Here is a 69,718-nt window from a genome sequence, read left to right as displayed (position 1 = left end):
ACAAGAGCAACTCGAAAAAGAAATAAATCCAAACCGGTGAGTTTTCTGAAAAGCAGAGAATAAAACTGCGAGATTAGTTTTATTTTTAAAAGCTGCTGAGTTGGTCTCACTTCTTTGCTAACTTAGTCTCTTGATTTTTTCCCCCTCAAGACTTGAATACCTGATCTGAACCTCTGCCGGCAGAGGCTCATCTTACCGGCAGGTGGACAGGTGGCCGAACAGGTATGGCATTTCTGTTTCAGGTCAGTTTCATAGGGGACTTAATTGAATAATATCACCTCTCAATTTTTTTCTCTTCCCCCTCATTGATCAAGCTGCTTTTGAGAAAAGTGATACTTTGCATATCTGGCTAAGTGCTGTTAACAGCCTCTGCCTGCGGTTTGTTAAAATTAAAAAAAAAAAAAAGGTGATCTTGCTGGAGAAGTAATTTGCTTCTCTCCAACCAATGATGGCTTGTACTTTATGCAAATTGGTATCTAGGGACACAAATCCCATTTAATACATATGCATAGTTCATAAAAAAACGGCCTGAGAGAAAGAGGAAAAAAGATAAAGCAACGAGTCAGCAAAAGAACAGGTTCCGAGGAAATTTATTGTCCCAAATTGGACATTTGTAACAGATGATGTGAACAAGTGTTAACTTTGTTTTCAGCGCTCTTCACGCACATTCATTAGACATCACACAGTTTATGTTTTAAGGATCTGAACTGTAATTTAAAAAAAAGTGTCTATGGGCTTTAGAGTGTTGTGTTCCATATGGTTAGGGAAGTTCGGAGTTACTGCGACAAGCATCTTGTGAAGCTCATTAGGCGTGGTGGTGTTAGATGCGAATTGCCTAGCATAGCTATAGGGTACGTACATGACATCCCACAGTCAGCAGATAGCAACTGGAAATGAAAGATATGAAGGCACAGAGTACAGCTTCAGGGAACATGTTAGACAAAACATCTGCTGGTATCAGAACACTGCATTATCAGATCATTGTGACCATGAATTTTTTATAAAGACACTTTTTTTTTTCTCCCCAAACCGCAACTTTGAAAGTGACATTTTGTGCAAAAAGTTTTTGATTAAAGTGTGATGTCAGGAGGAAGTCCAAGAAAGTCTTCCCTCAAACACGATGGCGGCACACTGGCCTTTAGTACCACTCAGTTTGTGGAGCGGTCCATATTCTAGACATCCACTTAACACTCTCTTTTCTCCTGTGGACAGTGTCAGTCACCAGCTTCCATTAAGCAAGGAGGCCATATTCCATCAACTCACCTCTTGTACTCTGCTTGTTAATGGCAGCCATTAACGAGCCTTTTCGTGTCTCCAGAAATCTTGCCATTTCTGCCCAAGAGGGCTCTTGCAAGGCGTTCCTTCATTGTAGGAAACATGCATGGATGAAAAACCAGTCAAGCTCTGATCTTTGGGAGTGTGTGGTGTGTACATTAGTGCTCCACAGTCCTTAGGAGAGGTTAAGATGCCGGCTTGAAGAGAGGGAAGGAGTGAGGAGATGGTGCTCACCTTGAGAAAGGTCACAGGTCCTGACATTTAGGTCCCATTACAGGATGTCACATAATTCATCTTGGGAGATAATGAAGTGCTTCTAAAAGCATGGTGACTTATGGAAGAACCAGACTATCCACAGCCATGATTCTATTAATGTGGCTCTGAGACATGGAATGATTTCTCTGATTCAGACCAGCCAGGCCAGAGGGTGAAGGGATAAACATATTTCTCTTGAAAGATCTAATGCAAAAGAGCAGTTAGAGAAAAAAGCGTTCAAAGACAAGTAGCAGGGCCCTGAAATGGATTCTAGAGAACTCAGAGGAAGTATTTTCCTCTACTGGTCGATCTTCAGTTTAACCTTCTCTTCAGTAAACCTCGAGATTCCTCCTTCAGCCCATTGGAGTACTTGCATACGGGATGAGATCAGAACGTGAGGTTGGGAAACCCTTGAGAGTCAGAATACATTCATTTATGGCCATAGATGTGCAGGAACATCTGTACAAGAATTGGCAATAGTTCCAGATATGAAAGAGAAATGTAAAAGATCCTCATGAATGAATGAACCCTAACTAGAGAAGCCTAGGATTCACAGTTCCGCCACCAAGCATTCCATGCATTCCCTCCTCTCCTCCATTTTCTCTTCCTTATTCCCTTCTTTCTTTCTGGTTCTCTCTTAGCAAAGGCAAGATGGGAAAGAGGGTTTCTTTTTCCTTCATAATTCTTGTTCTGTGCTGCCCTGTAGAAAAGATATTGATACAGAGAAATATTCTCTAGGAAAGGGATCTGGTTCTCTACCATTCCCTGTGACAGCTTGGAGGAACCATCAATCTAACATAGGAGGACCTGAGAAATCATTCATTCATCTCTTCAATAAGTATTTCTTGAGCACCAGTTACTGTGAGTGACTTTTGCAAAAAGAACTAAATTATTGATGTCTACATTCATTTTGTAAAAATTAGTAAAAACTTAATAATACTCAGAACAAAAGAGGAACAAAGAAAGTAGCCCCAATTCTGTCTTTATCTTGAGAACATGTGCTGTTCTGAGTATATTTGGTGGTTGGTTTTTTTGATGTTTAAGGATATGGGGAAGACAAAGTCCCAGGGGTCACCATAAGTGCAAAATATAATATAAGGCACTTCTGCATACAACTCCAAAGTATACGTACCCAGTGTAATATAAAGCCCAAGTAAACTATCCCAATGACCAGGCCATCAACAGTCCACAATCCTTGCCAAAGGAAGACAAATAAAACTGCCTATCTGTAGACTCTGCATGGGATACTGGAGGGTATCTTCTCTTAAAATTAATAACCATGAGCCAGTTATGACATGGTTATGTCAATCAAAACTCATACTACATGGGGTGTCAAACACATATACACACACGTATGCACACATGCACTCATGCATGTGAAGAATTTGGTAAAATTTGGTAAAAATCCCAGGCTGGTGGCAGAAATGGGACAGTTTTTTTTCTAGTGAAACCCATATTTAATATAGGCCTTCAGAAATCCCTACAAATAAAGCTTCAAGAAATATGTACGAAATGCACAAGACAAGATACTGTGAGTGAGAATCATTAAGATTGTGGGCAACATAATCAGATAAAGACTTCAGTAAATAATCAGAAATCAAATATAAAACAAAAATGTGTCATCAAATTCTAAGAAAGCAAAGAAAGACTGAAATTATTTTTAAAAATGTAAAGATTATAAAATGTGAAAGTGTATTTATTAATCCTCCAAGAAGTCAGAGGGAAGGAGGCGCCCAGATGCCAGTGGTGCCCCGCCCATAGGCAGTGGAGCCAGGAAGCGAGTGGAGAACAGGGATGGGTCGCCAGGATGAAAGGGGGGGGGGATGGCACAGAGCCTTTCCCGCCCCCCCCCGTTTCCCCTCTGGGCTCCCCTGCCCGACTTCTGGCACCGGGGCTGGCACCGTGCCCCCCCCCCCCGCCGCGCCCCTCTGGCTCGCCTGCCTTGTCCCTGCTCTCAGCCCTCCCGCGCCCTGTCTTCCACGCGGAGGGCGGGTCAAGGGCTTGCGGAGGGGTGCGCGCTGGCGCGGCTGCCTTCAGCCTAGGCGCCGTCCTTCGCGGTCACTGCGTCCGCACGATGCCCTTGGCGCGTCTTGGGTCGCGCGGCGCGTCGGCCGGCCCCCGTGGCGACTTCTGGGGGTGTTTCGGGCCCGCCCCCCACCCCCGGAGCCTCAGAGCCTCGGCTCACGCGGGGTGCCCGCCGGCCGCCACCTCCGGCCACAGGCCCTGAATGGTTCTATCTCAGTCCGTCCAGGGTCTGCTCTGACCCTGCCCCTACCCGCTCCCTGTCTCTCCCCTCCGTGCCCCCGCCCAGGCCTCGGGCCTGGGTTCTGCTCCTGGCCTTCCCTGTCCCTGCTCCCCGCTTCGCGCGCCCTGCCTGCCCGCGCCCCGCATCCCGCTGCAGCCCCCTCGCCTTCTGTGGCGAGAGGTGCTTGGGTTGGCGGGTGCAGGGAGGTACACTGTTGTGGGGGAAAGCGAGCTTTGGGATGCTTAGGAAGGGAGAGGGGTCCGGTCCGTCCCCGGTGGCTCTAGAGGGGGGAAGGGATGGGGAGAGGGCGGTGTCGGGTGTCGGCCTCGGGGGCCAGTGGCGGCGCCCAGCGGGACTGCGGGGGCCTCCCGCGTCACGGACCAGCAGCGTCCGGGTTTCCGCGCCCTGCATGTTGGCCAAGGACCCAATGGGCATTGAGGCGGTGGTGGCCTGTGGCCTCGTGTCTCCCCTCCTGCTTCGCCTGTTCTTCCACCCCCTGTCCAGGTACCTAGCGCGTCCAGGCGCGGAGGTTTAAAGAAGCTTTGGGGGTCGCCCGTCCGCCTAGGTTGGGGGCCGTTGGGCCCGTGGGAGGAGGGTTCACTTCTCCCCCAGACTCCGCCGCCCTCCGAACCCAGGGCCGTGGTTGTTGTGCCACGCCACGGTCTTTGCGCGGCCGTCGGGAGGGGGCTACCCGGCGGCCCGTCGGGTCGTGCGTGTGCCCCGCGTTCCTCGATGTGTGTGTGGGGGGTGCAGGTGGGAACCCCATGGGCGCCTGTGGAGTGAAAAAAAAAAAAAAAAAACTAAAGAAATCCCAATTAAGGAAGCTTCAATATTTAATTTAATTTTCCTGCCTAATTTCTTTCTGAAAACCCTATTGCCCATAATTAAAAGAGTCCATGGGCCTTACAAAGCCAACCATGAGTTAATCCTCCAAGAAGTCAGGGGGAAGGAGCGCCCAGAGGCGGGTGGGAGCCCCGCCCAGAAGCGTTGAAGCCTCTAGGCGAGTCAATAACAGTGGCGGGTCGCCCTGACGACTTGGCTGGGGGTGGCGCAGCGCTTCCCCGCCCCCCGCCCCCCGTGTCCCCTCTGGGCTCAACCGCCCATCTTCTCCGTCAGGGGCTGGTAAGGCTTACACCCACGCCGGGCCCCTTTGGTGCGCCTGCCCTGTTCCTGGTATCAGCCCTCCCGCGCCCCGCCTTCCCCGCGGAGGGCAGGTCAAGGGCTTGCGGAGGGGCGCTCTCGCGCTCGCCACTGCCACCGCCCTCGGCACGGATCCTTCCCGGTTCCTGCGCCCGCACGTTGCCCTCGGCGCGTCTCGGGACGCGCGGCGCGGCGGCGGGTCACCGTGCGCCTTCCGAGGATGGTTCGAGCCCGGCCACCACCCAGGGGGCCTCGAGCCTGGGCTCACGCGGGGGGGGGGGGGCGCCCGCCGCCCGACCTTGATGGTTCTCTCTCGGTCCCTGGGGCATCGGTTCTGACCCTGGCGTTCCCCGCTCCGCATCTCTCCCCTCCCGCCCCCCGCCCAGGCCTCGGGCCCGGGTTTGGCTCCTGGCCTTCCCTGCCCCTGCTCTCGCCCCCCGCTTCGCGCGACCTGCCTGCCCGGGCCCCGCTTCCCGCTGCAGCCCCCTCGCCTTCTTTGGCCAGAGGGGCCTGGGTTGGCGGGTGCGGGGAGGTACAGGGTTGTGGGTAACAGCGAGCTTTGGGGTGCTTGGGAAGGGAGAGGAGTCCGGTCCTCCCCCGGTGGGTCCAGCGCGGGGAAAGGGATGGGGAGAGGGCGGTGTCGGGTGTTGGCCTCAGGGGCCAGTGGCTGTGCCTGGCGGGACTGGGGGGGCTCCCCCGTCACGGGCAGGCAGCGTTGGCGTTTCTGCCCCCCGTGGGTTGGCCAAGGACGCAATGGGCGTCTAGGCGGGGATGGCCTGTGGCCTCGTGTGCCCGCTCCTGCTTCGCCTATTCCCCACCCCCTGTCCAGGTACCTAGCACGTCCCGTCCCGGAGGTTTAAAGACCTTTTGGGGGTCACCAGTTCGCCTAGGGTCGGGGCCGTCGGGCCCATGTGGAGTAGGGTTCCCTTCTCATCCAGACTCCGCCACCCACTGCACCCCCAGAGCCGTGGTTGCTGCGCCACGCCTCGTTCTTTGCGCGGCTATTGGGAGGGGGCTACCCCGCGGCCCAGTCGGTCCGTGCGTGTGCCCCGCGTTCCCCGATGTGTGGGGGGGTCAGGTGGGAACCCCCTGAGCGCCTGTGGAGTGAAAAAAGAAAGAAAAGAAAACCCAATTACGGAAGCTTAAATTTTTAATTTGATTTTCCTGCCTAATTTGCTTTCTGAAAACCCTATTGCCCATAATTAAGAGTCCATGGGCCTTACAAAGGCAACCATGACTTAATCCTCCAAGAAGTCAGGTGGAAAGAGGTGCCCAGATGCCAGTGGAGCCCCGCCCATAGGCGAGTGGAGCCCGGATGAGAGTGGAAAACGGGTCGCTTGGATGAATGGGGGTCGGGGGCGCAGCGACTTTCCCGCCCCCCCCCCGTGTCTCCTCTGGGCTCCCCTGCCCATCTTCTCCGTCCGGGGCAAGCGCCGCATCCCCCCCACCCCAGCCACGCCGCTTTGGCGCGCCTGCCTTGTCCCCGGTCTCAGCCCTCCCGTGCCCCACCTTCCCCGCGGAGGGCGGGTCAAGGGCTTGCGGAGGGGTGCGCGCTCGCGCAGCTGCCTTCGCCCTCGCGCGGGTCCTTCCCAGTCGCTTCGCCCGCACCGTGCCCTGGGCGCATCTCGGGACCCGCGGCGCGGCGGCCGGCCCCCTTGGCGCCTTCCCGGTGTGGTTCGGGCCCGCCCCCCCACCCCCGAGGGCCTCAGAGCTCCCGCTCACGCGGGGCGCCCGCCACCTGCCACCTCCCGTCGCCCGCCCTGGATGGTTCTCTCTCGGTCCGTCCACCGTCTGCTCTGACCCTGCTGTTCCCCGCTCCGTATCTCTCCCTTCCGGCCCCCCGCCCAGGCCTCGTGCCCGGGTTCAGCTCCTCGCCTTCCCTGCCCCTACTCTCGCCCCCAGTTTCGCGTGCCCTGCCTCCCCTGCCCCGCTTCCCGCTGCAGCCCCCTGCCTTCTGTGGCGAGAGGGGCCTGGGTTGGCGGGTGCGGGGAGAGACGCGGTTGTGTTAAAAGCGAGCTTTGGGGTGTTTGGGAATGGAGAGGGGTGCGGTCCGCCCCTGGTGGCTCTGGGGGTGGGAAGGGATGCGGAGAGGGCGGTGTCGGATGTAGGCCTCCAGTGCCAGTGGCGGCGCCCGGGGGGGACTGGGGGGGCCTCCCCCGAGAAGGGCCAGCAGCGTCGGGCTTATGCGCCCCGCGGCTTGGCCAAGGACGCAATCCGCATGGAGTCGGGGGTGGCCTGTGGCTTCGTGTCCCCCCTCCTGCTTCTCCTGTTCCCCCACCCCCTGTCCAGGTACCAAGGGCGTCCCGGCGCCGGGACGGTTCCCTTCTCCCCCAGACTCCGCCGCCCACCACACCCGCGGGGTATTGGTTGCTGCGCCACCCCACGGTGTTTACAGGGCGGTCGGGAAAGGGTTACCCGGCCGCCCTGTCGGGCCGTTCAGGTGCCCTGCTTTCCTCGATATGTGTGTTTGGGGGGGAGGGTGCAGGTGGGAACCCCCTGAGTGCCTGTGGAGTGAAAAAGAAAAGAAAAGAAAAGAAAACCCAGTAAAGGAAGCTTAAATTTTAAATTTGTTTTTCCTGCCTAATTTGCTTTAAAAACCCTATTGTCCATAATTAAAGAGTCCATGGGCCTTACAAAGGCAACCACGACTTAATCCTCCAAGAAGTCAGGGGGAAGGAGGTGCCCAGAGGCGAGTGGAGCCTAGAGGCCAGTGGAGAACCGAGGCGGGTGGCCCGGAAGAAAGGGGGGGAGGTGGCACAGCGCCTTTCCCGCCCCCTCGTGTCCCCTCTGGGCTCCCCTGCCCGTCTTCTCCGTCCCGGGCTGGCGCCCCGTCCCCCGCCGCCGCCGCGCACCCCGCCGCCGCCGCGCACCCCGCCGCCGCCGCGCCAGTTTGGCGCGCCTGCCTTGTCCCTTATCTCAGAGAGCTGCCTTCCCCGCGGAAGGCGGGTCAAGGGCTTGCGGAGCGGTGCAGGCACACCGCTGCCTTGGCCCTTGGCGCCGCTCCTTCTGGGTCGCTGCGCCCACACCGTGCCCTCGGGGCGTCTCGGGATCCGGGGCGCGGCGGCCGGCCCCCGTGGCACCTTCCAGGTGTGGTTTGGAACCGCCCACCATCCTCGGGGGCCTCAGAGCCTCTGCTCACGGGGGGCGCCCGCCCGCGGCCACTTCTTGCCGCCCCTCCTGGATGGTTCTCTCACAGTCCGTCGGGCCTCTGCTCTGACCCTGCTGTTCCCTGCTCCATATCTCTCCACTCTGGCCCCCCGCCCAGGCCTCGGCCCGGGTTCGGCTCCTTGCCTTCCCTGCCCCTACTCTCGCCCCCCGCTTCGCGTGCCCTGCCTCCCATGCCCCGCTTCCCGCTGCAGCCCCCTGTCTTTGGTGGCGAGAGGGGCCTGGGTTGGCGGGTGCGGGGTAAAAGCGAGCTTTGGGGTGTTTGGGAATGGAGAGGGGTCCGGTCCGCGCCCGGTGGCTCTGGGGGTGGGAAGGGGTGCGGAGAGGGTGGTGTCCGATGTAGGCCTCCAGGGCCAGTGGGGGCGCGGGGCGGGACTGAGGGGGCCTCCCCTGGCAAGTGCCAGCAGCGTCGGGGTTTCCGCTCCCAGTGGCTTGGCCGAGGACGCAATCGGAGTCTTGTCGGGGGTGGCCTGTGGCTTCGTGTCCCCCTCCTGCTTCGCCTGTTCCCCCACCCCCTGTCCAGGTACCAAGCACGTCCTGTTGCGGAGGTTTAAAGAGTCTTTGGGGGTCGCCCGTCCGCCTAGGGTCAGGGCGGTGGGGAGGAGGGTTCACTTCTCCCCCAGACTCCGCCGCCCACCAAACCGCCGGGGCCCCAGTTGCTGCGCCACGCCATGGTCTTTGCGCGGCCGTCAGGAGGGGGCTACCCGGCGACCCCGTGGGGCCATGCGTGTGCCCGGCGTTCCACGATTTGGGGGGGGGGTCAGGGGGAACCCCCTGAGCGCCTGTGGAGTGGAAAAAAAAAAGAAAAGAAAACCCAATTAAGGAAGCTTAAATTTTTAATTTGTTTTTCCTGCCTAATTTGCTTTAAAAATCCTATTGCCCATAATTAATGAGTCCATGGGCCTTACAAAGGCAACCATGACGTACTCATCCACGAAGTCAGGGGAAAGGAGATGCCCAGAGGCGAGTGGAGCCCAGAGGCGAGTGGAGAACAGCGGCGGGTGGCCCGGAGCAAAGGAGGGGGGGATGGCACAGCGCCCTTCCCGCCCCCCCGTGTACCCTCTGGGTTCCCCTGCCCGTCTTCTCCATCCGAGGCTGGCGCCGCGTTCCCCGCCGCCGCCGCGTACCCGGCCGCCGCGCCCCTTTGGCGCGCCTGCCTTGTCCCTGGTCTCAGCCCTCCCGCGCGCCGCCTTCCCCGCGGAGGGCGGGTCAAGGGCTTGCGGAGGGGTGCAGGCACGCGCCGCTGCCTTGGCTCTCGGCGCTGCGCTGGTCCGTCCAGGTCGCTGACCCCGCACCTTACCGTCAGCTCGTCTCGGGACCGGCGCGCTGCGGCCGGCCCCTGTGGAGCCTTGCAGGGGTGGTTTGGACCCGCCCACCATTTCCGGGGGCCTCAGAGCGTCGGCTCACGCGGGGCCCCCGCCGGCCGCCACCTCCTGCCGCCCGCTCTGAATGGTTCTCTCTTGGTCGGTCGGGCGTCTGCTCTGACCCTGCTGTTCTCCCGCTCCGTATCCCTCCCCTCCGGCCCCCGCCCAGGCCTCGGGCCCGGGTTCGGCTCCATGTCTTCCCTGCCCCTACTCTCGCCTCCCGCTTCGCGTGCCGTGCCTGCCCCTACCCCGCTTCCCGCTGCAGCCCCCTGTCTTCTGTGGCGAGAGGGGCCTGGGTTGGCGGGTGCGGGGAGAAACGCGGTTGTGTGTAAAAGCGAGCTCCGGGGTGCTTGGGAATGGAGCGGGGTCCGGTCCGCCCGCGGTGGCTCTGGGGGGGGGGGAAGGGATGGGGAGAGGGCGGTGTCGGGTGTCGGCCTCCGGGGCCAGTGGCGGGGCCCGGCAGGCCTGCGGGGGCCTCCGCCGTCACGGGCCGGCAGCGTCGGGGTTTCAGCTTCCCGCGCGTTGTCCAAGGACGCAATCGGCGTCGAGGCGGGGTGGCCTATGGCCTCGTGTCCCCCACCCACTGTCCAGGTACCTAGCGCGACCTGGCGCAGAGGTTTAAAGACCCTTTAGGGGTGGCTCGTCTGCCTAGGGTCGGGGTTCGTCGGGCCTGTGGGGAGGAGGGTTCCCTTCTCCCCCAGACTCCGACGCCCACCGCACCCGCGGGGCCGTGGTTGCTGCGCCATGCCACGGTCTTTACAGGCTGTTGGGAGGGGGCTACCCAGCGGCCGTGTCGGGCCTTTCAGGTGCCCCGTGTTCCTCGATGTGTGTGTTTGGTGCGGGGGAGGCAGGTGGGAAGCCCCTGGGCCCTGTGGAGTGAAAAAAAAAATAAAAAGTAAAGAAAACCCAATAAAGGAAGCTTAAAATTTTAATTTGATTTTCCTGCCTAATTTGCTTTCTGAAAACCCTATTGCCCATAATTAAGAGTCCATGGGCCTTACAAAGCCAACCATGACTTAATCCTCCAAGAAGTCAGGGGGAAGGAGGCGCCCAGATGCCAGTGGAGCCCCGCCCATAGGCGAGTGGAGACCGGAAGAGAGTGGAGAACAGCGACTGTTGCCTGGATGAATGTGGGGGGGATGGCGCAGCGCCTTTCCCGCCCCCCCTCGTGTCCCCTCTGGGCTCCCCTGCCCGTCTTCTCCGTCCGGGGCTGGCGCCGCGTCCCCCCCACCCCCGCCGCGCCGCTTTGGCGCGCCTGCCTTGTCCCTGGTCTCAGCCCTCCCGTGCCCCACCTTCCCCGCGGAGGGCGGGTCAAGGGCTTGCGGAGGGGTGCGCGCTCGCGCGGCTGCCTTCGCCCTCGCGCGGGTCTTTCCCGGGACCGCGGCGCGGCGGCCGACCCTCATGGCGCCTTCCGGGTGTGGTTTGGGCCCGCCCCCCACCCCCGGGGGCCTCAGAGCCTCGGCTCTTGAGGGTCGCCGGCCCTGCCACCTCCCTCCGCCAGCTCTGGATGGTTCTCTCTCGTTCCGTCGGGCGTCTGCTCTGACCCTGCCATTCCCCGCTCAGTGTCTCTCCCCTCCGGCCCTCCGCCCAGGCCTCGGGCCCCAGTTCCGCTCCTCGCCTTCCCTGCACCTGCTCTTGCTCCCTGCTTCGCGTGCCCTGCCTGCCCGGGCCTCGCTTCCTGCTGCAGCCCCCTCGCCGCCTTTGGCGTGAGGGGCCTGGGTTGGCGGGTACGGGGTGGTACACGGTTGTGGGTAACAGCGAGCTTTGGGGTGCTTGAGAAGGGAGGAAGGGTCCGGTCCTCCCCTGGTGGCTCTGGCGGGGGTGGGAAGGGATGGGGAGAGGGCGGTGTCGGGTGTAGGCCTCGGGGGCCAGTGGCGGCGCCGGGCGGGACTGCGGCGGCCTCCCCAGTCACTGGCCGGCAGCGTCCGGGTTTCCGCGCCTCGCGGGTTGGCCGCAGACGCAATCTGCGTCGAGGCGGGGTGGCCTGTGGCCTCGTGTCCCCCCTCCTGCTTCCCCTATCCCCCCACCCCCTGTCCAGGTACTTAGCGCGTCTGGGCGCGGACATTTAAAGACCGTTTGGGGATCCCTTGTCCGCCTAGAGTCGGGGCGGTCGGGCCCGTGGGGAGGAGGGTTCCCTTCTCCCCCAGACTCCGCCACCCACCGCACCCCGGGGGCCATGGTTGCTGCGCCAAGCCATGGTCTTTGCGCGACGGACGGGAGGGGGCTACCCGGCGGCCCCATGGCGCAGTGCGTGTGCCTCGCGTTCCTTGATGTGTTGGGGGGTGGGAGGTGCTAACTCCCTGGGCGCCTGTGGAGTGAAAAAAAAAAAACCAAATTAAGGAAGCTTAAATTTTTAATTTGATTTTCCTGCCTAATTTGCCTTCTAAAACCCTATTGCCCATAATTAAAACAGTCCATGTACCTTACAAAGGCAACCATGACTTAATCCTCCAAGAAGTCAGGGGGAAGGAGGAGCCCAGATGCCAGTGGAGCCCCGCCCATAGGCGAATGGAGCCTGGAAGCGAGTTTAGTACAGCGACCTGTCGCCTGGATGAAAGGGGGGGGGATGGCGCAGCGCCTTTCCCGCCTCCCCCGCCGTGTCCCCTCTGGGCTCCCCTGCCCTTCTTCTCCATCTGGGGCTGGCGCCGCGTCACCCCCTGCCGCGCCCCTTTGGCGCGCCTGCCTTGTCCCTAGTCTCAGCCCTTCCGCGCCCTGCCTTCCCCTCGGAGGGCGGGTCAAGGGCTTGCGGAGGGTGCACGCCCGCGCCGCTGTCTTCGCCCTCGCGCCGGTCCTTTGCGGTCGCTGCGCCAGCACAGTGCCCTCGGCGCGTTTCGGGACGCGCGGCGCGGCGGCCGGCCCCCGTGCGCCTTCCGGGGGTGGTTCGGGCCAGCCCCCCACCCCCGGGTGCCTCAGAGCCTTGGCTCACGCCGGGCGCCCGCCGGCCGCCACCTCCCTCCGCCCGCCCTGGATGGTTCTCTCTCGGTCCGTCGGACGTCTGCTCCGACCCTGCCGTTCCCAGCTCCGTGTCTCTCCCCTCCGGCCCCCCGCCGAGGCCTCGTGCCGGGTTTGGCTCCTCGCCTTCCCCGCCCGTGCTCTCGGGCCCTGCTTCGCGCGCCCTGCCTGCCTGTGCCCCGCTTCCCGCTGCAGCCCCCTGGCCTTCTGTGGCGAGAGGGGCCTGGGTTCGCGGGTGCGGGGAGGGATGCGTCTGTGGGTAAAAGCGAGCTTTGGGGTGCTTGGGAAGGGAGAGGGGTCCTGTCCGCCCCCGGTCGCTCTGGCGGGGCGGGGGGAATGCGGAGAGGGCGGTGTCGGGTGTCGGCCTCTGGGGGCCAGTGGCGGCTCCCAGCGGGACTGGTGGGGCCTCCCCAGTCACAGGCTGTCAGCGTCTGGGTTTCCGCTCTCCGCGGTTTGGCCGCGGACGCAATAGGCGTCGAGGCGGGGTGGCCTGTGGCCTCGTGTCCCCCCTCCTGCTTCGCCTGTTCCCCCACCCCCTGTCCGGGTACCTAGCGCGTCCTGGCGGGGAGGTTTAAAGACCCTTTGGGGGTTGCCCTTCTGCCTAGGGTCGGGGCAGTCTGGCCTTGGGGAGGAGGGGGAACCCCCTGGGCGCCTGTGGAGTGAAAAAAAGAAAAGAAAAGAAAAGAAAGTACCCCATTAAGGAAGCATAAATTAAACCTGTCAGCCTAAGCACTGCCATCAGCTCACAATAAGGAAAAGGATCATCTCTGGCTCCCAGTGATTCAATCATTGTTATCATAAAATTTTTATTATTTAATACTTTGTTAATGTATTACTTTATTATGTTTTAATTTAGTTTATCAATTGTTATATTTATTATAAGTGTGTATAATTACATACATGCCATAAGCGTGATATATAGATTATATCATTTCATACATATTAATATTTATACATGAATGATATGTAGATGATTATAATTATTATTGATCATTATTGTAATTATGTACAGTACTGATCATAGTTGTTATGAAATACAGTTTCTCTATCCATAGAAGGTGTTCAGTTGTCTGAAGAGAGCTTAAGAGAGGGGTTCCAGTCTACGGAACTTTCTAAATCTGACAAGGAACCAGGCAGGACTGGACCCACAAGCTCTGCAGAGGCCCTCCTGGAAAGCCAAGCCACATCTCCGCAGTGATTGGCCCCAGATAGCTTTTCTTGTTCTTGCTCCCAACTTTGCACACACACCCCCGAACTTTAGACCAAGAGGGGAAATAGATATGCTCTTCAGATATGGTCTATGACATAGAACGGCCCTCTTCTGTCAGCTCCTGTCCTGCTCCTCCACCCCAACTTTCCAGCTCCGCTGCCTGCCTTTGACTTGAGTCTCTGCCAAATGCAGGGGGGTGGAGGTGCCCCCCTGACTCACTATCCTGTTGTCAGTAAGTAGTTCCTGTCCTGTCCTGAGTGATTGTTCATTATCTCGGGACTCTCTCTCCCTCTCCCTCCCCCTCTGCACCTTCCTCTGTTCTTCACACAAGAGCTAGCACATGCAGTCTCTCTCAAATAAATAAAGCCAGGACCCCTGGGTGGCTCAGTCAGTTAAGCATGTGCCTTCGCCTCAGGTCATGATCCTGGGGTCCTGGGGTCAGATAGAGTCCCACAACGGCTTCCCTGCTCAGCAGAAGAGTCTGCTTTTCCCTCTCCCTCTGCCTGCTGCTCCCACTGCATATGCTCTCTCTCTCTTAAATAAATACATAAAGAAAGTCTTTATGAAATATAAAAATTCACATAAAAATTCCAAATTGTACTGTGGTTCTAAATCAGGACCCTAGGTCAGAAAGTAGCCAACTGAAAAGAGTTATTGGCACTTATTGTGACTTAGGAGAGAACAGTTCTCCCTATGGAGGCCAACCCAGAGCCATGCATGCCTCCTGGAGTCCCTGCTTCAAACAGCCATGAAAACAGAATATCGGGCCCTGCAAGCTGCCTGTAAGAGAATTAACCGAGTGCTCTCGGGAAGATGCAGCACAGGTATAGACATGACACAACAGGTGGACAACTATTTGCAAAACAGCAATATGTCAAAGCTGCATTAGAATTGTATTATCTCAAAGTACTGTCTAGAAACCAACGTTATCCAATAATACATCCTGTAAGTGTGCAAATGCGGAGACCGTGAATGTGGCTAAGAATCCAGAGTCTGTCATTGGTTCCACATAAAGAAAGACTTGTGGATTCAGAAATCTCTGCCCTCCATCAAAAACAAGGGGAAAGATTGATTTGTCATGGCATTATGAGGAGGCTGTTTCTGAGAGATCATAACAACAACAACAACAACAACAACAACAACAAAAATGCAAGGGTTTGGTAAATGTGGGATGGAGTGCTGTCTTTCCACGAAGGAGAGAGGAAGCAAGGGTGAGAAAAGGTACATGGGTCTCGTCCAGGCATCGTGGCAAAGCTGTCTCTTGAGATGGCATCCACTTCAGTGCTGGGAAATCTGTACTTTTAGTTCACCGCATGGTGTGCAGGTCCCACAGAATCTGGAGATTTCCTCCAATGTGCCACGTGAGTCCAAGAGCCTATTCCCTGGAGTTTGGCAGCACAGGGTTGGTTAGCAAGACCTGATATGGGCCTTTCCAAAGGACTCGAAGAGGGTTTTTTTCTGGAATTCTTTTCCAGTAGACAAGATCTCCAGGTTGCAAGATGTGATGCTTAAGGTCATCTCCTTAAATGCACTGGGAAACCACTCCTCTCCCAAAGCATGGTTATTTTTAACATGAACAATTAAGCCCTTACATATTAATTTCCTTTCATTTTATTTATAAATTACCTTTATTAATTTTCACAGCCTGAAATTCACTGGATGGAAAAATCTAAGTCAAAATGTGAGGTTACTACATCTACTCGCATTGGAGGTACCTAGAGGAATACGTATAAAATTTACTCTACAGGAATGTGCTTTAAAGCCAGGCATTAATATATTCTTATTGAAAAACTTTTGAGGAAATAATCAGAACCCACACAGCAGGAAGAATGTGAACCAAAGAAGAAGGTGGAGGAGGAGGAGGAGGAGGGGACAGGGGCAGGGAGGGGAGGGAAGGGGAGGGGCAGGAGAAGGAGAAGAAAAGCTTGCAAAGACCACATACAGCAAATGACAGACTCTGTATATTTTCAAAAGAACGTATTGACATCAAGATGAAAGATTACCAAAAATATCCAGACATTTGAAAGGAACCCAGGAGAAACTTCTAGAATTGACAAATGAAATAACTAAAATTATAAACTCAGCTAGAGGGCTAAGCAAATACAGAGGAATTAATTAACTAGAAGCCAGATTTGAAGGTACTCTCAACAATGCCACAAGGATTAGAACATGGAAAATGTGGATAAAGCTCTCCATGAAATTTTAAAGCACTTAAAAGGTCTTCAAATGTACTGGCACAGCCTCCTACATGGGAATCTCTCTTTTCTTCCTCCGTGACCTCATTTGGTATCATTTCCCCATGACCCAGAAGCTTCATTCACTCTTGTGGAATATGCTGCGATGGTTCATTTTTTGTGTTGGCTTCGCTGGACCACAGGGTGCCCAATTGGGTGAAACTTTGCTCTGGGCCTATGAGATTGTTTCTGGATGAGACTAACATTGGAATCGGTTACTAAGTAAAACAGATTGCCACCCCAATGCTGCCGGGCCTCATCCTACTGGTTGAGCCAGAACAAAAAGGCTGAGTAAGGGAGAAGCCCCTCTTTCTAACCCTCTGTCTTTGAGCTGGGACATTGGTCTTCTCCTGCCTGGATCATAACCATGTGAGCCAGTTTCTAATAAATCCCTCTAGAGGGAGATGACATGGAGATGTAGGTGTAAATAGTTAGTTGTTTCTCTGGAGAATGCAGACTAATACACATTCAATTCCTCCTCCTGACTTAGTTCCATTGATTTAACCCCTTCCTTTCTTTGGGAAATGAGGATCCCAGTTAGATGCCCTTTCTGACCTAAGCACTTTAGACCACACAGATCCGCAATTCCTGCCCCAGTGAATGGAAACACCACTCTGTGGTCCAGATGGTGGATCTGCATCGTCACAGCTCTGTCCAAGGGAGGCTTCGGGTAGTTTGCCATGTTCCCCCAGGGCCACGAGAAGCCCTTATTATTTGCCAAGTGGACTGATAAGAGGCCACATCCTGTGTCAGCTACAGGAGAAACAGAGCAGAACAAGTGGATGAACCCAAAGAGCAGACCACTTGCAAATGAAAAATGAAATGAAATGAAAAATTGAATGAGAAATGAAATGGAAAAATGCTTGTTCAATCAATTCTCATTGAAATTAGGAAATCTGGGTTGCAATTCAGATAAAAATTAGCAACTTAATAAGGCAGGTGGGTATTTTAAAATTTTTCTTATGAAGACAGGAAACCTGCACTGGGGAGAGTTAAAATCCCTTTCAACTGATGATTAAACAAAAAATTCAAATGATTTATTTGACCAAGAAACAGTGGATCTCAATCTAAAGACATCTCAAGGGAAAAAAAAATAGGACTGATAGAATGAGAGTGCAGATTTAGACATTAACTAAATTGAGAAGAGAATATATGAAAATGATGGATATAGAAATATCATGGAAACCCACAGACTTGCCACATTGCTTATATGTAAATGTCACAGTAAAGTACTTCTACTTATGCTCAAGTTCCAGGCCATGCTGTACTATGTGATACATCCCAGACCCATATTAGTAGTCATGATGGTGGTAATTTAACTGTGGATATTAAACACCTTCAAGATACTATTCAGGGCATTCCCTGTGATCCTTACAATCAGTTCCAAGTATGAGTTTCACTCAAAGGATTAATAATATTCTATCTGATGTAAACCCCTTTGCTTGGATCAAAACACTGGTGCCGGCATTATAGGTGGAATGATGAGACTTTTTATTGCTATAATCATTTTATGCTTAGTCCTCAGATGCTCACGGAAATCTTTCTGATGACTTAATGGTTTGAGAACTTGCAAAATGGATTTTGCTGCTTCTGCATTAACAAAAAGGGGGAAATGTAACCGTCCCTCAGAATGATAGGCTGCTTAAAATATCACTAATGAGAAATGGTAGTGGTCAGGCAAGCATGCTTGACGATGACCTTGAGAAAACCCGAACTAGCAGCAGGCCACTGGTGGAGAGGAGGATACATGTCCTTGAAGCCCAGCTGCTCAGGGTGGAACATGACCTGTTTCCCTTTTCCATTGTCTCCCCTGCCTCATGAAAGCCTGCTGTTAGAATAATCCCTTTATGTGCACTTGCTCAGCCAAAAATTCCAAGCACAGCCTACTCTGTTTACCTACAAGACTATGGTCGATGTAGGCCTCCCATTCCTTCTGGTTGACCTACAAGACTCATGACTAATGTATAACCTCCTCATTTGTTGGTTGTGATCTTATTCTAATAAATACGGGACTGAGGAGTTTTGGGGGGTGACAGTCCTTTCAGCATGGTCCCTGCTCCCTCCCTCTCCCAGGTGACTTGTTTGTTCCTCATTCTTCTCCCCAGTGCCCTCAGGAAGGGGCCCCCAAATGCCTGGCAGAGGGAAGAGATGCACGGAGGGAGGCCTGGTGCTTGTGTGAAGTGGGATGTCACTCAGCGCTCAGGGAGCTGTCACACCCTCAAGGCAAAGCTGTCCTCCTGTGCCCTGAGCCACAACCTTTGATGCCAGACCTATACTCTAGGCCAAGAGTGTCTTTACATCACCCTAGGGCTGTGAAGCAAAAAGATTCCGTGGGGTCCCCAGTGGGAGAGCAGCAGCGCTTCCAATAGACAAGGGTGAGTCTCCCCACTTTGCCCTCCCCAGGCCAGTGTTCTCCCAGGCCCATGCCCGAAACGGAAAACCTACTCTCACTCTTCAAGGGTCCATCCTTCTTGCCCTACCCGCTCTGCTGGGCCACGGGAACCTGGAAACGATGGCGTCGGGCTTCCCATGCCAGCACCCATTCGGCCCCCAACTTTTGCCCACTTGACCCACAGAAGAGACTCAGGAGAGCTATGCAGAGAAACTAGAACAGGCTTTAATTAACGAAATTAACACTACCTAAAGGTTCTGCGAAGAACATGGGGAGAGGGGAGGGGAAGCCTGTGGGCAGCGGCAGGAGTCCCAGGAGCTGTGGGACTGGAGGCCAAAGGGACACGGATCTCCATGTACTGTCCCAAGGCCCATGCCCCCTGGGATCACAGACGAGGCCTCAAGCCCCCACCTTCCTTCAAACTGCTGGTTCAGGGATTGGGAAGTTTTCCCAACGTTGGCTGGCAGGCTGGGAGCCAGGTTTTGCTCCAGGACCGGGCTTGATTTGTGTCTCTCATTCCACACTAGTCTTGCACCGGTGTCATCTAGAAGGAAGTGCAACACCGGCTACTTTTCCAGGAAGCTATCCGCTCAGCCGAGCCTCTGCCTCTTGGAAGCGGGCTGTGATTTGGAGGAAAACGGCTTGTTGCCCGGTGCAGATCTTTTGCGTCCTCTCCGGTGCTGGGCAGGAAATGAGGGGTTCTTTGTGGCAAGGCTGCTTGTTGGGGCCCTGCTCGTTCCTGCTGTAATGCTCAGAGCCCCAAACCTGGAGCACAGATCTGCAACTACATCTCCTCTCCCCAAACCTGGGGGTGCTGCGGTAAGCCCCATGCTGATGGGGGCCAGCATTGTGTTGCCAGCTTGGGGGCCGGGCTGCTGGCTGTTGGGCCCAGCATGGGACACGGCGCCTGGCACCTGGGGGGCAGTTGCCAAGCCAGAGGCAGAGGCAGTGGGCTGTGATGTGGATGAAAATGCTTTGTTGCAGGGTGCAGCTCTTTTGCACCTAATGAATCGCTGGGCAGGGAATGAGGGGGTCTTGGTGGCAAGGCTGGTCTGGGCTGTGCTGACCAGAGAGGTGGGGCCACTAGGAGGAGAGGCCAGGACGCCCCCATCCCCGCAGGCAGCCTTGCTGGCAGAGCTAATGCCATCTGACCTGGACCTCTTCCTGCTCTGGTGCCTGGGGATGTGACTGAAGCTAGGGGCACTCGGGGCTCCCGACACAGGCTGGTTCGTCGTGCCGGCTCCAGCGGTCCCCGACAGGGTGCTCTGGCGTGGGTGGCCCCCTGTGTTTGGGCCCAGGCTTGCCCTGGAGCCCTGTGGGCCGCTTGGGGCCCTGCTCGTTCCTGCTGTAATGCTCAGAGCCCCAAACCTGGAGCACAGATCTGGGACATCACCACCTCTCCCAAAACCTGAGGGTGCTGCGGAAAACCCCATGCTGATGAGGACCAGCATTGTGCTGCCCCCTGGGGGGCGGGGCTGCTGGCTAATGCGCCCAGCATGGGACACAGCGCCAGGCACCTGGGGGGCTGCTGTCAAGCCAGGGGCTGCGGCTGCGCCAGAGGCGAGTACAGCAGGGGAGGTAGCCGAACCTGGCTGGGCACTGGCACGGGTGCCCCGGGAGGCAGAGGCGGGTAAAGGAACCACATAAACTGCCTGAGTGCCACTGCCCAAGGACAGCTGGACTACCGTTGTGCTCAGGGCCTGGAGTGGGACTGGAGCCTGAGCTGCCGGCTGTCCATGGAGGGGAGAGCTGTGAAGGGGGCTGGCTCCGGGCCACTGCCCACCAACAGCCCCGAATGGGGCCTGGGCAGTGGATCCCGGGTTGCCACTTCCTCCAGGCAGCGCAGGCAGCCCTGTGGGGACTGTGACTGAGACCATGTTGTCCCCGGGCTGCATCAAGAGGGCCTGGGTAGATGCAACGTTGCTCCCACTGCAGCCAGGGTGAGACCCCAAGAGGAGAGGCTGGGAAGAACCTGAGGAAGAACCGGAGGTGACCTGGGAGTCAGAGGCCGGCAGGGGAGCAGCCACTGCAGCAGGCAGGGCCAAGGCACTGGGTGGGCTAGTTGGGCCACAGCTGCAGGTGGCCTCTGTGTCCCCTCGAAGAGCATCTTGAATGCGGTGGAGAGCAGCTGTCTTTTCCCGGTCAAGGTCCTCAGCAGTCACTCGAAACCCCGGCTGAGGGGGTGACGGCAGCCTCAGAGGCTCCCCTCGCCTGTGTGGCAGCAGACAAACCTTGCGTTTTCCGGACCTGGAACAGTCAGCTGGGGATGAGCAGTTCCTCTGCGTTGTTTTCTGCCTGGTGGTGGTATCGGCATCCTTTTCCGGCTGGTTCTTCTGGCGAAGTGCAGGCACTCCGGCAGGACACAAGGGGCTCTTTTGGCTGACTTTTTTGGGGGACCTCGGGGGCCACGCGGCCTGACTTGTGGCCAGACCCCTCCTCCTCTGCACCGGGTAGCAGCCCATGGTGGAACTGTAAGAACTGGTAATGGCATTTCGAGTGGGGCAGGAGCTCCTATGGGAGCTGGGGGACTTCTTACTGTATGGGTCTTCTGAGCTCTCTTCCTGGGGGACGGCTCCCAGCAGAGGCCCAGGCCTGGGCACAAAGGAAGTGAGGCCTCCGTGGACCCCCAGGGGACTAAATGCCCTCTGTGGGGTCCCAGTGCCTTGAGGGTCCTTTCTGTGAGGACCCTGGGCCTGGGCCAACCCTTTGCCGCTCCGACTGGGGCCTCTGCCTACCCGCTCCGCTGTGGAGACATCATGGACATTCCTGGGTGCCGAGGGCTGCAGCCCGGTGACGAACCGCTTCTGCAGCACACAGGGGGTGACCGTGTCCACGATGGACTCGCAGTTGCGGCGGCAGGACACCTGCGATCCAGGAGCTGACAGCATCGCCTTCAGCCGGCAGCCCCACCTGCAGAAGGTGGTGAGGAGTCCCAGAAAAAGAAGGCGCAGGGTCTCCAGGATCCCGGAGAAAGCTGCTAGGAGTGAGCATGGTTGCCAACTCGTGGAGGACCGCCTGCGAATGGACCCCGGGGCGTGGACCGCCGGTCGAGCCCTGGGCGCCACGAGTTGTCTGCGGCCACAGGGAGCCAGGTGGGGGCCCCGCAGAGCCCGGGGATGGGGGGAGGGGCACGGCCTGCTCAAGGAGGTGCCCATAGAGCAGTAAGGTAAGGCTAGACGCTGAGGATAGCGACCTAGGCTCCCAGTGCTCTCCTTCAGCTGCCAAGTCGCAGCTGAAGGCCTAGAGCACAATGTGGGACCTGTTGCCAGGACACAGCTCTAGAACCTGGAGCCTGAGGAGTGAGCGCGCGTGCAGGAACCCCTGTGCACTCACACAGCTTCTGTTGGGTCATCACCCGGGTCATGAGTCAGGCCTGCAAAGGTGCTGTGGAGGGGTCCACTCCCTCGTTCCCCACACTTGGGGGGTTCACAGATCTCTTGGGCTTGAAGGCTAAACTGAGGAAGAGAAATGGGGGCACAGTGGGTGCCAGCCATCTCCCCTGGCTACTTCTGGGTGGGAACAAGGGAGACTTTACTTTTCATTGTACATCCTCTAGACCATATTTTGTTTTTAAGATTTAATTTTAAAATAAAATTTAAATGTGGGTCTCCATTGTCCCATCAAAGCATTTCTTTTTTTTTTTTCCCATCAAAGCATTTCTCAAGGCATTGAGCCCAATGTGGGGCTCAGACTTACAACTCTGAGACCCAGTCACAGGTTCCTCTGCCGAGCCAGCCAGGCGCCCCAGAAGATAAACTTTCATGAGGGAAACATTTTTTTGAAAAGACTCTTTCCTCCTATCTTGTCTCCCAGCTACCCTGATCGCAAGAGGCCCCATGGAGCCCAGCAGCACAATAAGAAATGTTGTATCACGTTGTATCAGACCTCAAAGCTAACTATGTAGTCATTCCTTCCATCATTTCCCAAAAGTTCCATTCATTTCTGTGCAAACTTGGAATTCTCCTGAAGATAGGCAAGTATTCTCCTAGAGCAGTAGATGTACGGCTCTTGCGTTTCAGAAATCCCCCAGTGTCCCTGCCTTCCATCTGGGGCTTCAGGGTTGCCATGAGCCCACCCACCCAAGGCAGGGGGTGTCCTTTCATGGACTCCTCAGCTGAGGCCGGTCACAGCAGGACGGAGCCCGCCCGCTGCTGAGGTCCACCTGTGGCAGCTGTGCGCTTGGCCTGAGGCCCCTCTGCGGGCCACATACTGTCCATGCCTACAGCGGTCCTGTGGGAGGACTGGAAACTTGTTCACCATCTGTGGATACTTGGTAAGGTCCTTGCAAAGTGATAGCTCAGCTCCCTTGTGAGAGCAGGGGAATCTACAGTTCCCGGTATTGAAATCTAGGATTTTCCTTACCAATATTTCAGTACTTCTGAAATCTCACAGAAGTGGAAAAGGCAGGATCTAAAGTTTAAACATACACAGCATGCCTCCTATGATACAGACCAACAGAGATTACTGCTCATGTCCGCTGAAAGTTGTGCAAGTAGTTAAAAGCTAGCAAAGGCAGACACAAAGCAATTTTATATCAGTACTAGAGGACATGTGAATCATTTGATATATTAGACAGCACAGTGCAGAGGAATGAGGAAATGAGCTATTGCTACATTTCACTAACATGACCTTGAGTGAACAAGCCGGAAATAAAAAAGGACCTAACGTGTTTTTTGCATCACTGTTGTAGCTTTGATTCCTCCTGTTTGTTTCCTAACTTTGCATTCACCTACATTCTGGCACAATAGCAAATAACATTCGTGGAAACAGACGTTATTGCCCCTTAGCTAATTTTAAAGGAAACACTTTTTTGTAATTACTCCGTTTAAAGAGACACGGGCTCCTGGGTGGCTCAGTCTTTTAAAACACCTGACTTGGGCTCAGGTCAGGATCTCAGTGTCTTGGGCTAGAGCCCCAGTCATAAGGCTCCCTGCCTGACATGGAGTATGCCTCTCTGTCTCCCTGTACACCTCCCCCCTTCTCATGCATGCTCTCTCAGTCTTTCTCTCTCAAATAAATAAAATCTAAAAAAAAAAAAAAAAAAAGTAGAAAAAGAAACATGAATGACCTTTTTCCTATGGGTCAGTCTATTCCTTCCTATTCAGGAATCTTAAAATGTTTAAGATGTGTTCATAACTACCTCACATTACATTTGAGAGAACAGCTTTATTTTTGCACATTAAATGCTAATTAGTAAATGTCCAGTTGTTGCCTGCAGTTGGGTGAAGAAGCCATATTCCTGGTGGCAATTGTCAATTGTGATGACTAGTTGAGACACATTTTGATCACTTCCCTTTCAAATATCATTCTGTCTGAACACTACATGTATTTTTGTGAACGCAGAATTTAGTAAATAATGCAATATACATGGAGAAAATAAGCTTAAAATTGGTAATTTCAGTAAGATATTCATTCTGTATTCTTATTTATAGGATTCAATTAATTATATGATCCAATTTTATTTATATGATTCAATTCACTGGATCTTTAGTAAAATTAATTTTGAGTGGGTTTTTGGTTATTTTTTCCACCCTGGTTTGAATAATTAGCCATGTCCTCTGATAGCTCGTTGCTGAGAAATATCATGGTAAAAACAAAAGGCTTGGTGTGTTCCTTAAAGATGTGTGGACCTGCTGCAGGTCCTGGAATTATGTTAATCCAGCAAATGCACAAGAACCAGAGGCAGGAAAGCCTTCAGCTGCTTTCCAGTCCCAGATCAAGGAACACAGTCTAGTGACTAGTGTGTGTGTGTGGTTTTTTTAAGGTGAAAATTGAGGTTTTATTTTGTTTTTTTTTTAATTATTTATTTTCAGAAAACCAGTATTCATTACACTGGTTCATTATACTGACTCAGCGCGTCTAGGGACGCACAGCGCGGAGACCAGCCCCCTGGCGCCTTCCAGGGTGGTTCGGGCCCGCCCCCCACGGCCCGGGGCCTCAGAGCCTCGGCTCACGCGGGGCGCCCGCCCTGGATAGTTCTCTCTCCATCCGTTGGGCGTCTGCTCTGACCCTGCCTTTCCCCGCTCGGTGTCTCTCCCCTCCGGGCCCCGCCCCCCCGCCCAGGCCTCGGGCCCGGGTTCGGCTCCTCGCCTTCCCCGCCCCTGCTCTCGCCCCCCGCTTCGCGCGCCCTGCCTGCCCGTGCCCCGCTTCCCGCTGCAGCCCCCTCGCCCTCTGTGGCGAGAGGGGCCTGGGTTCGCGGGTGCGGGGAGGGACGCGGTTGTGGGTAAACGCGAGCTCTGGGGTGCTTGGGAAGGGAGAAGGGTCCGGTCCGCCCCCGGTGGCTCTGGCGCGGGGGAAGGGATGGGGAGAGAGGGCGGTGTCGGGTGTCGGCCTCGGGGGCCAGTGGCGGCGCCCGGCGGGACTGGGGGGGCCTCCTCAGTCAGGGGCCTGCAGGGTCGGGGTTTCCGCGCCAGGCGGGGTGGCCTGACCCCTCCCTTGGCCTCGCCTGGGACTGGACTTGGCTCTGACAAGCCTGCTCTCTCCTGCAGATGATCCTGAGAGACCTGTGTCGCTTCATGTTTGTCTACCTTGTTTTCTTGTTCGGGTTTTCCACAGGTAATGGGCTTGCTCAGGGCTGGTGGTGGGCAGAGAACCTGCTCACCTCAGCTTCCGAGGACTCTGCAGGGGCAGGGTGGGGAGAGGCCCACTGGGGTCTGTATCTGTAGCTGAGAGAGTTGGAAAATAAAGAACACCAGAAATGAGCAGGTGAACATGGAAATGTAATTCATAAAACATTGTAAGCAATTTTAGAGGTATAGCTGCATTTGGCTTCATTTTTTTTTTTTTTACATTTTTACTTTTAATTTTTAAATTAATTAATTTAATTAATTAATTCAGTATGAGAGAGAGATAGAAAGAGAGAAAGCAGGAGAGGAGCTGAGGGATTGGGGGAGAGAGAATCTTAATCAGCCTCCATCCCCAGGGCAGAGCCTGTCCACACAACCCTGAGATCATGACTTGAGCTAAAATCAGGAATTGGCACTTAACTGACTAAGCCACCCAGGTGCCCCTTTTTAAATTTTAATTTTGACATTATTTAGGAATTTCAGAAAACTTGTAAGAATAATGCAAATAACTTTACTTATTACTCCGAATCCCCAAATTTTACCACATTTAAAAATCACATTCTGCTACACACACACACACATGCACACACACACACACACACGTGCATGCACACCACCACCACCACCATACTAAAAAAAATAGTAAGGTGCAGACACGATCAGCCCTTTACCACTGGATAAAGTCTGCATTTCCTAAAAACAAGAATATTTTTCTTACATAAAACAGTGTATAATGATCAAAATAAGGAAATAAAACACTGATACAGTGCTTCTAGCTAATCTACCAGCCTTATTCAGATTTCACCAATTGTCCTAATAATGTCCTTTACAGAAATGAAAATCCCAGATCATGTAGTTGTCAAGTCTCTTTAGTTTCTTTAATCTGGAGTGATTCCTCAGTCTTTCCTTGTCTTGTAACCTTAGCATTTTTAATGAATAAAGGCTGGTTTTTACAATGTCTCTCAGTTTGGGTTTGTTTGATGTTTCCTCACAATTAGATTCAGGTATGTATTTTTTTAAATCAGAATATCAAGGAAGTAATGTGTGTCTTCCTCAGTCCATTGTATCAGGAGTCCCACAATGTTCGTTTAGCCCATTTCTAGTGATGTTAACTTTAATTACTTGGTTTTGATGGGTCTGCTAGATTACTGTCAAGTAATTATCTTTCGTTTTGGAATCAGTAAGAGTCAATAAGTAATTTGTGAGGAGATGCTTTGAGACTAGGTAAATATCCTGTTTCTCATCAAACTTAAAACAGATGATTCTCACTTGAATCACTTAATCCTAATAGTTGCCAGATGATGATTTTTTAACTGTCATTCCTTCTACATTTATTAGCCGGTGTTCTATTGTAGGGAGGAACTTTCCATTCTCCTGCATTCATTTATTATTTACATCATCGTGGCCTCACAGATTCTCTTCTGGTTTTTCTTTTTCTTTCTTTCTTTCTTTTTTTTTTTTTGTTTCTTTTTCATGGATTCTCACTTTGTTAAATGGGTCATAATCTTAACTATTACCATCTATCTTGATGCTGAGATTGTCTGAGCAATCATCTTTGGGAGCCTCTCCAAGCTGGTTCCTGAGCTCTTGACACATCTACAGCATTTCTGGGCACCTGGTTCTGCTTTGATCCTCATCTGAGTCCTGCATTTACATGGCTCACATGCACACCGTCCCCTGTCCCCATCCCAGAGCCTGTTTTGGAATCTCTGTCTCAGAGTTATGGACAGTTTTGCCTGGGAGCTTTGACTGATAGGGATGGATGTGGGCTCCAGCACCTGGTCTGAAGGCCCTGGTCTGTCAGTACCCATGGGAAGGGATTTGGCCAAGTGGGTTCATGGCTACCAGCTATGCAGGAACCATGGGGCACAACTGTTATGAAAGCTGTCAGACTCCAGATTATTTTTCCCAAAGAAAGGTGTAGTGTGCTGCAAGAGGCTATTCTGCTCTGAGCTGCTTAGTCCCTATCATTCTGGAATACGTTAGCTCTGGGTCACAGTCTAAGGTACACAGGCAGACAGAGTGTGATTGAGGAGCTGGGTGTGGATTCAGAACTGATATGTAAAGTGAGGCAGGTTGTGTGCTGCACAAAGGTGACTATATTCACATTGTATATATAGATTTGCATATTTAAACAGTTTTTTTTCCCTAGAAGATGATGATAAAACTCTTAGTGTAACAAAACAGTATACAGTTGACCCTTGGACAACAGGGGGATTAGGAACACCAATTCCCTGCACAGCTAAAAATCTGCAAATAACTTTTGACTCCCCCAAAACTTTTATAAAGCCGACTGCTGATTGAAAGTCTTAGCAATAACATAAACAGTTGATTAACACATATTTCATATGTTATATATATATATATAAAATATGCGGTATTCTTATAATAAAGTAAGCTAGAGAAAATAAAAAGTTATTAATAAAATCATACAGAAAATACATTTACAGTACTATACTGTATTTATTGAGAAAAATCTGTGTATAAGTAGACTCATGAAGTTCCAATCCATGCTGTTCAAGGATCAGCTATACTACAACAGTTGGCTGATAATTCTGAAGAAACAGGTGGTTTTCTGTGTTTAAGTTCATAAAGAAGTGTCCCATGGCCAAGCAGCATTCCTGCTGCAGACCCATCCTGGGATATGGGGTGTGTCTGTTGGTGGTTCTGTCTTGGCTTGCATTCAGCTGCACCTGTCCCTCCCCGTGTCCTGTAGCGGTGGTGACGCTGATTGAGGATGGGAAGAATAACTCTGTGCCAGCTGAGTCCACATTGCACAGGTGGCGAGGGCCAGGCTGCCGGCCTCCTGACAGCTCCTACAACAGCCTTTACTCCCCACATGTCTGGAGCTTTTCAAGTTCACCATTGGTATGGGTGATCTGGAGTTCACAGAGAACTATGACTTCAAGGCTGTCTTCATCATCTTGTTGCTGGCCTATGTGATTCTCACCTATATTCTTCTGCTGAACATGCTCATTGCCCTCATGGGTGAGACTGTCAACAAGATTGCGCAGGAGAGCAAGAACATCTGGAAGCTACAGGTGGGTCAGTGGGTGGGCTGTGTCCAGCAGGAGGATGTCTGCTGCTCTCTTTGCTGCTTAGCACAGTTAGGTGTGTGACCCCTTGCAGGGTTTGGGGAAGGGCAGAGACCCCAGGCAGCCCTGGGGGATCAAGCAAGAGCATCTCCCCCAGTCGACTCCCTGCTGGCCCCTCCTTCTGGGGTTCCCTCCCAAGCATCACCAACTGGTGTTCACAGACACTGTGGTTAAACAGTCCCCAGGGGCAGGAGATGGAGGGCTCAGCCCCAGGGGGTGCCCACCTCACAGAAGCTTGGTCTAGGGTGGGCATCAGAGACCATACTTGGGGGGAACAGCTAGAATGGGGGGAGCTCTAATAGCTGCGTTTTTGAGGCACCTGATCCATATCTACTCTCCCGCCAGATAATAAACTGTCATTCTTATTAAGTAACATTGACTCTATACCAAGTATTGTTCTAAGTGTTTTACATGCTTTCATTTAATTCTCACAACAATGCTATCAAGTGGCTACCATTATCATTCCCATTTTTGGATAAAGGCACTGAGGCATAGAGAAGTTGGGTATCTGTGTCCAAGATAACTACAGATCTTCCTCAATTAACAATGGGGTTACCTTCCAATAAACCACCATAATTTAAATATGCATTTAATGCACCCAACCTACTGAACATCATAGCTTAGCCCAGCCTACCTTAAGTGCACTTAGAGCACTTAACTTCAGCCTACAGTTAGGCAAAATCATCTAACACAAAGCCTATTTTATAATAAAATGTTGGATGTCTCATGAAATTTTTTGACTAATATAATAAAAGTGAGAAGTAGAATGGTTATATGGGTACAGAGTGGTTGTAAGTATACTGGTTGTTGACCCTTGTGATTGCGTGGCTGACTGGGAACTCCCAGCCTCACGAGAAAGGATTGTACTATACTTTGCTTGCCTGGGAAAAGATCCACGTCTAAAACTTGAAGTATGATTTCTGCCAAATACATACTGCTTTTGTATCATTGTGAAGTTGAAAATCATTAAGTTGAACCATTGTAAGTCTGGATCTATCTGTAATAAGTAGCATAGTCAGTATTCAACCCAAGAAGCCCCATCGTGTGGCCCTGCTCTTAACTACTATACTGTCTGCCCCTTTGTGAGCACTTCAGGGAAGAGTCCGGGGCTGGACACTCTACCTCACTTATGGGAGGCCCTGCCCCAACTGGACCTGGCAGGCAGCAGCCGTCCCTGGGCAGGTCTGGGCTGGAGGGGCTGAGCTTGGAGTGTGCACCTGCCAAGCTACAAAAACAAGCTTGACGTAGAAGGCACTAGAGGTCCCGTTCAGGGGCACTGGGACTGGGACTGGAGAGGCTGATCTTGGAAGCCCCACTGACAGCCAGGGGAAGCCCGGGATAAGCCCTTTGCCCCTCTGTTCTCTGTGTGTTCTCACAGAGAGCTATCACCATCCTGGACACGGAGAAGAGCTTCCTTAAATACATGAGGAAGGCCTTCCACTCAGACAAGCTGTTGCAAGTGGGGTACACACCTGATGGCAAGGATGACTAGAGGTGGTGTTTCAGGTAATGCCCAGGCAGGAAATTAAACTTAGGGAGCTCAGGGGCTTAGCTATAGATATCAGGGATCTACCCAGAGCCAGCTATGGGTACAGAGGACATTTTGGGGCTTTGTGGCATAAGGGACTCATCTGGAGCCAGCTGTGGATACAGAAACCTGCCTCAGGGCTTCCTGGGACCAGTCATGAACATAGGGGACTCTCCCAAGGCCAGCTATCGGTAGGTATATGGGCTACCCCAAGGCTCAGCTGTGGGCATTAGGAGACCTACAGGAAAATGAAGTGTCCAAAGGGGTCATCCAGTGATCAGGGTCAGAACCTGGAATCCAGCATTTAAAGTCCCTGGGCCTCATGATGTGGTCAGAGAACAGAGCTTTGGGGGGTGGTATCCAAAAAGCAGGCCCCTCTCAGCCCTCCTGCCTACCAGCTATCTCTCCCCATCCTGGTCTATGGGCTTCTTGGGATTGGCCTGTGGTACTAAGCCCTCAACCTGGGAAGCTAGGCGTGGCTTTTAGGCCATAAGCTCCTAGCTCCCTTGTCTCCTTGCCCTACAGGGTGGATGAGGTCAACTGGACCACCTGGAACACCAATGTAGGTATCATCAATGAAGACCCGGGCAACTGTGAGGGCATCAAGCGCACCCTGAGCTTCTCCCTGTGGTCAGGCAGAGGTGAGGCATGAGGGAAGTATGCTGTGACATGGAGGGAGCCTGATGTTGGGCAAGTGAAGCCTTGGGGTTCCTTGCTCCTTGAAGGCCTTCTTCACCCCACAGCCTGGATTCTGGAACAGCCCCAAGGGTCAAGCACCTGCATATGCTCTGTCACAGGCACTCTTTTGTACTCTCACGCATTCCCGCACAGCTGACTGTGCCACATGGCCATGCTCACCAGCTCTGCCAGTACCCTGCCCCAGGCATCTGTCCTCAAGTGCCCCAGTGGAAGCAGTTGATCCCACATACAGCCATCTGGGACAGCTGGCCTTGTGGGCTGCCCTGTCTCCTCTTCTCGATCCTCACACCCAGTGTCTATGTTCAGCTGCGTGGCTCTTAGGGACACGAGCAGGTACAGGCAAAAACTCACCTTGCATGAACACAACCAGGCAGGCAGAGGAAGAATGGGAAGACTAAAGGGTATATATACCTTGAGCAGAAATGCTCTGCAGAAAGTCACTACCAGGAAAAAAAAAGTCCTTTTAACAGTTAATGGTAAACATTTAATAGTACTTGTCAAATTATAGGTCTAATTGAGGACATTTATTTAAAAATGAAGCAAACGTGGTTTGTACTGAACAGATTTTGAGTTATAATTGTGCACTAATTCTTCATTTTTAGCTTTTAGAAAATTGTGGTAAAATATGTGTAATACAAAAGTTGCCATTTTAAACCATTTTTAAGTGTATAATTCATGGGTGCTAATTGTGTCCACAATGTAATGAAACCTTCACCGCTTTCTATTTCCAGAACATTTTCATTATTTCAAACAGGAACTCTGTACCTATTGAATGATACAGAGTTCCTGTTTGAAATAATGAAAATGTTCTGGAAATAGAAAGCTATTTCTACCAATTGAATGATTACTCCTATTTCTTCCTTCTCCCACCCCCTGGTAACCTCTGTTCTACTTTCTGTCTCTGTCTCTTTTGTCTCTGTCTCTGTCTCTTTTGCCTAGGGTAGGTACCTGGTATAAGTGGAACACACCTTTGTGTCTAGCTCAATAATATCCCATTGTAGGTATATACCACATTTTATTTACCCGTTCATCTTTTCAATCAACATCAGGATTGTGTCCACTTTTTGGCTATTGTGAGCATTGGTGGACATAATTCTGTTTGACTTCTGGCTTTCAGGTGTTTAATTAATTAAGTAATTAATTAATACAGAGGCAGAAAGGGGGTGTGGGGAAAAGGAAGAGAGAAAATCTTTTTTTTTCAGGCTTCTCATGAATTTTTTAGTCTATTTTGTACAAAAATATGGCTTATAGTTTATTGCTGAAATGTAGGAACATGAAGATTCCCAGTCCATAGTTTTAAACCTAACACGTATGAGAGAGAGAATCTTAAGCAGACTCCACACCCAGTGTGGATGTGGGGCTCAGTCTCATGACTCTGAGGTCAAGACCTGAGCTGAAATCAAGAGTCAGATGCTTCAGTTCTTTGGATAGAAATGAAACTGCTGGATCCTATGGTAATTCTGTGTTTAACTTTTTTAAGGAACTGCCAGAATGTTTTCTAAAGTGGCTGCATTTCTGTACATTCCCACCAGCAAAACATGAGTGTTCCACATACTCACCAACACTTGCTGTTTCGTGGGTTTTTGTTGTGGTGGTGGTGGTTGTAGCCATCCTAATGGATGTGCGGTTGTATCTTATTATGGTTTTCATTTGCATTTCCCTAATGACTAATTATTTTGATATCTTTCCAAATGCTCATTTGTCATTATAGGTACTCTTTGGAGAAATGGTTATTCAAGCAATCTGCCCATTTAAAAATTTGCTTTGTTGTTGTTGAGTTATAGAAGTTCTTTATACATTTTGGATATTAATCCTTTGTCAGGTATACCATCTGCCAGTGTTTTCTTCGATTCTCTGAGTTGTCCTTTGATATAAAAGTTTTTTTCTTTTTTTGATGAAGCCCAGTTTATCTATTCTTTTCTTTTATTGCCTATTCTTTTGGTGTAATATGTAAGAAATTATTGCCAAATCCAATGTCTTGAAGATTTTTCCCTATTTTTTTTATAAGAGTTCTATAGTTTTAGTTCTCAACCATTTCCATGTTGATTTTTTTAATTGGTTCATGATTTTCTTTTTTGCTATAAACCTTGGACTATTTCCCAGAGTTGTGACAATATTGGTTCCAAAGTTTCTGTCTGTTTTTTGTTTGTTTGTTTGTTTGTTTTTTGATATTTTTATGGTGGTCTAGGTTTTGGGAACTACCTACTTTACCATTTTGCTGGTAATTCTTGAACAAAGAAATGAACCAGATGTTGACTGTTTGGGTTTTTTCTTTGGTAGGATGGGAGAAAGGGCACTATTTTCAGATCAGTTTGCCTGATAGAATGATACTGCATCTTTCATATTTGATATTGCTTCATAGACTCTTTTTTTTAATTTTAAAAACAAAATCAACTTTATTGAGATATGATTTACATACAGTAAAATGCACGCATTTAAAATGTATAGTTTGGTAAGTTTCAGGAAATATCTACTCAGGGAACCACCACCCACTCAACGTATAGAACATTTCCATCATGCCAGGAAGTACCCTAATGCCTCTTTGTAATCAGCTTTGACCTCCCCATGCCAGGTAACTACTTGTCTAATTTCTATTCCTGTCAATTAGTTTGATATCAGCTTTTGTTTACTTGAAAATGTGAATTTCAGTCTCATGTTTGAAGGATATTTTCACTGGATACAGAATTCTGGGTTAACAAATTTTTTTTCCCTATTTTTAAAAAAAATTTCCAACATTAACTTTTTCTCCACTGTCTCTGGCCTCCATTGTTTCTGATGAGAAGTTTGCTCATTATTTGCATTCCTGTATGTAATTTGTCTTTTTCTTTTTGGCTGCTTTCAAAATATTCTCTTCATCTTAGGTTTTCAGCAGTTTGAGTAAAACATGCTTTGGTTTGTTTTTTTTTGTTTATCCTGTTTAAGATTCACCTGCAATTCTTGGATCTGTACATCAGAGTCTCTACATATATTTTGTTTCATTGTCCCTATCTACTTTGGGGGGGACTCTAATAATATATATTTTATTTTATTTAACTTTATTTATTTGAGAGAGCAAGAGAGAGGGAAGGAGAGAGCAGCAGGGGGGGGAGGGACAAAAGGAGCAAGAGAAAGAGAACCTCAAGCAGACTCCCTGCTGAGTGCGGAGCCTGACACAGGACTTTATCCCTGGACCCCAAGATCATGACATGAGTTGAAATCAAGAGTTGGATGCTCAACTGTCTGAGCCATCCAGGTGCCCCACACCTGGGTGGTATTTTAATTTTTTAGATTTTATTTGTTTATTTGACACAGAGAGAGAGATCACAAGTAGGCAGAGAGGCAGGCAGGGGGCCTGATGCAGGGCTCAATCCCAGGACCCTGAGACCATGACCTGAGCTGAAGGCAGAGGCTTAACCTACTGAGCCACCCAGCTATCCCATCCCTACATGTATTTTAGATCGTTTGATATTGTCCCACAGGTTTCTGAGGCTTTATTTTTACTTGATTTTTTTTCTATTTCTCAAATTTGAGAATTTTATTGTTCTGTCTTCAAGTTCACTGATCCTATCCTCAGCCATCTGCAAACTATGATTAAGCTCATCCAGTGACTATTATATTTCAAGTATTATGCTATTTGGTTTTCGAGTTTCTATTTCTTTTTTAAATGATTTTCATTTCCTTCCTAAGATTCTCTAGCTGGTCTGTCACCAAGATCCTATTTTGCTTTTTTTTTTTTTTTTTTTTTTTTTTAAACATATAAATAATAGTTAATTTAAATTCTCTGCCAACTGCATCTGGGCCACCTTTTTTTAAAAAATATTTTATTTATTTATTTGACACAGAGAGAGAGAGAGATCACAAGTAGGCAGAGCAGCAGGCAGAGAGAGAGGGGGAAGCAGGCTCCCTGCGGAGTAGAGAGCCCGATGTGGGACTCGATCCCAGGACCCTGAGACCATGACCTGAGCTGAAGGCAGCGGCTTAACCCACTGAGCCACCCAGGTGCCCCCATCTGGGCCATCTTGGGGACAATTTCCATTGACTGTTTTTTTTTTTCTTCCTCCTTACTGTGAGTCACATTTCCCTGTCTCTTTGCATGTCTAGTAACTTTTAATTGTCAACTGGGCATTGTGGATAATCTATTTTAGAGACCCCTGATTAAATTTTTGTTTTAGTTGGCAGTTCAGTTATTGAGCAAATCACCCTGAACTTGTGCAGACTTAGTTTTAAACTTTATAATGATAGATCTGTGAAATGCCAAGGTATTTTCCAATTCCATCAAACTTGTGGGACTCAACCTCCAAACTGTTTCCACTGAAGTTCTTGCCAGGACTTGGTTTTAGGCTTTGTTAGGGTGGGTCTTGGGTAGACCTTACTGTAGGGCATGTAGAGTAAGTAGGGCATTTCTGTGTTTTAACTTGATCCTCAGAGTAGAAAAAAGGTATTAAGGAGGTCTCCCCACTGAGTACTGCTCAGCTTCCAGTGTTTCTATCCCACTGTCAGCCCTATGGTGGCCCCTGCCTGGTAGGCCTTATGCAGTCTCACATTGTGCAAGTACACTCAAGCCCCCAGCCCAGAGACTTCTAGACCTCCACCATCACACCTCCTTTTTCCTCTTCTTCTGTGCCCTGTCTCACTGATTCTAGCTGCTTCAGCTGTCCAAAACCCCAATCTCTTCTTCCTTAGTTCAGAGGTACTGCCATGGTCTGCTTAGACTCCAGCTCACTACACCACAGTCAGAGAAATTGTCCCTATGCAAACCATCAGGGAAATCATGGGGCTCTGTTTGTGGATTTCACTTTTTCTCAGCAACTGCAGTTTTCAGTCTGTATCCTATGCCTGAAAACATTTACTGCAAATATTTTTTCCTGCTTTATGGTTGTTTACAGCAGTGTGGGTAACTCAGCACTACATACTCCATCAGGGTAGAAGTAGACATCTTTTTTATCAAGAGCTTTCTGCAATCCTGTGATTTTCACACTAGTTTCATTAGAGGCACTTCCTGTGTCATGCCATAGAACTTATTGATTATCTCTACAATTGTTATTGATCTAACTTTACCACAGAGCCATTCAAAGATGATTTTGCCTATAATTTGAGCTTCCAGTATCAATCTTATTGACTTCATGAAACCTCCCATTCTGAAAGATTTGCTGTTGTACTTTGTGGTTAACTTGCATTGTGTTTGCATGACATTGTTGGCTGTTTATAACATTGCACATTCACTGTGTATTAACAAAGATATTGTTGAAGTAGCGGGGATATACACATTCTTGTTACTTGGATTGGGGTAGGAGATGGTTAGAGGTTCCCTGATTTCACATTTATAATGAATTAGTGAATATTTCCTGAGGATTTTGATTTTTTGGTACAACTTTGTAGCAGTGTACACTCTAGTAATGAATAGTCATACAATTCAGATAACAAGGAACTTTCCTACCTACAAAGTGTGTATGATTGGGAAGGGGCAAAGGAATACATGAGAGAAAGGCCAGGGAGGAAAGCAGTTAATAGCTGAGCTGGGGGGAACACTTGAGAGAGTCTTGGCATCAGGGCTGTGGGAAGTGGGCATGGGGAGCCCTGTGCCTCCTTTCAGGGCTTTTGAGCTAGGGCTGGGCCAAGCAGTCTCTGAGGCTGCATGTTGCCAACACTGAGCCAGCCGGAAGATTGTGTCTCAGTGAGACCTGGCCTATATCCCCATGAAGTCCGGCTTCAATGCCTGGGTTCTGATTTAGCAGGTGATGCTTGGGAGCAGGCCAACATCAGCCTGCAGGCCTGGGGTAAACACCAAGACCTGGAGAATTTGGCTGGAGTGGTCATGGTGGGCCTAGTTCCCATGTTCCTGATGCCTTTGACGTGTGGTCAGTGTTAGACACCAGCAGAGGAACCTGAATTACGGCCTGGGGGTAGGAGGTATAGAAGGTATAATCGAGGCTGGTTTTCTAGAGAGATTAGATCCAGGGTGGCCAACCAGAGGGCTTGGCTGTGGGAGGGGAACATGTGCAGCTTTCCCTCCTGGTTGTCAGTTTGCCTAGGTGGCTGGGAAGCTGGAGGGGCCTCGGGAGTGACAGCTGGATTCTCTTTAGGAGCTCCCTGTGCACACAGTAGAGCCCCATTTAAGACCTAATGTCACCATGTTTTCTTTGGCATTGTTCCCAATATGCTATGCTCTGGTGGGTCCTGGTCCCCAGATCCTGATTCTCTGGCTGGTTCATCAGCCTACAGCTGACCTGATGTGGAGCCACCATGGGGCTGACCACAGTGTTGCTCTGTGGAGATCTGTCCTCCCTCCCATGTGGGCAGGGAGGAGATGGAGACTGGGAAAGGCAAGCAATAGACTCTGATGAGGTCCCTGCAAGTCAGGGTGAGGGGAAGGAAGAGGATTTAGGATTTTCCAGAGTGGAAGAGGCTCCTTAAGCAGGCAAGGGAAGAGGAAATGGCAGCTATCCCTGTGTCTCAGGAAGGACCAAAATGTCTGGGTCTCCTTTAAGAGAACTACAAGTTGGTAAGGCCAACAAATAAGTGTTTATTTCTGCGTGCTGCATCCAAGGCAGTAATGATGTTTTACCCTTTAGTTTCAGGAAGAAACTGGAAGAACTTTGCCCTGGTTCCCCTTTTAAGAGATGCAAGTACAAGAGAAAGGCCCTCTGCTCAACCAGAGGAAGTTCATCTGAGACACTTTGCAGGGTCCCTCAAGCCAGAAGATGCTGAGGTCTTCAAGGATCCTGTTGCTTGAGGGGAAAAGTGAGGGACCCCTCTAGGGTACTCCTAACACTGGTGGGCCTCAGAATATCTCACTGTGGAGGGAACAACAGGGCCCTCTCAGCAGCCTGGCTTGGCCTGTGCCTGTCCAGGCACTTTCCTCCCCTGCTCTGCACAAGCTACGGGAAGCATTGTTGGGTGCATGGGGAGAGCTAGTCATCCAGCCTCACTGTCCCCAAGGGAGTCTCCCACCAGGAAATTATTTTGCTCTCATATTTTTACTAACTTTGTTAGGTATCATGAATGATGAATCTTGTGTGGACATATGTGATGCCATTGTTTTATTTTATATGACTAGGAGTGAATGTAAATGAGGCCCAGGAAAACACCTCTTGGAACAAAACAAAACATGTCCTTTGATGTAAACTGCTGCAGCTGTTCTCTGTGTTGTGTTTAATACCTCCTCCGAAACAGAGTGGGCTGAGGGGGGTGTCATTTATATCTCAGAGAAGGTGGGGGAAGGCTGGCCCTCTTTCCAGCTCTGCCAGAATCAGGTTTTGCCAGAGTGACTTCCTCGTTCTATGTGATACATCATGGTCCCCCCAAACAGAACTCTTTGGCTGTCCAGATGAAAGTACAGCACGTGTCTTAAAAGCATGTGGCAAGAATTTTTTCATGGTCTTCCATTTGTAGCAACTGTAGTCCTGCTCCCCCGCAGTGGTCCTACTTCCACCTCCATGCATCCTGTCACTCATCACATAAATAAATAAATAAATAAATAAATAAATAAATAAAAAATATCACATCCAGTGTGAACTTTGTGCCATACCTAGTTGGCTATGGGGTGTGTGTGTGTGTGTGTGTGTGTGTTGCTATTGAGGCTGGGACAGTTAGTAAGGTTACGCAGCCAGTAAACAGTATTGCCTGGGTCTGACTCCAAAGTCTGGAACTTAACTGTGGCACAAGGCTATCGGGCAGAGAATAGAATGGGCTAGGGGCATTCCAGTCCCTCCCGGGGGAGCAGAGACGTGAGGGCTTTTTGCTTCCTGTTGTGGGCCTGGCACCCCTCTCTTTTCCTGGAGGCCTTCCTAGGAGATGTCATGTAGATGTCAGATATTTGCAAGTTTCTGCAGATTAGATCAACTTTCAGACTTAACCCGAGCTGGAAGGAATCTTATGGTTGTTCTTTTCTAAAATGAATGACTAAACCCGTGTTCTTTTTTTTTTTTTTAAGATTTTATTCATTTATTTAACAGAGAGAAAGATCACAAGTAGGCAGAGATTCAGGAAGAGAGAGAGGGAGAAGCAGGCTCCCCGCTGAGCAGGGACCCCCCCCCAATGCGGGGCTCGATCCCAGGACTCTGAGATCATGACCTGAGCTAAAAGCAGAGGCTTTAACCCTTTGTGCCACCCAAGTGCCCCTAAACCCATGTTCTTTAAAGAAGGACACACATGTAATTAGCCTATTCTTTGCTCTTTTGTATCTGTCATTGTCTCTTTAGCTTCCTTTGTCCCCATGTCCCTCCCTCCAACACGTGGAGGCAGGAGGAGCCACAAACCAGAATCCCAGGTGGGGAGGCTGCTCAGCTCTCCTAGCCTGGGGTGAGCTGTGTCCTGCCCGGATGCAGACAGCCTCTCTTGACCATACTCTGGGGGGATCTGCTCAGGCCTGAGAGTGTTGATGGAGATCTGCCTGGCTCCCAGGCTTCCCTCCTTGTTCACTGCACTGCGTGGAGTGTTTCCTGGGGCAGATCAAGGGGTTGGCCCCTCCCTGCATGCACTCGTCCCACAGAGACCACTTCTCTTACTCCTCCTTCTTGAAGGGAGAGCTTGTGCACCTGCCACCAGGGTCTGATATCTGCAAGGCCTGGGAGGTGTGGGGAGGAGGTAAGGGTGTGCTTGACTCCTGTCTAGTACATACTTTGGGGGTATTTTATAGTCCAGGGGCAGAAGGTCTGGTGAGAAGGGGGCCATGTAGGGTATGCTGGCAGATGTCTAGGGGCTGCCTAAAATTTGGGCCTCTGGGAAGCAGGCTTGGGGCAGGAAAGTGTAGAAGCTGCCCTTTCCCTCTCACAGCCACATCCCTTCCAGGCCCCAGGCTGCATCTGCCCTTGACATTTTGCTTCCCCAAAACAGCCCATTTGGATGCTTCCTCCTGTCACTGTTATCTTTTAATTTAAACTCCTGTTTCCTTCATGGTCACAGAAGGAGCTGAGGTCACGGAAGAAGAGTGGGCACAGCAGGGCCCATGGCTGCTCCAGGGAAAGAGGAGCTGGACGCTGGAGGCAAGTTGGTCTGTCCTCCTGGGTGCCCAGGCACTGGTGCAGCTGCAACCAAGCACTGGAAGTCAACCATGTGGCTGCCAGGGCTGAGTGGGCAATGCTGGCTTCTATGGGGCTCCAGGCTTGGCAGGAGGAGGCCGGACTCCTGGATCCACACTCCTGCCACTGTGCCATGTGGGCCCCAAACACAGGGTGGGGATCAAGCTCATCTGTGGCCCTGGCAAGTGTGGGCAGGGGATCCGCTGGCCAAGATGCTGCCTTTGGTTTGAGGTGCTGACTCGGTTGAGCTGGGGCACTTCCCTCCCTGACCACATGGGTACGAATGTCTTCAACAGGGCCCTGCACCCCATAAAGCTGGACGGGTGCAGCCTCCTCTGATGAAAATGTCAGAGCTGACTCAGTGGCTTGTGGCCCGACTCACAGCTCCTGTCTGACACTCCACTGAGGCTGTGCATCATTCACCCAAGCTCGTCATGGTTCCTTGAATGTGCCAGGATCTTTTGCCTCCCAGTTCTGCTCCTGCTGCTCTCCCCGTGTACAAGGTCCTCCCTCATTCCCAGTGTAGCCCCGATGCTCTCCCTTCCCGGAGCCCATCCCCCACTGCCCCATGGGCCAGATTTCCTTCCTCCTCAGTGACCCAAGCCCTTTTTGTCCTTACAACTTGCTGAGTGGGGTTATGGTTCTTGCCTGAGTCTGTGTCCTGTGTGGCCCACAGTTTCTTGAGGGTGGAGACCACTTTCTCCAGTACTGAATCCTGTGCTGGTCCTTGCTTGCCTGCCTTGTATCCTACTGTGGGATCCCACGATGTGCTGCATTAAATGGGATTGAAGGTAGGCCAGCTCAAGGGGCAGGAGCTGCTGTTTCCTTGTATTTGCGGTAGGAGCAGGGTCGGGGGTGGGTAGTGGCTCTGACTGCTGCGATCTGGTCCCTGATCTCACAAACAGCAAACTCCCTGCCGGGCACAGTGTGGGACTTTGGGTGGGGACAGGGGTCTTTTAGAGAGGTTCCAACCTGGCCTTTGAGAAAAAGTGCCAACACCAGGCACCAAATGCTGAAATTTGACAACAGCCGCGTCCCTAGGGTTCTAAGGCCACGAGAAGTAGAGCTAAGAGGGACAAGGGGCTGATTCAGAAGGGGAAATTAATTGAGTATTAGAAGGAAGGCTATGATTGATCCAAGGTCAAGCTATCATGAGGGAGTGTCAGGCAATGTTTGTGGGAACTTCAGGACCACTTGATGTAAAACCACCAAAGCAGCCCACATTTGTTGATCCTGAAGCCAGGTTTCCTGTCCCTTACTGGCATAGGTCCTGCTGCCCTATGGTCAGAAGACTGAGTCTGCCACTGGCCTCTGCCCAAGCTGGAAGGTTGTGGTGATGAGGGATGGAGTGACTGGCCCTGGAGGGCAGCTGGGGAAATCCCTGCTGAGTCAGTCATGGGCGCCCTCCCTGTCAGCAAGACTCCCTGCTCCCTCCCAATCCTGTCTGCCCAAGGGGACAGGTGTGAGATTCCTGAGTGACAAGAGACAGTCAGGGCTGCCCCAGCCTCGCTCCGCCCCCTTCACAGCCTTGGCCTGCTTGAGGAGGGAGGGTGTAGAATATTCCCCAACATCTGGCCTGGAGGCAGGTGGCCCAGGTGGTTGCTGGGGGAGGGGACTGGGATGACAAAACCAGTCAGAATTAATGACTGTTGCTGTTTATTGAGTTCTTTCTGTCCTCTGGGTCTTGTTGAAGTCCATTCTATGTGTTTTCTCAAATAATTCTGCAAGGCAGATTGATTGATTGATTTAAGGTTTTTTTTTTTTTTTTTAAAGATTTTTATTTATTTGTCAGGGAGAGGGAGTGAGAGTACAAGTGGGGGGAGTGGCAGGCAGAGGGAGCAGGTTCTTCACTGAGCAGGGACCCTGATGTGGGACTTAATCCCAGGATGCTGGGATCACGACCTGAGCCAAAGGCAGACGCTTCACTGACTGAGCCACCCAGGTGTCCCTGCAAAGTGGATTTATTATGCACATTTCACAGACAGGAAATGGGAGAAATGACTTGCTCAAGATCATAGAGCCAGAGAGGGGTGAGGCTGTCTGACACCAAGGTCTGAAGTGAATAGTTTCTGGTGGTAAGTGGTGTTTTGTTTTGTCTTTAAAGATTTTGCTTATTTATTTGAGAGAGAGAGAGAATGAAAGAGGGAGAGAGTGAGACAACATGGGGCGGGGGGTTGAGGGGGGGGGGCAGGGCCAGAGGGAGAAGCAGACTTCCTGCTCAGCGGAGAGCCTGATGTGGGACTTGATCCTGGGACTCCAGGATCATGTCCTGAGCCGAAGGCAGACGCTTAACCAACTGAGCCACCCAGGTGCCCCTGCTGGTAGTCTTTGAATGGGGACTTCCTTTGTCTCTAAAAGGATCTGATCCCAGACTTTGAAGGACAGATACCAAGTTTTGGTCCTGGCTACCCTGGGATCGACCGAGCCAGTGCTCAGCTGTGGCCTTTCCTCCCAGGGCTCAGGGCAGAGCCCTTGACCATTCATGAGGCTCTCCCCGCAACATGTTCTCTTTGACTCTTCACAGCATCCTTGGAAAGTAGTTGTAATTCCCATTTCCCAGTTGGGGAAACTGAGGCCCGTGATGGGAAGCATCAAGTACAAGAGAGAAAAGAGTTGGGACCAAAACTTTGGCCTTGGCACCTGTTGCCTCCCCTGCCTTCTCCTAGGCTGGGCTGCTGTGTGGGTGTGGGGTGACTCAGGCAGGGCGTGTGGGTGGGCAGGCGCTGCAGCTACGGCTGGTGGGTGTAGCCTGCCTGACGCCTAGGGCGGTGGCCCAGCCAGTTCTGCCTCTGACGCCTCATTTCAACCCTCTCTCTGCCTAGGATGAGAGCCTCCCGCCGCCTCAGCCGCAGTCCCTCCGGGGGTCCCTGGGCCCAGGGCATGCGATGATCTCAGAGCAAAGGCAGCCACCATCACCCAGACCTCATCAGGGGAGTCCTCACCACACATGGCAGCCAGTGCTCTCCAAGGTCCTAGGGGGCCCCGGAGTGAGAACCCAAGGGGTCCTTTAGGTCGCATCTGCCCTTTGCTGACAGGCCTTGGGAGAGGGGTTGGGAAGAAGCTTGGATTTCTAGCAGGAGAAACAAAGTGAGGTGTGAGCTCTTGGCCTGGGGAGTAAGTGCAGAGCCCAGGTTCTGATGGACCCAAGAAACTTCCCTGAGGTTTGGAGATCTTGGGAGGGGGAACCTCCTAGAAGCAAAGGCAAGGCTCTTGTCACCACTAGTGGGCCCCGGGATGTGGCTCTCCAGTGCAGCAAAGTGAGGGGGGCGTTCGAGATGAAATGAGGTAGCCCAGAGCTTGAGAGAGACAAGGCCCAGGCACCTCCCAGAGGGGGAGCCCGCAGCTCCAGGGGTTCCCTGTGGGCCCCAGGCCTGGCCTGTCTCCCAGGAAAGGCCATTCAGTCAGTATCATGGCTTGGGAGCACTTCTCCGGTGAGGAAGGCCAAACCCAGGGAGGGAAGGCAAGGCAGTGAGAGAGTCCCACAGGTGAGAATCCCGAGTTTATGGGGTGACTCAGGGAGCTAATTATCACCACTAATTATAGCTCCAGCCCGGAGTTTTCTTGACCCTCTCCTGCCCCAGCTTCCCCATGGCTGCCCCAACTCATGGGCCCAGTGCTGGGAGGATGGAGCGGCTGGATGTCATGGGTGAGCGCTCTAGGGTCCTGGGGTCCTTTCAGCTCATTCATCAGAAGGGAAAACAGAGGCCCAGGGTAAGAGACATGCCCTCCACCCCCCTCCCAACCCCCTGCCTCAGTCTCGGTTTAGCTCGGCTTTTTAGCCCTATCTGTCCATAGACCAGTCCTGGCTGAGGAAGGAGTTAAAGCCCACCCTTCCTAATCCTGTGACTGTGGATACAGTCAGGGACCTACATGCTCATGATTCTTTCTCGGTAGGAGACTTCATCTCTCTGACCTCAAGTTCCCTGCATTCCAAGGCCAAAGCCTTCCCCTGGATAACTCCTCCTCTCCCAGGGCTGCTGACTTTGGGGAGGGCAGCTGTCCCATTTCCAAACCTCACTGCCATCTGATAACGAACGGCTCTGGATACTTTTTCCAGGAAGCTTTCCTATCTGGGCCAGGATTACCAGTGGACCCAGCTCTACTCCGCCTAGCTAGGCTCTTCTTAGAGGAACTCTGTCCCTTGTTCCTATCTCCAGGACCCTGAGGGTGTTCTCTGAGGGCTGCTCAAGCTGAGGATGGCCCCCTGTTGACTGCAGAGTCACCTCTTATCCACGAACCCTTGGTCCTGTCCATCTTATCCTATATGGCCAGCCCACCCTTCTCCATGGGTGCTGGCATATGCCGCCCCCACAGCGGCCTTCTGCCGGCTAGCTCGCACCTAGCTCCATGTGCTAGTCTTCTTCATCCTTCATAGTCTGCGATCGCTAACATGTCTGTCTCCTGTGTAAACCCTCCCATGCCCGCTGCCCTTGGGACCAACTGCAACTCCTCACTGGTGTTTCAGGCCCTCATAACATGGCCCCCCCTGCTTTTGGAGCCTCTCACATCAGTGGTCCCCAGAACTCCCCGGGCTCTGCAGCCACACCAGCTCTTGCCACTTGCTATCTTTCTTGACCTGTGGTCTTTGCTCAGGCTGTCCCCTCTGCCCAGATTGTCCTTCCTCTACACAGAGACCTCTAAGGTCCCCTTAGAGTTCTCAAAAGACATGGGCAGAAGAGCTGCTGTCCCCAGTGGGAACCCTGCCGTCCTGCAGGAGAAGAGGCCAGCAGAGATCACCGCCACCAAGAAGAGGTAGGACGGGCAGGCTTCGGCACTGTGTTGTGAGGGCACAAGAGGGATTCTGATGCCCATCCTCAGGCAGCCCTTGCCTGGGGTTGACACAAGACTCTGTCTCATCTGGGGTGACCTGGTATCCGGCTAGGTATAAATGGGGGGAAGGTGGGGAAACAGCCCTACATATTCAGGGACTGAGCTAGAGAAGCCATTCTCAATGGGAAAAATCAGGGAGACCTCCTTGAAGGGATCAGAGGTGCTGAGGCAGTAATATTCAGGAGGGCTTCTCGGGGAGGCAAGGGATCCCTGGAGCCATCCTTGAGACAAGGAGTAGAAAGAGGCATGGACATTCCAGGCAACCCGGATCCCCAAATGAATGCTTTTTTCACATACGCCAACTGCTTTCCCCTCCCATCCACTTCCCATCCAGGGTGTTCAAGCTCTTAAACACCACCTGTGTAACGGGCAAGAAGCAAAGGCATCTCCTCATAGGGTGATGGTTTGCTGGGGTTGTCCGCAAGCAGTTGGCATCCTGCACACACGTGCTGATGGTGTTTTTGTTACTTGGAGCTCCATCTTCATCACGGTCATTGTTATTGTCACTCCAAGGGGCCCCTGGGAGCTGACTAGGACTGGGATGGTTACAACTACTTCCCAGCTGGGGATGTGGAGGAAGCAAAGCGCGGGAGTGTTTCTCCAGGGTCATCTCTGGCGCCTGAGCTGCTTCCGTGGCAGTTGCCCAACACCTTTCAGCCCAAATGGCCCTCCTCACCACAAGCTGTGTCTTCACTGGACCTTGGTGGCCCGGATGTGATTTAGCTTCTTTGCCCTGCCTCCTCTGGCCCCAGCCCCAGCCCCTGCTTGGGCCAGAGGTGAGAATGGTGATTTCCCTTCTGTCTGTTGTTTTTGAGTAATAATTACTGAAGTTTTCTGTGCACCAGGGCCCAGGCTGGGGAGGCTGAGACACAGAGAGAAAGAATACCCATCGCTACTCACAGTCTGGTGAGAAGGGCACCCAGAAGAATGTGAGATGTGTCCCAACTTCTGAGAAGGGATCTGAGAAGACTGTGGGCCTTCTCAGGGCACTTCCTGGATGAGTTGGTTTAACGTGGGTAATGGCAGGTGGAGAGGAAGGTCAGCAGCATCCCCAGATGGAGGCTTGGGGCAGGGACCAGTGAGGAAATGTGTAACTGAAGTGCTGGATGGGTGTTAGAATCTTGGAGAACATGAGTCCCATGGGGGCTGGGTCTTGGAGGTTGGTTAAAGAGTTCGGATAAATCTGAGGGCAGTCAGGAGCCACAGAGGGTTTTTATGTGAGATAGAGGGCATGGTGACATTTGCATTTTGGAAAGGATAGTCTGGGTGATCTATGTGGATGATGGATTAGAGGGGAGACTGGGAGCAAGAAGATGACAAGGAGGCTCTTGGGAAGCTTGAGTGACAGCTGGTAAGGTCTGAACCTGGGTGACCAGGGATGGGCAAGAGGGGGTCAGGTCAGAAATTTATCAGGATCATGGGGTCTGCAGGATCAACTATGAGAAGGGAGGGACAAGGGAAAACAAGAGACATCCCCTTCATTTGATGGGAGGGTTGATGGGGCCATCTCTGACATGAGCACGTCAGAGGAGGAGCAAGATGAGGAGGTTCAGGTGTGAATGTTGTCTGAGAAGTGCCCGAGGAACGTTCAGGTGGAGGCTCCATCCTGGAGTGCAGGAGAGAAAACTGGGCAGACCTGGGGCTATGGGGGCAGCCTTAGTTGTCTAGATAAGGGCAGAGATTCCAGATCCAAGCCATGAAGCACCACCCTCCTGCCTCTCTTTCCCTTTCCCTGACTTCTCCCATTCCTAGGGGAGCTTTGGACCTCAAGGAAAGATGGTGAACACGGCTTCAGGAAAATCCCAGGATCTTCCCACAGTCAAGCTCCTTTTATGAGACCATCCTTGTTCATGAACTTAGCCTCATACTCAGCTCTACCTCACACAGCCAATGGCCTGGGTGTGAGATGTGAACTTCATCTCATGAAGCAGTAGCACCTTCTACCCAAGGCGCTCCTTGTGGACCCTCAAGTGCCTACTTCTCCCTGAAGGTTTGAGCATCTCCCTCAAAACTGAGTATAGGACTCAGCCTAGATAGGAAAGGAAAAGAAAAGAAAAAATTCAATGTAAATAAAGAAGGCCAGTCTGACCAGTAAGGAAATCTGTAGTAATGGTGGGACTGAAGATACCAAGTAATCAAAGTAGGGAGAGATTTTTGGACTCGGAGCTTTTCCTGAGCCATCATGCTATTTCTCATGAGCAGCTGCCACTGTGGCGTCTTTCCTGAATCCTGAGCAAGGCAAATGCCCTGAGGTAGACATGGGCTGATGAAGGTTATGGAGGAGCTGGCCTTTTGGAGATAAGAGCACTTGGACAATTTTGCGTACAAAGTAGCTGGTCACACAGCCTCCTTCCCAGCCCCGGGGATCCTCAGGGATAGTTCACCGTCTTCAAAGGGACAGAAATGAAGGAGAGATGGTGGAGAGCTATGTGCTCACCTGAGTTAACAACACTCGTGAGGTGTCCTTTGGTCTGGATCAAAGGTAGGAATAAACAAACGGCATATGCTGCGGGTTAGAAGCCAGGCTGTCACATGGCCAAGACATCACCATCTGTCACTGTGGCAGGTGAGATGTGGTATGTGCAGTGGCAATTAGGGCGTGTGTGGGATGGACTGTCATGGTCTACAGCTCCTTGTCCCAGGAATTGGGTCCTTGCTCACGGTCAGGGATCTTTCCAGTCTGACTTTCACCACTCTCCTTCCTAGCCACTGAAGACTTCCTCTGACATAGTCCTCACCTTCTGCCGTAGAAGCTTTTCTTCTACCTGCTCTCCCTGCTTCTGGGGATTTTCCCTTGTCTCGGAGGACAAGGTTCCTGGAAGGGTCATCTCTTCCTTCCCTGTTTCCCACATTTCCTACATGGAGCATATTAGTAGTTTTTGAGTTAAGTAGGTAGGTCGGTGCAAGAGAGACGGAGTGGGTGAACTGATGAGTAAGTGTCCTGGGGGCTCAGCACAAATGAGGACACTTCATGGTAAGATGAGGATACATTTCCTCCACTCCCTCTGTCCCTTTGGTTTCCAGGCCTGGAATAGATAGATGCTGCCATGATTTGGTTTTTGGTCCACCCTGGGGCCCCCCTATGGACTCTGGGAGAAGACCTTGAGAAGGAGAGGAGTTGGAGGAAAGGCAAAGGACCCTTCCTCAACTTCTTGGGAAAGACTGAGAAAAAGATGAGAGCTTTGGGCAACAGAGAGCCCAGTAGGAGTCACCTGAGGTTTATATTCGTTTGTCTGTCTATTGGGTCATTCCACCCACCTCCGTATCTATCCACCAATCTGCCCACCCAATTACTCATCCCTTAGCCGTTCATGCATCCATCCAGCCTTCTAACCATCTTATTCATCCATCCAACTTATCTGTCCATCTATCTGATGAGCCATTTTCCCTTCCTTTTACACATTATCTATCCATTTTCTACTCCCCTCTTCAGTTAAGTCTTCCAGGTGTCGGAACAAGTATTGGGTTCTGGAGAATTAAGGACACTGCAAGTGTATTTCCTCCCACTGAGGATCTTACAGTTGAATGTCGGTGTGTTGTCTGGAGCAGGGAAAGCAATGACCTCATTGTGCTACGCCCTGGTCCCTGGTCCAATCCTTGGGACCAGTTCTGACCAGTTCACCAGAACAATAGCTCTTCAAATGGATTTTTGCTCATTTGTGCACCATCTAATTCCCATCTCCTAGAACAGTGTTGGGCATACGGTAGGTGCTCAATAAACATTTGTTGAGTAGATGTACTACCAAGGAGACTAGACAAGTAAGAATAGCTTTAGGGTGGCATTTTTGGGGCACTTCAGGGATGCTGGAGTGGTGATCCAACTGGATGACCTCTGATGCCCACTTTAGCTACACAGTCCATTTGTGGATGATTTAGAGCAGTCCTGGCTGCAGAGTCCAGATCATCTGGCCCAACCACTCTCCATCCTTGGGTCACACAGGAGGCAGAGGCTGAGGCAAAGCCAGACTAGAACCCAGGTTTTGGGCTCCCAGTCAGGGGTGTACTTCTCTTTTGGAAGAAGGATTTGATTTTAGTTCAGATCAGAAAGTTCCTCTTGATAGGCGGAAGACAGGAGGGTGAGGGCCAATGTGCCAGTCAGTGCCGCCTCCCCCACCCCAATTATGCCCCAGTTCTGGATTGGTTCTGAGCCTTCCAGTCTCGTCTGTTTCTGGAGGACAGGAGAGGGAGCCCCGGGTCTTGCCTGGGAAAGTCCCAGAAGACCCTAGAAGACCCTGGAATACCCAGGACTCGCTCATGCCTGCCCATCCAGGGAAGTGGCTATGTTGGGCAGTGTCCACTTTCAGCTAATCCCTAGAACCAGTTTGGCTGGAAGAAGGTCCAGAGCGCCGAGAGGAGAGCAGCACGGATAATGGTATAAACTGTGAGCCTGGAATCACGAGTCAGTTCTCTGACCAACGTGGCTTCTATCCTTGGGGTAAAAGGATATCCATCGTGATCTGCTGCTCCATCCTGGGCCTTAGTTCCCTCATTTACAGAATGGGGCCACAATCCTTTCCCTACTACCTTCTGAACTTGACATGGCTGGAACTGTACTTTAGCAGCTCTTCTGTGGTCTTACGAGAAAGGGAGGGGGCATGTCGATCCTCCTGGGCGTGGGAAGGAAACAGGCAGCAAAAGCACTTAGGAGAAAGAGCAGCTGGTCAGGAGGCCACTCTCCCAGGCAAGGTCACAGGGCCAGCAGGTACGTGGCAGCAGCCACGGGGTGGCGGGTATCGCAGCAACCGGCCCTTGTCCTGGTGCTCATCATCCTGGTTGTCATGGGAGGGCTTGTCCCTGAGTGTGTGATTGTGGGTTCTGTGAGAATGCGTGTCTCTGTTTGTGGGTGTCTGGCTCAGGAGTCATATCTTGGATGTGTGTCTCGCCTCTGAGCGGCCAGTGAGTCTGTCCCCTTCCCTGGGGCTTAGTCAGGTCACAGGCCCTGGGCCCACAACTCTCTTCCAGGCCTGGGAGAAAGTGTGCCCTTCACTTGCCCTCTACTTCTCCTCATGTCCACTGTCCAAAGTGGTCTCCTGAGTTTTCCTTCTTGACGAGGATTCTTAGTCTTGTCCCCTGAACTTTTACGTGCTCTCTTAGCTCTAGGTCTGTTTTCTGTGCTGACACAACTGTATAAGAGATGATCGAAGGGGGTCGAATATGCCCTGGCAGCCAGGAAAGGCCTTTGTCGATGTCAGCATCGAGGGACTGCCTCCTGGAAGGGCTCTTCTTCAGACCTGAGGCCAGAGGGGCTATTGCGGGAGATGACGGGGAATTGTAGCTCTTGTAATCATGTCCCCCATCCCTGGTGAGTCCTCGCACCTGGAGGAAGCTGCAGACAGGAAAGTCCCCCTCAGATGCTAGGCCACCCCAGCAGAGACCCCTGGGCTCGTCTCCCGGTATTTTTAGTGACAAGAGTCACCCAGACCCAGCTTCGAATCCAAGCTCTGCCACCTGCTTGCTGTGTGAGCTTGGGCAAGTAGCTTCACCTCAGAGCCTCCACATGCCCACCTGTCAAGTGTGGATAATTGAGATGGTACCCATTTGAGAGGGCAGCTGCATGGCTTGAGCGAAGCCATGAGGGATGGAGCCTAGTGTGGAGCCAGCCAAGAGTGAGTGTGCTATGTGGCAGGTCACTCTCAGGGTGGAGGGCATGTGGGTGGACAGTCCCTGTCCCGCTCTAATGGCCTTGTTTGGGTGTCCCCATAGTGCACACTTCTTCCTGGAGATAGAAGGGTTCGATCCCAACCCCAATGTCTCCAAGACTTCTCCCCCGGTCTTCTCCAAGCCTATGGACTCCAACATCCGGCAGTGGTGAGTACTGGCCCCCATGCCTGCCCCTACTCCACTCCAGTACGGGCAGTGACTCACCCAAGGCTTAATGGCCAGGCCTGGTTGTCTCTCTCTTTTAAACTTGTCTCTCTCTCTTCCTTCCCCACTCCCCCACAGCCTCTCTGGGAACTGTGATGACATGGACTCACCACAGTCTCCTCAGGACGATGTGACAGAGACCCTGTCCAATCCCAACAGCCCCAGGTAAGCCTGGCCATTCCCTTCCACCCTCTGTGTCCACCAGGTGGGCGACAGAGGCACGGTTATCACAACCCAGGGAAGAGAAAGCAGTCTCCATTCCTGGGGCTGGGACAAATGTCTGGGCCCATGGCTGTGGCATGTAGGAATTGTTTTTTTGTGTGTGGGGGGAGAATTACATTTCATAAACTCTAAGAAGTATTACCCATTCAGACAACAGTCTGCAGCAGAGCGAGAACTGTAACACAATCCCATACAAGTGAATTAAAAATACATGCACCCAAACCATGAAACACCATGTGCATTTTGCAAGAACACATACAAAAAAAAAAAAAATACGCATTGCCATGGCTAACTCTTTGGAGTGTGGGGGCAGGGAGAGACAGAGTTTAAGAATTCAAACACTGCCAAAGATGAAAGTGGGATTTTCCTTCCTTTCATCTCATATTTTTTAAGATAATCACTATTATTTGTCCTTTCTAGTCATCTTTGCTATGTGTACCCAGATATATAGTTTGAAAAACTGTGATTGCATTTGGATTAGGACGGAAGCCTGCAGGGGGCAACACGGATGCCACGGCCCCGGGGCACTGATGGAAGACGTCTGGAGCCTGGTGACTGGCTGTGGAGCTGCGGCTGTGGTGTCTGGGGCCATGGACCCGGCTGTGGTGCAGCTCTGTGCAGGCACAGCGGCCCTGGCAGGAGGAGGGGGAGAGTAGGTTGGTGGCACCCTTGTGGTGAACTGGAGATACTTTCTGGCCTCAGTGCAAACCTGGTCAAGGAAGAGCAGAGGCGGAGGAAGAAGCGGCTGAAGCAGCGCATCTTTGCAGCCGTGTCAGAGGGCTGCGTGGAGGAGCTGCTGGAGCTCCTGGGGGAGCTGCAGGAACTTTGCAAACGGCGTCGTGGCCTGGACGTGGCTGGTCAGTGCCTGGCTCTAGCAGAGAGAGTGTGGGGCTGGGGGCTTGCCTCCTGCTGTCCACCTTTCCCCACAACAACCCATGAGGGGGGCATGTGAGGAGCCCAGAAGGTTGGGCTGGGGACTTTGAACCTGACTCTGAGGGCATTGGGGAGCCACAGAAGGGCTTAGACAGGCGAAGGTCATGTCTGGCTACTGCATGGAGGGCGGGTGTAAAACTGGAGAAGGGCACTATTCAGGCAATGCGGGATCACAGCAGCAGACCCGGGGGAAGGTGACCAGCTCCTCAGCAGGGGAACTGGTCTGGAGCCAAGGACAAAGGGAGTGAGAGAAAGGGAGCGTTCCCAGGTAGTGCCTTTGGCGACTTGCTGGCTGGTGGGGCCCACGTTGTCTGGGGGACTGGGAGTAGCTTGTTAGAGGGAGGTGATAAGCTTTATTTGCAGGCTGCCAGGAGGTGGCAGGCTGGAGATTTCGGGCGTCAGCACTGAGGTGGACAGTGGGAAGACATGCAGTGGGTGAGATTTCCCCCTCCAAGTAGCAGGTGCAGAAGGCAGAGAGCAGAAGGCCTCACATAAGGCTTTCGGGGGCCTCACGGGGGGGAAGAGTTGGAGAGGGAGGAGGGGAGCAGGTAGCACAGGCTCCAGGAGGCCAGTGGAGGGCACAGCATGGGTGTCTCAAGATCGGAGACTGCAGCCCCCACATCCTGGCCCCCCCCCTCAGGGCTGGGAAGCCTGGGGGCAGCCAGGGCCCCTCCCGCGGCTCACCCCATGACCCTGCCTGCAGACTTCCTCATGCACAAGCTGACGGCCTCTGACACAGGGAAGACCTGCCTGATGAAGGCCTTGTTAAACATCAACCCCAACACCAAGGAGATTGTGCGGATCCTGCTGGCTTTCGTGGAGGAGAATGACATCCTGGACAGGTTCATCAACGCTGCATACACAGAGGAGGCCTACGAAGGTATGCTACTTGTGGGAGGTGCCATGTGGACATGGGCTGGGGTGGGAACCAAGCCATGCGGAGCCCCCCACTGTCCCTGTGGACCCAAAGCACGCAGCGGGCTTCAGTACCACATAGCAGGCCTTCCCCGCCTTCATCCTTGGTTCTGTAGAGCGATTCGAGTGCCCACCACAGGCCAGGCAGGCCTTGTTTTCAGCACTGGGGTGCAGTGACGAACAAGACAGATGCAGGCCACTGCTTTAAATAAAGTGATTTTAGATGGAAAACGCTAGGAAGATGATCTGAAGTGACTGGGTATGGGCAGCTTTAGAGCGGGTCCGCAGGGAGGGAACATTTGACCTGAGGCTGGCATGACTGGGAGCAGGGCAAGGGCTGAAGCCCGAGATGGGAACGAGTTTGGCCTATCAGGGCAATGGGAAGCCGGCCAGAGATGCTGTCGGATAGCTGGGCGAGGCCCACACACCTGTCAGTCTCACCATCATCATTATCACTCATTTGGGTCTCAATTTTGTGGCTTCTCTGTTAAGTGGACTAGAAAGGGGCAGAAGACCAAATTTGGGATAATGTTTCCCTGCCCAGCAGATCTGTTGTGAACAATCAGTAAGGTATGCCCTCACTGGAGTTTTTGGACTCAGTAAACATCCTGTTCATCTCTAATAAGGTGCAAACATGATGAGCTCAGGAATGACCAGATGCTATCTTGCTGACATGCCAAGGGGTGCTGAACATTGCTCTTTGCAGGGGATGGTCTGTCTTGGGCCCTCAACGTTTCCCATGGGAAAAAGTCATTTTTAAATATTTATTTATTTATACTCCAGACGTTCACAAGCATTTTTGCTATATTCAAGAAAAAGTAAAGGATTGTGAAAACTAACACCGTTCCTTGGAAGAGAGGGAATCCAGGGAAGATGGCTACAGCTGAGTGCTGAACTGCACGCTGAGCTCCCTGGTAGCCAAAGGAAAGAGAGAAACTAGATGAGCTGTGTATAATGTTCTCAGCCTGTCACTAGGGAGCTGATACTAGTCCTTAGCCAAAGAGTTTTAGGTCAGTGCCTCAAGCTTGCCTGTCTTGATTCTTCCCCCCTTTCAGTCCCTTTCTCTCCCCTTCTTTCTTCTTGTCAGTATATAGACACTTACACCTCTTTCTAGAAGCATGTTCTAGAAATCCCTTGAGGCCAGGGATGGAGTCTGTCTTGCCCATAGTGAATTCCCTGGGCCCCTTGGGGTCTCATATAAGAGGTCCTTAATAAACGGTTTTTGAATGAGTGAATAAATGAAGGTTACTATTAAGGCGTTGCTGTCCTGGCTGCAATTCCTTTTTTCTTTCTTAGCCTTCCCTGATCACTTCCTTCTTTCATGACTTTGTCTTTTGCTGGTGGCCTTGTTGGGGGCTGTGAGCACTCTCTCTGCATGGTGGGAGGAGCCATTTATTTCTGACTTCTCAGAAGCCAACTCCGCATTCTTCTCTCTGATGATATCTGCTCATACCTTCCCTCCAGTGTCTGGGTGGGTGCTCCCCGCCACTGGGGGCTGAGGGGCTACAATACCATGCGGAGTGGGAGTCATTTTTCCTCACTTTGGGCACGTTACTTTGCCTTTCTGAGTCTCATTCCTCCATCTGTCAGGGGCTAATATTTCCTTCCTATGCTGCTAAGAGGATCCAAAAGCAACTTTTAAAATATTATTTTTAACATTTTGTTAAAGGCCTTCAGAAGTTTGCCTTTTTTAAAGCAATGTATTCAACTAAAAATTATTATTAAAAATTTTAAACATGCATTTGAGATTAATATAATGAGTGATTTTATATCCATCAATATATCCATTCTACATAATTATTTTAATCACATAAATAACACATGAATAGAGTTTCATTGTAAAACATTCAAATAAAAAGAAAGAAATATGGCAGCAGAAATAAAGTAGCCAACAGGAGGGTTTGGAAGAGAGAGTCAAGGAAACCTTTGAGAAAGGAAATAAATAAATAAATAAATAAACAACTGTATGCAAAAGAGGACATAAAAAAAATAAGGATAGCAAAAGATCTACCTAGGAAACCCAACAGAAGAAATATAGAACAGAGAAAATGGAAGGGAGTTCATGGTCAAAGGAGTTATACAAAAATATTTTCCAGACCTGAAGGACCTACATCCAGATTTTAAAAACCCATTAAGGCGCTCCTAGGTGGCTCAGTCAGTTAAGCAACTGACATCTGCTCAGGTCTTGACCTCAGGGTGATGAGATCAAGTCCCACATTGGGCTCTATGCTCAGCAGGGAGTCTGCTGGAGAGTCTCTCTCTCCCTCTGCCCCTCTCCCTTGCACACACTCTAAATAAATAAATAAATAAATAAATAAAATCGTTTTTAAAATTTAAAAATAAATAAATACCCTTAGAACATAAAAAAATTCAAGTATTTAATTATGTTAAAACAAACCCCTTTGCCCGTTTTTCCAGTCTCCTCTCTAGAAATAATTATGTTCTGTAGACCTTTAGGACTTTCCTAGGCTTTTTACACATGTGTACATGTGAACATAGAAACATGTTTGTTTATTCATGTATCTGTTTAACATAGAACAATAGTATACTGTTTGTATTGTTTTAAACCTTGCATTTTTTTTTAACTCTATGCCTTAGACACTTTCTCATCCCAGAATATGCGAGTCTGCCTCCTTTTTTCCTGCCTAGTCTGAGTGTGGCTATCCTGTGGCTAATTTCTGTATTCTCCTGTTGATTGATTTATATATATATTTTTTTTTTCTTCAATTTTCACTATGAAAATATCACAGTACATATTCTTGCCTATGACCCCATGCTCAGTGCACACGTTTTAGGAAAATTTTGAATTGGATTTTCTGTGTTCAAAGGCATGCACATTAAAATTTGTAATGATAATTGTCAGATTTGCTTCTAAAAGATACTAGTTTATTCTCCTTGAAATACCAAGTATTCATTCCCTCATTCTCTCACCTTTCACTAATACTGGAAATTATTTTTTTGTTGTTTGGTTCTGCTTTGTTTTTTGTTTTGTTTTGCTAGTCAGTGAAAAGTAGAAAAGTGTTAACTTGCTAGATTCTAACTTCATTTTCTCAATTATCAGTGATTCCAATCACGTTTCACTTTCTTTTTTGGCCATGCGTATTTTCTTCTCTGTGAGGTGTTTGTTAATTTTTTCTCAGTTTTCTTTTAAGTTGTCTGTTGATTTGTAAGTGGTCTTAATATATTAGGAACTTTACAAAACCTACTGTCTATTTATGTCTCAGATATTTTCCCCAGCCTATCACTTGCCTTTTAACTTTCTTTACTTTGTCTTCTGAATTACGGAAACCTTAAATTTTTTTCTTTGTGAGCCGACATGTTAGTTTTTTCTTTGTGGTTGTTTCTGCATTTTGGGGTTTTGCTTAAGAAGTTCTTCCTTATGAAAAGATTAGTTAATCAATGAATTTTTGGTTTTGTTAAACGCCTACTTCTTTAATCCACCAGGAATTTATTTTTGTATATGGAATGGTGGCAGCTCTTTGGAAAATGCTGTTTCTGGTGGGACATTCCTAGACCTATCCCCTGCCCCAGCCTTTCAGAGCCTTCGATCTGGAGAGTCCACAGACTCCACCATCTGGGTTAATGTCCCTCCAGCCCCTTCCCGCTGCTTTCTCCTGTTCTGTTCCTCAGTCATTGTGGCACCACTCTCCCAGCTCCTAGGCCAGTCATTCCTTCTTTCCCAGCCCCCACAGGCCATTCTGAGGACACTTTCTCCCATGGGTCTCTGGCTCTCATCATCTCTTTCTCCACTGAAGTGGCGGTTCCTGCCAAGTCTGGGCTCCTTCTAATGCATCCTCCAATTTTGCATCTAGAGTGATCTGAAAATACACATGTGCAAAACTCAAAACTCTGGTCGTGTCCCTTGCCTGCTTCAATGACTTGTGACTTCCCACAGCACTTAGGATAAAGTTCTAACCTGGCTTATGCAGTCTGGATTGCCCCCCGCCCGCCCCTCCCCGCCCCTCTCCGCCCCGCCCCGCCCCAGGTCCCCCAGCCCTTGCGACTCCCAGTATGGTAGCACTGAAGTCTCACTGGAGCATGGAGCAGGAAGGCAGCTAGTATTTTGCTGTCGCTCGGCGGGGAGTTCGGGGGCCAGGGAGGGTCTGTCCCCCAGGGCCCAGCCGCTGAGCGCCCCCTTCCTCCTTCCCCACTCCGTTCGCAGGGCAGACGGCGCTGAACATCGCCATCGAGCCGGCAGGGAGACATCACCGCGCTGCTCATAGCGGCGGGTGCCGACGTCAACGCCCACGCCAGGGGGGTCTTCTTCAACCCCAAGTACCTACACCAGGGCTTCTACTTTGGTGGGTGCTGCCCGCCCCTTCCGGCCTTCTCGACCCACCCCCGTCCCCGTAGGTGCTGGTGGGCTGGCCTGGAGCCTCCACTTCCGGTTTCTGCCCGCTCGGCACGTGGACCAGTGGACCCGCCCCAGGCCCAGAGGGACAGTGCCCGGGGTGGCCGCTGGGATAGAGCCTTCTGAACTGGGGGAGGGGGCGCGAGTGGGCACCCGCGTGAGCAGACTCAGCTTTGCCTCTGCCCTTGCGCCCGATGCTTTCCAGGACTGCAAACGCAGTCAAGAGTCAGAGAGGAAGATTCCCTGACTGACAAATGAGGGCGTTCAAAAGGAATTGGGGTTAGGATACTCTGGGTAGAAAAAAAAGATTGTAATGCATAATTTAGATATAGTGAAATTCACCCGTTTTAATGGATAGTTCTGTTCAGCCCCACAAATGTATACAGTTGACTAACCACCACCATGAGGGCAGGATATAAATAGTCCCAGCACACCAGAAACTTTGCCCCCACAAATTTGTCAACCCTTTTACCCACTCCAGCCCTTGGCTGCAACCACTGACCTGTTTACTCTTCTGGGTGTTTTTTTGTTTCTTTGGTTGGTATTTATCTGTAGGACTAGCTGGGTCTGAGCAGCCATGAGGACAGGGTCTTATACAGTCCATTGTCCAACATTAGACCCTGTTGGAACCAGTGTTGGGAAATGTCTGTCAGGTGGGATGAAGAGAGGGAACAGATGGAGATTGAAAGGGAAGCAGTTGGAGACCTCCTGTCCGGTCCTAGTTCCATCCCAGGCTTGCTGTGTGACCATGTATGAGTCACCTGCCTTCTCTTTTCTTAAAAAACATTTATTGATCACTTACTATACACACCTGGCACTGTTCTAGGTGTTTGAAATGTATCGGTGAATGAAACAAAGATTCCCATCCTCATGGAACTTATGTTCTAGACTGGAGGAAAATGATCAATAATAAACATAATAAATAACACTATGTAATATCTTAGAAAATGATAAGTGCTATGAAAATATAAAAAAGAAGTCAGGTAAAGGGAGTCAGGAGTTCCAGGGCAGGGAAGTGGATTTCAATTTTTAAATAGTGCAGTTAGGGTGACTCATTAAAAAGGTGATGTTTGAGTGAAGACTTGGTAGAAGTGTGGAGATGCCCAAGGCAGATGCTGAGAAACAGTACTACAAGCGAGGGGAACAGCCTGTGCAAAGGCCCTGAGGTAGGAAAAAATGCCTTGGCATGTTCTAGGAAGAGGACGAAGGCCACTGTGGACAGAGAGGAGTGAGTGGGGTAAGAGAGGAGGTGATGTCTGAACATGCAGGGCCTGTGGGCTTTTGCTGGAAACCGGGCTTTTATTCTGGGTGAGGTGAGTCTTTTGTGTCACTAGGATCAGTCTGGCTGCTATGCTGGGGATAGTGATGGAGGCCTGGGATGTTAGTAGGGAGATCAGTTAGGAGATAATGGCAGTGATCCAGCTTTGGTCTCCCCCTCTTCCCATACAAGGCAGAAGGTGGGGGGAATTACAGGGAAGCTTGGGTGTCAGTCCTACTGAGGACGTGGGCCTCAGTCCTAGGGCTTGCGGAAACTGGGCAGGTCTAGGAGAGAACTGAGGTCCAGTGCTCCCTACTGCCCCAGGCGAGACCCCACTGGCTCTGGCGGCGTGTACCAACCAGCCTGAGATTGTGCAGCTGCTGATGGAGAATGAGCAGACTGACATCACCTCGCAGGACTCACGGGGAAACAACATCCTACACGCGTTGGTGACAGTGGCTGAGGACTTCAAGACACAGAACGACTTTGTGAAGCGCATGTACGACATGATCCTGCTGAGGAGCGGGACGTGGGAGCTGGAGACCATGCACAACAAGGACGGGCTCACGCCACTGCAGCTGGCTGCCAAGATGGGCAAGGCCGAGGTAGGGCCCGGGGTGGGGACGGGAAGGAGGGCAGGGAGGCTCCTGGCCAGTGCTTTGGCCTTTCTGGGGACCCCACAGATTGTACCGTGGCCTGGGAAAGGTCAGCCTGAAGTCTAGGAAGTACATTTGTGGCCTGGGGTGGGTTTGTTCTGAGTGACCACACAGAAATATGTCACATGGGAGCCCCTCTGGACTTTAGTCCCTGACACTCTGTGTTTCTGTGCCTTGCTCTGAGACTCCCATCTGGGGTCAGAGTGGGGGAACTTGAAGGCTGTGGTGACGTGGGACCTCACAGGCTTTGTGGCTGAGGATTCCTGTGTGGTGAGGCAGGCACACAAGCCAAAGTTGTGTCTGAAAACCCTCAGGGCCTTCAGCCTCTCTCAGGAGGCTAGGAGCCCCAGAATGCCGGCTCTGCCTCCAGAGCCAGTGAGCTGCCTGAGTCTAGAGAGACCTCTCTCTGTCTGTCATGTTGAAACTCTGAGCCAGGTCCCCAGCAGGAAGTGTGGTGGTTTGTGGCCCTTTGTGCCCTGTGTGGAGTGGCTGAGGAGCTCAAGGCTTAACCTTGGTGAAGACTTGGGTTGAGGCGGGCTCCCATCGCTGTGGGTGCCTGGAGTCACAGCTGGGTCTGAGATCAAGGTCAGGACTCAGGTGGGCCCGAGGGTAAGGCCCGGCGTAGCTTGCTCTTCAGCCTCCATGTGTCCAAGCCCTAGGAGTGGCCTGAGGCTCCTGGGAGGCTGTGAGAGGACTGGGTGGGTGCAGGGGGCTATTGAACAATCACAGCTGTGTCCGCCTCAGGGCAGCTGACAGGGGAGGCGGGGGCCTTGAGGGCCTTGGGCCCAGTGTCAGTGGTCAGGGCTGGGGCCCACAAGGGACCTTTTCATTCTCTTGTGGGGGAAGGAAGGGTTGGAGATTGGCTTTGACAAATGAGAAATTGTGTGTCTTCCCACCCTCCCTACCGTCTCCTAACCTCCCCCAGGAACACGGTTTGTGGGGGGCTTTGAAGAGAGTCAGATGAGGGTTGCATGCAGAGCTTCCTGATAGCTGCTGTGGCATGCGCTGTGGTGCTTGGAGTGTGGCCCTGTGACCATTTGACTCTCTAGAGGATAATGTGCTCCCCCGTGGCCAGTCCTGGGGAAGGGACACCCCCATTCCTGGCCCTCTCTCTTCTTCATTCAGTGTTCTTTGGAAAACCTTTCTGGATGCTGCCCAAGTTGGCCACTATGCTGGGAGTGGAGGGTGCAGAGATGCTTAGACACAGACTCTGTTCCTTGGGGCTCTTTGAGGCTGGGGCCCAGGATGGGGAGACTGGCCCTGTGTCTGGAGGCTCTCTGCCTGGACTATGAGGACAAGGCTCCCATATGAGATGAGATGGGAACCCCACTGGGTGGTGTGAAACCAGGGCTCTGACACCGTTCTCCTGAACAGAACCCTCTTCCTGGGTCTTGGTGCCCCAGGAAGCTCCGGCCCCAGTTTTGGAAAGGAGTGAACTGGAGAGCAGTGGCTCTCCACCTTGCCTACACTTTGGAACTGCCCATGGAGCTTTACAAAACATAGATATCTGGGTCCCACCTACAGAGCTTTGGACTGAATTAGTCAGTGCTGTGGGATTGTCAAGTGTCCCTAAGTGACTCTACTGTGCACCAGAGTTTGAAGGTCACCTAGAGAGTGGATTTCTCAGGCCTCTCTGCCAGGCTGGCATCTTGTATGGCCCACAGTGAGCCTCAGCTGGAATGGTCTTGACCAGGCTAGGGAAGCTGGAAAAACTTCTAGTTTCTTCTCCCATCCAGGTCAAATAGAAATTATTTCTGAAAATTGTCAGTTCTCAGATGCTTCACTGAATGGGGTCCCCAACTGGTACAAGGTTTTATGATCTTACTGTGCAGCTTTCTCCACCCTGCAAAGGGCCTCTGCACCTTTTGTCCCTTGTATTCTACATCCCTGGTGAACTAGGCAGAGCAGTGAGGTTCACACGGGTTCTGCAGTAGAAGCCGAGCTGGGGGCTTACGGTGGCAGGTGCAGAGGGGGGCTCAATCCATCCAGGTGGGAACATCTTCCCAGCCCTGTTCAATGGCTGTTCCTCTTTCTGTCCCCAGATCTTGAAGTATATCCTCAGTCGTGAGATCAAGGAAAAGCTACTCCGGAATCTGTCCAGGAAGTTCACAGACTGGGCATATGGGCCCGTGTCGTCCTCACTTTACGACCTCACCAACGTGGACACTACGACAGACAACTCGGTGCTGGAAATCATTGATGTGGGACCTTGATGTGGGTCTCTCAGGGGGGTTGGGGATGAGGGGCTGGGCCTCAGGCCAAATGGGAAGACCTATGGCACTAGCTGGACATGTCTGTAGTCCTCCAGTTCTTTACCTCGCTGGGGAGAGTCAACACAGAAAGAGCAGGGCTAGCGCCGGTGCTGTGTTTACTTGTTCCTAGCTAACCTTGCATTATAAACTTCTGTGGTGGGTGTCTCCTGGCCCCAGAATCCTGGGCAGTGTGAGATGGTGGGTGGGATGATTCCTGTTGATCTTCTCCATCTTGATTCTCTTTCCCTTCCCTGATGGTTCTATAATCTCCCCTACCCACAGAGAAGGCACAGCTGTAGCAATCAGGGAGGCCTTCCTGGAGGAGGCAAGGGCTGGGGCGAAGATCACTGAAGCTGGAGAGGAAGTGAGAGGATCAGCAGTGAGAGGTTTTCAGTTTTTGGGAGGGAATTGAGGCAGCAGACTAGACCATCATCATCCCCATGTTACCAAGAGCCATGCTTACTGGAGTCTGCCTCGTCTGTGGTCTCCCTGAACCCTCACAGCCTACTGGTTGGTAGGACAGTTTAGTTGATTTCAGTTTTATAGATGAGGAAATCGAGGCCCTGGGAGTATTGGGGGTTTTCCTAAGGTTACACAGTGAAGGGGCCAAGTTGGTTCCAGTCATGGCCCTTCCCCATGCGGCTCTTGCTCCCCACTGAGCAGTGGGTCCTCCCACTGGAAGCCCAGCTCCTGTGGGGTTTGGAAGCTGCGTGGGGGCACTGGGAAGGAGCTACAGGAGCCAGAAATGACTCTCCCCACATTTCCCGCCAAACCAGCTCTTGAGACAGAATGATTGGCCCCTTCTGCCAGGGGTGGTACTGACTCAGAGCTCCCTTTTGGAACGAGGGCCCTTTGAAAGTGGGGGTGGTGTTCTACCCCCAGAACCGGCATGAGATGCTGACCCTGGAGCCCTTGCACACGCTGCTGCATATGAAGTGGAAGAAGTTTGCCAAGTACATGTTCTTCTTGTCATTCTGCTTTTATTTCTTCTACAACATCACCCTGACTCTAGTCTCCTATTACCGGCCCCGGGAAGAGGAGGTACGTGGGCCCCTGGAGGGAGGCGGGTGAAGTGGTCAGAGCTCCAAGAGCTTGCAGAGTCCCATGTGCAGATGAGGAAACTGAGGCCCAGAATGACATTTGCACGGCGTTCCCCAGTTGTTATCCTTCACAGCTTCCAGGGAATTGAATACGTCTCTGGTCCTCAGCAATTGTGGGGAAATCTGGAAGGTTGGAAGACCCAGGCTCCACCTAAATCTAGAGCTCATTGGGTGTTTCTGCCATGAGGGTCACAGAAATGGGAGGGGGGACTCCCCCACTGTGGGTCTCAATTTTCCATTCATGACACGGGGCAGAGGTTTAGCTTTGAGTGTCCTCTAAGTGTCTGGACATGAATGGGTTCTGGAATGAACAAACTCCATGAGGTGTGAGGGGTCGTTAGCATGGATTGGACTGTTGAGTTCTGGGTCCCACTGTGGGTGGGGACAGGGGCACAGAGCTGCCGTTCCTTCTCTCCCATTGTACCGAGCTTGGGCTTCGCGTTGGTCTCCAACTCAACTAGTGGTCTTGGCACGTGAGCGTGAACCCTACAGCCAGAGGGGTCTTCCTCAGTCCCCGTCTTGCTCCCATCCATTCCTTCCCTTCTTCCCAGGCCCTCCCATACCCCTTGGCCCTGACGCACAAGATGGGGTGGCTGCAGCTGTTAGGAAGGATGTTCATGCTCATCTGGGCCATGTGCATTTCTGTGAAAGAGGTGAGTGGCCCACTAAGCCCCTTGCAAGGCAAGGCAGAGTGACCACAGGCCTGGCTTTGATGCACCATCCTCTGCCTGACTATGGGGAGGGGGGGTTCTGGGGAGTACTTCCTTTCTAAGCTTTAGATTTTGTAGATCCGAAATTAGTTTCTTAGGCAGGCCTGTCCCACCTGCTTTATCTGTCCACCCCTCGATCCCTCTATCAGCCATCTACCCTCCCAGCCACTCAGTGACCCGTCCTCCTGTCCCTCCATCCACACATTCGGTCACTTCTCTCCCTGACCCAGCCCTTCCTCTGGGTTTATCAGTCAGTCCCTTGCCAACCACCCAACCAAGGAATCGACAGGGGCCCGTGAGGGAGTTGGTGCTCTTTAAACTCACAGTCTTGTGGGGGATTTCAGATGGGCACAAACATCTGGATCCTAAAACGGATGGTGTAAAGGGCCCTGTGTGGGGTTCAGACCAGCACTCAGAGGAAGAGAGATGACTTTTATCTGGGGAGAGGACAGGGAGGGAAAGCATGAAAGCAGAGATGGTATTTAGTCTGCAAGGGCAGGATTTGGCACGAGGGCACTGGAGAGAAGGTCATTACCGAGTGGGCAGGGGGAGCAGCATTAAAGGGCTCAGGGGCAGGAGAGCTAATCCATATCTTTTTTTGTCTTTTAATTAAAATTTTTAGTTTTAATTCAGTGTAGTTAACTTACAGTGTTATATTAGTTTCCTTTGTACAATATAGTGATTCAGCAGTTCTGTACAAGACTCAGTACTCACCACAAGTGTACTCATAATGCCCTTTACCTAGTTTCACCCAGACCCTTCCCTCCTCCCCTCTGGCCACCATCAGTTTGTTCTCCATAGTTAAGAGTCTGTTTCTTGCTTTGTCTCTATTTTTTCTTTTTTTTTTTTAAAGTAAGCTCTACACCCAATGGGGGGCTCGAACTCACAACCCCGAGATCAAGTGTCACATGCTCTACCAACTGAGCCAGCCAGGTGCCCCTGTCTCGATTTTTTCACTTTGCTCATTTGTTTCTTTTCTTAAATTTCACATGTAAGTGAAATCATACGGCATTTGTTTTTCTCTAACTTCTATCACTTAGCATAATGCTCTCTAGCCCCACCCATGTCATTGAAAATGGCAAAATTTCATTCTTTTTTATGGCTGAGTAATATTACATTGTATATATGTCCCATGTCCCTTATTTGTTCATCTATCAGGGGACACTTGGGCTGCTTCCATAGTTCGGCTATTATAAATAATGCTGCCGTAAATATGAGGATGCATGTATCTTTTTGATTTTGTGTTTTTGTATTGTTTGGATAGATACGCAGTAGTGCGATTACTGGATGATATTTCTGTTTTTAACTTTATGAGGAAACTGCACACTGTCTTCCACAGTGGCTGCCCCAGTCTGCACTCCCACCAACAGTGCAAGAGGGTTCCTTTTTTCCCGCATCCTCACCAACACCTGTTGTTTCTTGTTTTTGGCTTTAGAAGCTAGGCTGTGTCTGGGCAATGGCAGGGAATTGTGTGACTGTGTTGTTGCAGGGTCTGGGTGAGGATAAGGTGGGGGGAGTGAGAGATGTGAGAGGATTTCGGGGTACACCCACTCCTACCCTGGGATGCCTCTGCTCCCGGGCATAGGTACCCTTCTGTATTTCTCACCTGGGCTCTAGTTTGGCCTTCATGCCCTCCCCCTCACCGAGTCTCAGTCCTGAGGAAACACTGCCTTCCTCAGATCCTCCAGTGAGAGGCATGCATGGGTGCAGCTTTTCTTTCCTTTTTGGCCTCAGGGCATCGCGATCTTCCTGCTGAGACCCTCAGATCTGCAGTCCATTCTCTCTGATGCCTGGTTTCACTTTGTCTTGTAAGTAGGTCTGCCCCATTTGGTCACCACTGCACAGGCAGGGCCGAAGTCCTGTATGGTGGCCGCTGTGTCCTCTGGAACCACACTTCCATGTCACCATGTCCCAGTCATTTGGCCATAGTCTTGTGTGGGAGAAGCCCATGGACACCCATGGAGAGGACCAGAAGAGCCTAGCACAGTGCCCACCATCAGGTTGCAGTGATGACTGCCTCCACCTTGGCAGGTGTGGCAGAGAAGGCAGGAAGAGGCTTAGTAGTGGTTTACTTCTTTAGGAAGAGATGGTCTGAGCCAGTTCCTCCTAGTTTTGTGGGGTCTAGAGCTTGCCATCTTGGACTCTGGCAGATCGGGGCTGGAAAGCACTAGAGAAATCATCAAGTCTCATCCATAGACACAAAAGCCAAAGGCCAGAGCAGGGAAATGAGTTACTCAAGTTCACACCAAGCCTCGGTGGTGTCTGAGCCAGGCCCAGCAACCCCGTCATCTTCACCTTATGCTAGAGCAGGGGTGGTTACCATGGGGCCAGGAAGCCCAGCTCAGCAGCCTCTCTGAATGAGGTCACGAGCTGACATCAGAGGCTTATTGGACACCTGTCTCTCAAGGAACAGAGGCTGATTCAACATTGCTGCCATGCAAAGGAAATGGGACTTGCAGTATGGAACGAATTACGTTGGGCTCTTCGGCTCTGCAGATCCCACCAAAGTCCTGCCTCAGAGTATTAGGGAGGCTGGGTCTATAGGACCTTAAATCTTGGCCCAGTGTTTCCAAATACCTAGGTGTTTATTATGTATGCACCTGCCTTCTAGAGGCATACATGGAATTCTTCATCCCTGTGGGCAAGTGGGGTGCCCAGATACTGCAGTGAGTAGCTGGACCCCATGATATCTCCCTCATGGGAGTCTTCCACCTTTGAGAAAATATGAGAATTCCAGTGAAGCGTTTGTTTATTCAGCCACTGGCTTTAGTACAGACAAAAGGGACCAATGCATTGCCCTGCTTTTCAGCTTCTTAGGTGTTTTGTTAAGGAGGGATACATCGTGCTTCCTCACTTCAGTTTAGAATGCATCGATCGCCCAATCATTTGCTTTTCACTGCACATGAAAAGCAAGGTTGCCTGTGTCCTAACTTTAACTCATTGGATATTTTATAATCATGGAGACCGTCTGATGTTCTAAGCAATGGAGCTTTTTATCTACATGTCTGCATCACTGATGATGTAGTGATGTGTAGGAGTTGATGCTGGCCCTGTGTGTTTGTTATATGTTGTACTTTAAAATGTATATAACCTAAAAGTGTGTGCGGGGGTGTCTGCACACTGAGGCTGTAGGCCTGCATGGTGTGTGGGGGAGGGGCGTGCACGTACATGCAAGTCTGCAGGAGCCTGTTGGGTAATTAAGCAGCCAGAGCACCAGAGGAGAACACCCTCTTCTGTCCTCCCAGCCCTGGCCTCGCTGATTGAGAAGTGTCCCAGTGACAATAAGGACTGCAGCTCCTACGGCAGCTTCAGTGATGCCGTTCTGGAACTCTTCAAGCTCACCATTGGTCTGGGTGACCTGAACATACAGCAGAACTCCAAGTACCCCATCCTCTTTCTGTTCCTGCTTATCACTTACGTCATCCTCACCTTCGTCCTCCTCCTCAACATGCTCATCGCCCTGATGGGAGAAACCGTGGAGAATGTCTCCAAGGAGAGTGAGCGCATCTGGCGTCTACAGGTGAGCCTGGCAGGGCGCCTGCTATGAGGGTCTTCCTGGGGACTCCATTCAGCACGTTGTATGGACAGCTGTCTATACCAGGGACCTGGGAATCTGCATCAGCTCCCTGTGGTTGGCCAGGTTTGGGGAGATCTTAGTCTAGGGTCTGTGCAGTATGACTGGATAGCAGCACAGGTGAGAAAAACTCAGGCTTACAGGCATGATCTGCTCAGAGTCTGGTGTGATGTGTGGATGTTGAAATGTGACCTTTGATTGCATTAAGAGGAGTATGCGGCATAGGACAATGGAGGTGACAATTCTGCACTCCTCCATCCTGGCTGTAACATTCCTTACATGCTGGGGGGTCTTACACACTGAGGACAGTAACCCACAGGATGGTCCAGAGCAGATTACCAGGCTTAGGAGAGGACTTGGAAACTGTGCCTCACAAGAAATGGTTTTGGGACTAGGGTTGAGAAAGGTAAGAGTTTCTTCAGGTATCTGCGGAGCTACTTGTGAAGGGACAGCTTCCTTCTGTGGCCCCAGATGGCAGAAGTGAGGTACCTGGGCAATGACAGGGAGAAAAGCTTTGCTTTGTCACGAGGAAGTTTCTAATTATTAGGGCCTTCTTAATTGGATTGTTGATTCCATTCAGGAGAGATCTGACAAATTATGGATAGTTAAATGGTGAGGGGATTCCAAGCCAGGCATGCAGGTAAGATTACACGATGTCAGCACCTCTCTTCACCGTGGGATCCCAGGATCCCAACATTTTCAGTTAGGAAGCTCCTGGACTTCCAGAAACAGAGTTTATGTTGTGTTTAATTTGAATACCTTTTCCTAACTTACTGGTTTTTCATTTTTGAATTCTGTAGATTAGCTGGACCCTTTGGATCTGTGCATTAAGCTTCCAGTTGGAGGTGAAGCTGGCTGTTTGGTGGGGTGTGTGTGTGTGTGTGTGTGTGCATCTGTGTGTGTGCGGGGGTGTCTGCACACTCATACAGAGCTGTGTTCCTGGGCCGGCTTCTCATTGATGTGCTTAGGCTCATGTATGTCCCCAGAGAGCCAGGACGATTTTGGAGTTTGAGAAGATGTTACCAGAGTGGCTGAGGAGCAGATTCCGGATGGGAGAGCTATGTAAAGTAGCAGAGGAAGATTTCCGGCTGTGTTTGCGGTAACAAAGGGAAAGGGGTCCCTTGGTGGGTGTCTCTGGGGGGCTGAAGAGAGAGGAGTCAGTGAATGTCAGAGAAATGGTGCTGTCCTTTGTTTCCCAAACCACACCTGCAGTCGTTTCTGGCCTCCTTAGAACATGAATTTGTTCCTATGTGGTTGTTAGCACTGGGACAAAGCTTCTCCAATTTCTGCAGGGAGAGGGAAGGAGACTGCTGGTGGCCGCTCCCGTCTCTGCCCGTGCAGCTGCCTCCGTGGCCTCTGCCGGTCCACTCTCTTGTTTAGGAAAGATTGGCCGAGCCGGCAATCTCTGTCCTTTTCTCTAGCCTGTGTGGGTTCATGGAACACCAGGCGACCTGAGCCATGTTTGTCATGGGTAACTGGAGACTGAGACAGCTATTTGGGACAGATATCAAACTTTTTGGTTTTTAAAAAGTACTTGCACATGCCACGACCGACTTTTCTGATGATGAGTCTACTTTATCCTCTGGCTGACTGCCTGACCTAATGGATGCCTTCCATGTCTACCTCACCGTGCCCAGCTTCTCTGACTGAAAGTCCCACGCTGTGGAAACCATTGTTTCCAGCTCTATAACGCTTACCCTGACGAATATCTCTAATGTTCACCCCCTCATTCTTGAGCTGCTCCCTGAATGTGAACTTCAGCCAAACCACTGCCTCTGTTGTAATCTAGCACCTTAGACTCTGCCCACTCTTATTGGGATCTGAACCCTACTGCATTCTCCTAGTGCAACCTTAACTCTAGTTGAACCTTAAGCTTCTAAACTTCTACAAGTTTAATCCTCACACTGTCACATCTCCGCCTTGGCCCTCTCTCCCTCCTTCCCCATGGACTGCCTCTCGGCAGTAAGGCACAGCTGTTGTGTCCTGAAAATGTCCCCTTGTCACCTCTCTGAGTTTCTGGGCCCCACACACTGGTAGGGGACTGATCCCTGAGGGCTGGGAAGATGGGGAGTTTTAAACTCCAAAACTGCTGAATGACCATGTGAGGTGGGAGTCCCAGACCCCGGGATGGAAAGAAAGGGAGCTATTTAGACCACTCCAAATGTCATGCTAGTTGTTTGCATTTAATGAGGTGCAGTTGAGAAGTGAGAATGATTATCACACACTTGCAGGATCAATGAGGTGAAGTGGACTGAATGGAAAACACATGTCTCCTTCCTCAACGAAGACCCGGGGCCCGTGAGACGGACAGGTACCGTTGCTGTCTCAAAGTGTGCTGGCCATGCCTGTCTGACCACGTGACCATGGGCAAACTGGTGTCTGAGGGCCCTGATTTTCCCCATCTGCAAAATAGGAGGTTGAATTAAATGGGTTCTCTGGCCCCTTTCAGCTGTGACATTTTATATCCCTGGTAGGAGTAACTTTGAACAATCAGGTGGGGAGAAAAGAACGAGGTGGTGTGCTAGACATGGAATCCCGCATTACAGAGCACCACCTTGCTAAAATAGGGATTTTGGTGTTTTGTTTTGTTTTGTTTTGTTTTGAAAGCAGATTTCGGCAAAATCCAAGATTCTTCCAGAAGCATTGATGAAATAGATGAGTTTCCAGAAACTTCAGTGTAGAAGCAAAATCCAGAGCTGGTGTGATCCTGGGCTGTCTGACGCTGCAGTCTGGGTCCTGGACTCCGAGCTAAGGGCCTACAGCAGAACGTGGCCTTGCACTGCATGCCCAGAAGTGGAAAGCAACCTCATGCCAAGTGGTGGCTGAGCTAAGAGGCAGCTGTCAGTCTGTTTGAATGAGAAACACCCTGGATTATTTATTTATTTATTTATTTTTTATTCAGCAAAGGGTTTGTGTAAACCCATGGCTAGGAGTCCTTGAAGTCCAGGGCGAAGGCCTGGGCTCACCAACTGCAGGACAGCTTGGCTGGGAGAAAGGGGTGGCGGGGAAGGGGCAGAGGCCTGAGGAGCAGAACTGCCTTCCTGCCAACATCTCCTCGACAGCCCCCAGCCCCAGCCCTCACTTCCCACTGTCTCCCGTACTGGGACTGGGTCTCCTGAATTTAAGCCATTCTTGATCCCATCCCATCCCAGAACAAACAGGACTGAACTAAGTCGGGCGTCCTGAGGGTCGAAGGGACTGAGCTCTGGAAATGCCCTTCCGGACCCTTCCGGGAACAGGAAACTACCCTTGGAATGAGTGCCTTGGTACCCCAAGGCTCGAACTGTCTCAAACTAAGAGACATTTTTAGTAGAGTAATTAACACAGGGTTTTTATTTTCAATGGAGAAAAAACATTTCAGTTTTGAATGAAAGTTACTTCAGATGAAGTATGTGATTTTAAAAGCTGAGAAACAGATTGGGGGATTTGGGGCCGGATATAAGTATTATATACTTGGCCTCAGAGTGGCCAGAGCAGGGACAAAAAGCTTTTCTTTACGGACGCAAAAGTCCACATGAGACGTGCCAGGCAGGGCCCGTGTGGGCTGCTGTGACCTGGGTGGAAGAGCTTGGCTCTTGTCCTCGCTCTGGCCCTGCGGTCATGCATGCCTCCCAGCTGGGAGCGGGGCTTCTTCTGATATAGAAATAGCAGCTGCTCTGTTTCCATGGTCTTAAATCTCAGAGGTTACTATTATATATCAGTACTTCTTATTGGAGGAATTTAACCAAATACCCAGACTGCTCTGGTATTAAGTGTTTTTGTTAACTGTGAATTTTGAGGCTGAAGAGAGGGAGTGTGAGAAAGGAGTGTTTGCCGAAACATAGGGCTTCTTTTCAGAGCCTCATCCTCTGACTTTTCTCCCCCTGAAATTACGCAGAGTCAGTCTGAGGCAGAGGTGAATTGGGAATGGGAGACTTCTTCCGGATTACTGGG

General features: G+C 51.4%; 2 protein-coding genes, 1 long non-coding RNA gene and 1 pseudogene across 3 annotated transcripts; 2 read left to right on the top strand and 2 right to left on the bottom strand.

Moving 5' to 3' along the window:
• Positions 1 to 10,354: 10,354 nt before the first annotated feature.
• LOC123393062 lies at positions 10,355 to 12,217 on the bottom strand. Its single transcript, XR_006607758.1, has 2 exons — positions 11,867 to 12,217; positions 10,355 to 11,752 (listed from the first exon to the last, which is right to left on the bottom strand). It is a non-coding gene; the product is annotated as an uncharacterized LOC123393062 (long non-coding RNA).
• Positions 12,218 to 16,589: 4,372 nt separating this feature from the next.
• Positions 16,590 to 21,472, bottom strand: LOC123393058 (nuclear envelope pore membrane protein POM 121-like). Its single transcript, XM_045083678.1, has 4 exons — positions 19,453 to 21,472; positions 19,038 to 19,146; positions 18,644 to 18,776; positions 16,590 to 16,593 (listed from the first exon to the last, which is right to left on the bottom strand). The coding sequence occupies exons 1-4, from the start codon at positions 21,385 to 21,387 to the stop codon at positions 16,590 to 16,592; spliced, it is 2,181 nt and encodes a 726-aa protein (XP_044939613.1). The 5' UTR covers positions 21,388 to 21,472.
• A 3,125-nt stretch (positions 21,473 to 24,597) lies between these two features.
• On the top strand, positions 24,598 to 37,607 carry LOC123393050 (annotated as a pseudogene).
• A 6,178-nt stretch (positions 37,608 to 43,785) lies between these two features.
• LOC123393057 (transient receptor potential cation channel subfamily V member 3-like) lies at positions 43,786 to 68,635 on the top strand. Its single transcript, XM_045083677.1, is given in 16 exon segments — positions 43,786 to 43,871; positions 49,653 to 49,757; positions 49,893 to 49,979; positions 50,739 to 50,893; positions 51,673 to 51,849; positions 56,047 to 56,074; positions 56,076 to 56,185; positions 57,818 to 58,098; positions 60,192 to 60,350; positions 61,284 to 61,442; positions 62,053 to 62,154; positions 63,946 to 64,020; positions 65,387 to 65,731; positions 66,772 to 66,884; positions 68,017 to 68,096; positions 68,396 to 68,635. Coding segments are annotated over 16 exon segments (2,133 nt in total). The 3' UTR covers positions 68,467 to 68,635.
• Positions 68,636 to 69,718: the final 1,083 nt, after the last annotated feature.

Source organism: Mustela putorius, unplaced genomic scaffold (genome assembly GCF_011764305.1).
Source record: "Mustela putorius furo isolate JIRA1106 unplaced genomic scaffold, ASM1176430v1.1 tig00000731_pilon_pilon_pilon, whole genome shotgun sequence".
NCBI classification, from domain to species: domain Eukaryota; kingdom Metazoa; phylum Chordata; class Mammalia; order Carnivora; family Mustelidae; genus Mustela; species Mustela putorius.
The sequence above is the reverse complement of the archived record's forward strand: the minus strand, read 5'-3'. Positions and strand labels throughout refer to the sequence as shown.

What these genes read in the sequence shown, in the direction of transcription:
- LOC123393058 (XM_045083678.1), bottom strand. Translation starts at nt 21,387, where the DNA reads ATGGGCACCTCCTTGAGCAGGCCGTGCCCCTCCCCCCATCCCCGGGCT. An exon ending in CCGGCACGACGAACCAGCCT is followed by an intron (nt 19,147 to 19,452) that starts GTGTCGGGAGCC and finishes ACTGCCCCCCAG; the next exon opens with GTGCCAGGCGCCGTGTCCCA. An exon ending in GCTTACCGCAGCACCCCCAG is followed by an intron (nt 18,777 to 19,037) that starts GTTTGGGGAGAG and finishes ACTTCCTTCTAG; the next exon opens with ATGACACCGGTGCAAGACTA.